Genomic DNA, 64,090 nt, shown 5'->3' with positions numbered 1-64,090 from the left:
CGTCCCTGAGGTCTTTGAACTGCTGCCCTCTTCACTATTGTTGGCAGTCCTTTCCCTCTACTAGTTCCTTGTCCTCTCTTGGCATTCTGCTTCCTTGCGATCTTTTCTTCTGCCTTTAAGGCACTTTGGTATGCTTCCTCTATGGTTTTTGGGGAAAGAACACTTATCTAATCCAATATCTCCAACCTTAGGCCATTCACAAACCTTGTTGTCTTTTATCGGGTGTCTTCAATATAACCAACTCTCAAATTCACCTGATAAAATTCTTCGGTATATTCTTTCACCGTCATTCCTCTCTGCTTCAAATTCTACACCTGCCGATATAGAGCAATCTGGTAATCTTTGGGCAAAAACTTACCCTTCATCTTGGTGACCATTCTGGTCCACTTTTTAATAGGTAACTTATTCAATCCTCTCCTCTTTACTTAGACACTATCCCACCATAAGGCCACATGTACTTTCAACTTAGTGGCAGCGAATTTAACTTTCCCATCTTCACTGATCTCCTCACATTCAAAGTATTTGTCTAACTCACCAATCTAGTCCAACAACACTTCTGTGGAAAAACTACCATCATAGTTTGGAATCTCAAGCTTTGGCTCACTGCTAGCCAACAAAACTGACCTTAACAATTTGATTTCAGGTCCTTCTTCATCTGATCCATCTGTCATAACTACAACTTCTTCATCACTATCCTCCCCTACTTCCGGATTGCTTCTCCTTCCTACTTCTACTATTGCTAAACGGGCTTTCAGGATCCTAATCTCTTCTCTCAACCCTTCATCTACTACTCTTCGAATAGCTCTGCCACAACCTCTTCTTATGGCTTCCATTTTATAAAGAAAAATAATTAACTGTAACCTGCTCTGATACCAAAAATTTGATGGGACTAGCCCTTTACCCTTTCGTATAAATAATTAACTGCTGATTATTTTGTTGTTAACTGCATCGCTGGTTGACTTTATGGCACTGTCCTATGGTGTTAATGATTTGAGGATAGGTGTCTTGGCCTTGGGGCTCATTCCTCCCCACCTCTTACGAAACCCCAGAAACCCTAAGTCGAGTCATTTCGCTGCTGTTTCACTCTATTGCTTGCGAGGTGAGGTCTCTGGTGCATTTTCTCTGCTACTCTGCGAAACAATAGTTCTGTCTTTGGTTGTTTTTACAGGGGTTTTGTCTCACTGCTCCTGGTCATGCATTTCTGTGAGAGTTTCCACTTTCATATGTTGTCAATGTTTCTTGTTTTGTTCTTGTTTTCTCGACTCTGGGTCTAGAACCCTTGGTCTCAGGCTCTGGTTTCTATTTTTCTTAGCTCTGGTTACGTTTTGGGTTGTAAACTTTTGTTATTCGCTATTGGTTACAATGCGCTTGCTCCACTGTTTGATTGTTTGCTTGGTTCTTGCTAAAGGTTGCAGTTGTGGAGTGGCTCAGCTCTTGGCTCTCATTTGGTGGTTATTTAGAGGTAAGTTTGCTCTCCATGCTAGTCTTTTTTTCCTTGTTTTCTTCAGGCGCTGACAGCTCTTGCTCCTTGTGGGCAGTGAGCACTCTGCGGCCATAACCTTTGTCCATGGTTTCTCCTCTTGTTTGCATGGGCTTAGCTCTCTCGGTGAGTTTTCTCAGTGACCCTTCCTCTGTTTTCAACCCTGTATCTTTAGTTTAATTTTACTTGTTCAGATGGCCTGCTTGTTGGCCCTGCAGGTGCACGACTTGGTTCCGTTTGTCGACCTCGCACCCTGACTCCTATGCTCTAACTCAGTAGGGTCACTCCTTGAAAGTTCTTTGTTTGTCTGTTTGAGGGTTTTGTTGTTCGTAGGGTTTATGGGACTGTAGTCGTGGTTTGGCTTCGACTTTGTTGTTTCTTGGCCTCACTGTGCCTGTAGCTTCACTTTATATTTATGGCTCCACTATTAACATGTGTTTGCAATGATACGTTCTTGCCTCGTGGTGGTTTTTGGCACTGTTAACTCTATTTTATTTCTGGTCTCTAAATATTAGACTATGGATGTTCGGCTTTGACATACATATATATATATAGATATATATATATATATATATATATATATATATATATAGATATATATATATATATATATATATATATATATATATATATATATATATATATCTATATATATATATATATATATATATATCTATATATATATATATATATATATATATATATATATACACACACACACACACACAATGATTTCTGTTGATAAAAGTTTGCAAAGGAAATTGTTATGAGTTTGGTTCTGTACCTGTAGCTTTTTTTCTTGGGTATTCCTCTGACAGTGGCTCTCTTGTTTCTTCCGTAAGCTTGCTCTGTTATCTTGCTGACTTGTTTGGATGCTCTCCTTGCTTCTGTACTTACTGTTCACTGTCTGTCATCATTATACTATGGAAAAGAAAATGAATTCAATTGTATCACGTAGAAAAATACTTAAGTTGTAATATATATGGATTCATATGTATTTGTTCTTCAGAATGTTTCTGTGCTTATCTCTATTCAATTCTATGATGGTAAAAAAAGATCACAATAGTTGTTTCCTTTTTTCGTGTTGTAAAGAACACTGGACAGTTATCAAACTGCCAGTAGTTACCTTAGGTTATTTTTGAATAACTGTCATTTCTTGATTTGTAATATAAAAGTAAACTTTTAATAAAACTAAAAATAAAAAGAATGTAAGCAAACACTAATAGTGGGCTGAGACAACCGTTCCTAGAAATTTAAATGAAAATGAAAACTAATAAAAACTCAATCTATTAGAAAAGACAAACTCCCAGCCATGACCTCCGCGAGCTAGATGCTCCTGCATCAATTCTACAATTTTTGTATCAGGATTTTATGTTCTTATGCACTTAGCTTAGAAATAATCTTATCGACCTTGTCCATTTTGTGGATCTGCATGACACACACCAACCAATACATATTAGTTAAACTTACATATAACTCAAACATATTGATTTTGTAAAGAATTTACAAAGAAATTGCCTTATCTATGTTTTTTGATGTGTTATCACTATGTTGATAAGTACTTTTGTTACTTGAGACTTACCTAGACATTTTTTTGTCAATATACAACTTATAGGATTCAATATAGAAGTTATTAAATATATTTTACAAATAAATCAAATAATTTTCAACCAAAAAATCTCTAGTAACTGATGTGTTTAGACCACCAAAGGCATTGGGTGTTTAATTGTTCAAGCACACCATCATGGAAAATTAATTTTCAAAATAAATTTAAATTATTACGGTGCATTTTTTAAGGATAAACACACCAATATGATTTAACGATGCTATTTAAAAGAGGCGCGTTGATGCGTTATATTACACTGGGAGCAAGATAAACACACCAATATGATAAACACACCAATATGATTTAACGATGTTATTTGAAAGAGGCGTGTTGATGTGTTATATTACATCGGGAGGAACTATTAACATACTAGAAAGAATATAGAGCGTTATAATATACTTGTGTGTTGTATTAAACAGGGAGCACCGATGCGTCATATTATAGAGGGTGCACCGCTGAACATATAGCCATTTAAAAAAAAGACATAGATGACCAATAGGGTTTGGATCTAATTCAATAGTTGATTCTCGTACTTTACATGTCGAACACCCTATATATAGTAAGTACACAAACCCATTAAATCTAAAATTCCTAAATTGAAAAACCCTAAATGTGAAGTGGTAGAGGAAGTTAAACCTTAAGGTGGAATTTTGTAGGAAGAAGCAAGGGTTTAAGGTAAATATTGATTTTTTTTGTTTGAATTTTAATTATATTTAAATAGGAAATGAGATAGTAAAAATGTCTAAAAGTAAAATTTTTAGTAAATTTTTTATTATACGGAGTTTTTGTTTTATTTTTTCTAAATTGTGAATAAATCTACCAGAAATTGTAAAATATTTTAACATTAAAATTCAAGATTTTTCTTATCTAGGGTTTTGAGTGAATCACCATACCTTTCAATTTATGATCTTTTGGTGGATTCAAAATATTTTGTAGCTCCACGATGCTCTAAGTATGTCTCTTTTGCAAATGGCATGTCATTTAATTAAACCCTTACAAAAATTATAAAATTTTCTATTAGTAAAATAAACAACAATATGTCTCTCTTGCAAATGATATATCCTTTAATTAAACCTTAACAAAAATTGTTAATTTTTCTATTAGTAAAATAAACAATAATTTTATCTATTTATTATTATGAAGGTTTTGACTAAATCATCATACCTTTCCGTGTCTGATTTTCTGAATAATTTTGTTATTCCAATATATTTTGTTGTTGCACGGTGCTCCTAATATGTCTTTCTAGAAATTTTAAATAAAATAATGAATCATTTTTTACTATTTAAAACCCTTTATGAAATTAAATTTCGACAAACTTATTAAGAATCCAACAACATATTTATAGAACTCTTTTCTTAAGAGAAATGAACTCCATGTTATTTTGATTAATTTGTTGAAAAGTAACTTCTTGATCGAATCACTGGTGATATTGTAACCCAACCAATGATGTTGATGTGAACATATTCAAGAATGAATATGGATAATGATGATGATGATGATGGTTAACGTCCGCTGAGACCAAATAATGGTCTATCGGACCTAAAGAAACAAATTATCTATTTTGATTTAAGATTTTATTCCTATGCTCAAAAAGCTTGGAGAGAAGCCTCCCGAGCTCACTATAATTTTGACATTGTAAAAGGCTAGGAAATTCAATATTGTAACAAAGATTGTGAAACTGAGATCTAATGTGGTTATACGCGGGGCACTCTAAGAGGAAGTGGTTTTCATCCTCGATGTTCCTATTCTTACATATATGGCAGATCCTTTCTGTCCATGGCATTTTAGGAACTGCCCAACGACCTGTTTCACTATGGAGCTCATGAGAATTCGTTCTAATCTTTGCTATATTAATTTTCTTCTTTGAGCTAGTTAAAATAGAGAGATACTTTTGATCTTCTAGGGTGGGGTTGATGACCTTCTTATAATAACTTAATTTACTTTTAGCCGCTAAGTCTTTCTCACACCACATTTTTTCTTTGAACTTAGAAGTAACAATATCTTTAATGTTATTTATGTTTTGCAATGCATCATTTTCGTTGATCTCCCAATAGTTTAACCAGGCCCTTGTGTCTTTATGCCACCCTCGATTGAGCCTTAGGTGGTTTTGGCTAGAATTTAAAGCTAGCTTAGGAAGTCTATGATCGTTTATGTTACTGATTTTGTGCTTGTACAATAGAAACCTAAGCATAGCTAGGCTCTCAATAGGGAAAGACCTGCTTCTATAAGGAGAATAGGATAGGGTGTATTACTTTTAATTTTCAGGTTATAAGTTATAAAACGCTTCTGGATTTGCTCAATCTTTCTCCATGATTCTCTGGAGATGCTGCAACCCCAAACCTCACAGCCATATAAGATAACAGGAGTGACTAAAGTTTCAAAGAGGAACTTCTTTTTATCCCACATTACAAGGTTTGCAATTTTACAATTATTTTCAAGACCATAGTAAGCTTTCCACCCCCCATTAATCCTTTTCTCAATGCTATGGTTCCAGTTGAGCTTGTGATGAATATCAATTCCTAGGTACTTGTAAGAATACACTTCCTCCAAGTTATTATTGTCATACATAAAATTAGCGTAAGTGTCCTTCTTGGATTTGATAATCATAACTTTTGTTTTGTCAGTGTTAACAGTCATACCCATGGTAGAGCAGAAATCCTTAAGAAGCCTGAGTTTCTTATTAAGATCAGATGGGCACCTTGCCAAAAGAACAATATCGTCAGCATAAAGAAGAAGGATGATGACTATCCCAGCTAAGATCGTGCCATCACATCCTGCTTCCGCTAAATAGCCTTCGAGCTTATTGATGTAAATTCCAAATAGGGTAGGGGAGAGGGGGCAACCTTGTTTAACTCTGATGTTACACTTAATATCTCTCGACCACCCTTCATTGCTCTTTAGCTTGGTAATTACATTCTCGTATAACCTTATAGCGGCAGCTCTCAACTCAAGAGGAACCTTTAGCTCTTCTAATCTATTCCAAAGGTTGGATCTAGGAACCATATCGAAAGCCTTTCTAAAGTCCACAAAGCAACAAAATAAATTGGATTTATCATTACGACATTCCTCCGCAATGATCCTAAGCGTAACAAGTTGGTCTGTTGTTGAGTGATGCCTTCTGAAACCTGCTTGGCCTTTAGCCCGCTTACCTTCACTTTCAAGCCATATGCTTAACTTTTTTTCCAAAATACTACCATATAACTTGGCTAAGAGAGGGCTGATCATAATTGTTCGATAATTAGAGGGGTTATTTGTATCCCCACTTTTAAAAATAGGGATAATGAGGCTCTCAGTCCAAGGTTTAGGAAACCCTTGCTTGACTGCTTGATTGAAAAGCTTGTGGATGTGGGGGATGAGGACAGGACCTCCAATTTTTAAGATTTCCGCTTGGTAACCTTCAATGTCCTTAGCTTTCCCATTAGCGAGGCGATTAAACCCAAACTTAATGTCTTATAAAGAGAAAACTTCTTTCGTTGTGAGAAGGGTTTCCAAATTATCCATGACATTTGGAGATTCATAAAGCTTTTTAAGATAGGAATTCCAATCGCAAAGAGCAATTTTATTATTATCCTTAGTCTTCCTAGTTAGAATCTGCCTCCAAAATTTCTTAGGAGCTACCTTAGAGAGGTGTAAGAGATTCTCCTGTCTTTGACGAATGTACTGCCTCTTTTTCCTTTTAGTTAGGGCTTTGTATATTTTTATCTTGTCCATTTTAAGAGATTCATCAACAGCTTCCTTAATTGCTCTCCTTGCACTTTTACAATCTTTGTCATACCATGGATTGGTTTTGCTATTTCTTTTATTATTTGAAACTTCAATTGAGAACTTGTTAATAGAATATGAGAGGGTTGTAGTAAAATTATGATAGAGGTCTTCTATGTTGTCTATGTTAGATAAAGGAATCAATTTAGTTTTTAATTCATTTAGAAAGAGATCATTTTTAATTCTATCAAATATTAAGTTCTTTTGGCTATAAGTATTATTTTCTATGGGAACTCTATGCATGACAAAATTGAGAGTTATAAGTAAAGGCCTATGATCAGAGTCAGGTTCATGGTCGTTTAAGATGTCAAAATTTATTATTTCGTTGTATAATGGGAGATCAGAAATAACATAGTCTACCATGTTGCTACCAAGCCCATGGATGCAGGTCATCTTGCTAGAATTGGGCCACTTCTTTAGACCGTTGCAAATTATGAGATCCTGAGCACTACAGAGCTTGACTAGCTCCGACCCAGACAAATTTTCCCCGAGATCTTCAGAGTTCCTTTTGTACCTGCTAGCCAGAGTAGGGTCTTCATCTAACCAAAGAGGATTAGGGTTGGAATGATTGCTTAGAATAATAGCTTGGTTGTTTGAAGTTCGAGCATTAAAGTTACCTATTAAAAGGATATTACCATCATTCCTTAGGCTAGAAATATCATTCTCTAAACCATTGTAAGGGTTAGTTTTATCTAGTTGCACAACATTGTTAAGCAAATATACATTTCACTGACAATTTATATCCCACATGATGAGATTGATAAGATTGAGTTGGTAAATTTGAAAGAGATATATATATATAGATATATTTCCCAAATAAAAGAATTTTTTTTAACTTTTAAAATTCAAAATGATTTTTAATAGATATAATAAAATATTATGAATTAAAATGAATATTTTAATAAATAATAAGATATTATAAAATTGTTATTATTTTATTAAAGAATATTTATCAATAATGTATTATAATTATTATTAAAATTAAATTGAAAAATTATTAAAATCAATTTAAATTTATCTTAATCTTTTTACAATTTTATTGAAAAGATTAAATCTCTTTTTATTCTAAAAAATGTTTACATATTAGTAGATTTAATTTTTCATAAATTTAATAAATCTAAGTCTATGATCTAAAATTCTAATAATATTTATGAAAAGATACTCTACACATTATTATATAATTTTTTTATTTTTTTCCCTTTCTATTATAAATACTTTAAAATGAGTTAAAAAAAAATCATATAAATAAAAAGTTATTTATAACAATTACTACTCTGCTTAAAGTTTGACACACTTAAAATAATTAAGAAAATATTATTACATCTAATATTTATTAAATTAAGTATATATGTTTTAAATAATTTACAAAATATTATTACAATTAATATTTATTGAATTAATTATAAAAATATTGACGCATGATATCAGTGATATTATATACCATTTTGTATAAATTGTCTATAAAATAATATATATATGATGATGATGATGATTAACGTGGAGAGATCAATATGGTTTATTGGACCTTAAGAAAGAAGCACAAGGAGGTTGGTAATGGGGAAAATGTTATGGAAATAAGAACGAATGTGAGTAAGGGCTGGACAATCCAAGAGAAAGTATTTTCATCTTCGACTTTCTTAATATGCAAAAGAGGCATATTCTTTAGTCCCAAGGAATCTTGGGAATAGTCCAACGTCAAGTTGGACAATCCAAGAGAAAGTATTTTCATCTTCGATTTTCTTAATATGCAAAAGAGGCATATTCTTTAGTCCCAAGGAATCTTGAGAATAGTCCAACGTCAAGTTGCACTACTGAACTGCTAAATTCAGGAGAATTAGGAATTAGTTCTGATCCTTGTAAGATTCGGTAGCTTCTTATAATTAATTAATACAGAAAGATAATTCTGATTAGCAAGAGGGGTTGATTAACTCTGTATAGTACCTTAACTTTCTTTTCTCCTCTAACTCCTTATCACTCTGCAACTTATCTTTGAATTTAAAAATATTGTCTCTATTAATCTTGTTTCCTAAAAATATCTCTATTTAAAATTTTCATCCAAAAGTGAAATTCACCATCTTAATTATTAAATCATGAAGACTAGAAATGTTATATCGTCCATTTTTCCAACTCATCTTTGCCAAAATGTGTTCTCGATGATATCTACGATACCTTCGGAACGATGGACGAGCTCCAAATTTTCACGGTAGCATTTAAGAGATGCTACCAATGGTGAACGAGCTTTACAACGATATTTTCTTGTTTTTGTAATGCCTCTGCATCGAAGAACGGATTTGACCAATATTTGTGGTTATAATTGCATGTTATAAAGCATTACTATTTGCTATAGGAGGAAATGACCCTACTGTGGTTATAATTGCATGTTATAAAGCATTACTATTCGCTATAGGAGGAAATGACCCTACTGATTCAAGTCTGATTACCTTTGACCTATAAAATCACGTTCTACGTCTCCCACATCAACTTGCATTTTTAATCCAAATCATTATAAAATCGAAGACGACTCATTGGACAATGGTTGATGAAGGTGCTTCAACCTACATCATGATTGTCTCATGTTGGAAATTTATTGGCTCTCTACCTCTCAAGTAGTCTCCTAACATCTTAGAAGTCTTTGATGGCAGAGGATTTCGTCCTTATGATATTCTCATGAACTTTCCCATAACATTGGAAGGAAAAATCATTAACTTAGAAGTAGAAGTCGTTGATGTGAATTTGAATTATAACCTTCTACTTCATCGGAGTTGGACTCGTTCTATGTTTTGCGTAGTCTATACTTTGTTCCGTGTGCTCCATTTTCCTCATGAGGGGAAAATAGTCATCGTTCATCAATTAATCTTTTTCTCTTCTAGCTCTTTGAATGGTAATGTGCCATATGCGGGAAATATTGACATCCCTTGTGAGAGTGTTGGGGAGGGTCTTTTTAAAGACTTTTCTCTTATGGGAACTTTTTCCCTCCCACCTCCAAATATCGCTTCTGTCAACATGATCTCCACTTCTCATGATCCTTGGATCGATCAAGCTGATTCTTTTGGCGATGTCATCTCTCTCAACCCAATAGAACAAGCCTATCGAGCTATTATTTTGGCTTTAGCAGTGACTTCTGAAAGTCATGCTACTCTTAGTATGCATTTAGATGCATATTCACAATCCCTTTGGCTTGGTTCTTGGGATTCTATGGATCCCTTGAATGAGACATTTCCCAATGATGAGAGTATCACCGAGGTTATTTCTCTTGAAGAAACTCTCGGGAATGATGTCCATCATCGTTCCTCGTTTCTCCCGAGTCTTGGAGAGATTTCATCGTGTTTGGATACCTTTCTTTACCGTGCACTAACTCACCCACTTCAAACGCCTATTCTAGTAGATGATTTTTTAAGTGCCGGCTACTACAAGATAAATTATTGAACTGCCCTCAACGGGAAAATTTATTAAGTAAAACATGACGATATAACAGATCTAGTCTTCGTGATTTAATAATTAAGATGGTGAATTTCACCTTTGGATGAAAATTTTAAATAGAGACATTTTTAAGAAACCACAATAATATAGACCTTATTTTTAAATTTAAAGATAATTTGTGGAGTGATAAGGAGTTAGAAGGGAAAGGAAAGTTAAGGTATTATAAGAGTCAATTAATTCCAGGCTTGCTAACCAGAATTATCTTTTTGTATTAACTAATTCTAAGAAGCTAATAAATGTTGGAAGGATCAGAATTAACTCTCATGAGTTCAGGAGTGAAACTTGAACGTTGGTCTATTCCCAAGATTCTTTGGGACGAAAGAATATGCCTCTTTTGCATACTAAGAAAGTAGAAGATGAAAACACTTTCTCTTGGATTGTCTGGCCCTTATTCACATTAGTTCTCATTTCCATAACATTTGCCCCATTACCAACTTCAGAGTTACTAAATCTATAGTAACCTGGGAACACTTCTTTCCTTTATTTTTTATCATAGAAATAAGATCTTAAATAATCACAAAACGTCCAATAGACCATATTCGTCTAAGTGGACGTGAATCATTATCATTATCATATATATATATATATATATATATATATATATATAATTTTATGGACAATTTATACAATATGATAAGATTGATATCACGCTTTAATATTTTCATAAGTAATTTAATAAGTATTATCAGTAATAATATTTTCTAAATTATTTAAATATTTTTATAATTAATTTAATAAATACTAATTGTAATAATATTTTCTTAATTATTTTTAAGTGTGTCAAACTTTAGCTAGAGTAGTAATTGTTATAAATAACCTTTTATTTATATGAATCTTTTTAACTTATTTAAAAGAATTTATAAATAATATAAGGAATAAAAAATCAAAATTTATATAATAATGTGAAAAGTATTTTTTTCATCAATATTATTAGAATTTTGGATTAGAGACCAATTTAGATCTGTTTTAATTTAGATTTACTAAATCTTTGAGGGATCAAATCTATTGATATGTAGACAATTTTTTAGAGTGAAAAGAGATTGATCCTTTTCAATAAAGTTATAAAAAAAATAAGATAAATTTAAATTGGTTTGGATAATTTTTCAATTTAACATTAATAATAATTATAAAAATAATAATATAAAATATCATTTGTAAATATACCTCAATAAAATAATAACTATTTTATAATATTAGATATCATTTTGGGATTCAATTGCGTTAAGTAAGTCATTTGTGTATGACCATTTCCATGAGAGGTAGTCGTAACTGACTAATTTCTCATGATATTTGAATAGTTCACTTAGTACTCATTACATCGGGTGATGCTCACAAGGATAAAGAAGTGGGATTGAAACTAGTGAAATGAATCACATAGCGTCAATCATCACTTACAAATGTGGTAACTAGGATATCTGCACTGGATAAACTCTATACTTAAATATTTTATAAGATTTTATTATTTATTAAAATATTCATTTTAATTCATAATATTTTATCATTTCTATTAAAAAATCATTTTAAATTTTAAAAATTAAAAAACATTCTTTTATTTGAGAAATATAATATATATATATATATATATATAATCGCTTTCAAATTGACCAACTCAATCTCAATCTCATCCTATGGAATATAAATTGCCAAGTGCAATGTATATTTGCATAACAGTGATGTGCAACTATTCCCCTTATTCATTCTTGAATATGTCCCACATCAATATCTTTTGTTGGCTTACAATATCATCAGTGATTCGATCAAGAAGTTACTTTTCAACGAATTGATCAAAATAACGTGGAGTTCATTTCTCACAAGAAAAGAGTTCTATAAATATGTTGTTGGATTCTAAATAAACTTTCTGCTCGAATTGAGTGCTTTTATGCATTTCTTTCGTTTTAGGTGATCTGCATTGTATTGACATATTCAAGAACGAATGAGGGGAACCACAGTGATGCAAATACACATTTCACTTGACAATTTATATCCCCTTATGGGATAGGATGACATTGGCTTGGTGAATTTGAAAGAGTATATATATATATATATAAACATTTAAAATGATTTTTTTTATAGATATAATAAAATATTATGAATTAAAATGAATATTTTAATAGATGTAATAAAATAGTTATTATTTTATAAAAGTATTTTGAAGAATTATGTTTTACATTATTATTTTTATAATTATATAAAAGTTAAATTGAAAAATTATTAAAACTAGTCTAGATTCATCTTAACTCTAGATTTATTAAATTTTATTTTTAGATGAACTCTTAGTAAATCCAAAGTTAAAATAAACCTATACTAATTTGATAAAAATAAAATTAATAATAAAAAAAATTAATTAACTAATCACTAAATTACAACACTATTTTATAGAGTTGTTTTAGTTAGATTTTTTGGAAGTTTTTCAAGTGGGTTTTTCCAGTCTAATTTTTCTAAAGTTTCACAGAAATTTATTAAAATCACAAGTTTGATAGGTAACCTGCACGTTAGAAGTGCCCTAGTGTTTTTGAGAGTGCTAAGTTTAAATAACAGAAATCAAGATTTCACTTCAAATTTTTCCATCGAATTTCTACACAATACAACTCCCTATTTTTAAATAAATATTAACCTGCCGTAAAACTCCACCCTCCTCATCATATATTTATTTAAAATTAAAAAATAAAAATATAATCACAATTGTTATGCAATGAAACATTTATCTAATTCCCTAAATTTTGTTGGAAATAATTACTCTGACAACATACCGCCACCACTGCACCGAACACCGCCTCACCGCCATGGCTTGTCTTGCATTGAAGAGGCGCCACTACCATGATCTGTTCAACGTTCCAAGAATCATCACCGCCATAACCCTTTCGAATTGAAGGGGCAATTAACCGACTTAATTTATGTATAAATTCAATTGATCTGTGATAGAAGAGGTATGCAGAGTGTCCGAACTCACAGTCCGAGTTGTAATGCAGAGTTAGGACGCACAGTCCAAATTGTACGCAGCCGTAGCTGCTTCATGTTCTGTTAATTCATGTGTAGTTTTACGATTAGTTACCAGCTGTTGCTGTGTACTGAATTTCTTTCAAATTTATCTAATTGCAATTTTCCAAAATATCTGACCAACAGAAAAGACGTTAAACAATTCCTCTCTACAATACCCCACCAAACGCTGCTCCGGAATCGGGAAAAGTTGTGTTCCATATTTAGCGCACTCAAAGGGTCGTTGTTTTACCGGTTCCAATCTTTATGGCTGGGAAGTATTTCAGACCATGGGAATCCAAAATCCGTGTGTGTTTTTTATTTGTTTTTTTTTTAGTATTTTAATGGAGAGCTTATTTTTCCGACCATGGGAATCCAATATACGTATGTGTCTTTTATATGTTTTTTTTTGTTTTTAAGTATTTTAATGGAGAGCTTTTATTATGGTTAAGAATTTTCTGGATAGTTTAATTGAAGATCGTTTTATTATAAAAATTGATGATAGTCAATCATAGCCAACTATGTTTATTTACGGGTTTATAATATTTATGTTATGGTTTGTATATTTTGGGTTTACAGTGTTGTATTTGGTTTAATGTTGTTCTTTATGGTTTATAATCTGTTTGTTTTTAATATTATTGGAATATGGTTAATTATTCGTTTTCCTTTAAAATATCAATCACGCTCAGTCACGGTCGATCATTGTCAACGAAGGTCAATCTTCATCAGCCAGGCTCAATATTGGTTTACCTTGGTCAACCATGGCTACTCGTGCTATGTAAAATCAGTCATGGTCAACCATGCTCTGATGTCGCATGGTGGCAATGATATCGTAAATCAAGTTTGGTCAACGACGACCCAACATCATATTGTGAAAAAAATTGTGCCGATATAGTAATCAATCATGCTCAAATATCATCAATGATCGTCATACGTCACATTGTCAATGGTTGTCTCAATATGTAAATAAACCATCTGCATGCATGGTCAACCATGTTTATTTTAAGGTTAATAATATTTATCTTTAGGTATTTACAAATTGGGTTTATAATATCCATCCCTTGGGTTTAATATTATTGCCTTGGGTACATTATCCTATTGGCAGAGGAGTTTTGATCCACAATGGTCATCATTCGCCTTTTGAAAGGAAATATTCCTTGGCAATGGTCTTGTAGCCATTCTCTTTGGGTTGTTTGTCAATACTCTTGTTGACACTCTAGGCTTTGGTCTAGTTTCTTTGTTTGATGCCGCAACATGCTTCTTAGCCATAAGGATGGCCATTATCTTCTCCACCTAGACACAAAACTATGGAGATCCTTTAGAGAATAAGGATCTATTTATTCAGTTCAATGGTGTTGCCAAAACTATTGCTTCAGGTAAGTTTTTAAACTCTGTCATGTCCAAATATGTTGCCTTCTTTGAACTATACATCAGATAGACAGATGATGGTAGAGCTTTTCCTTATGTTTAGTCTTGACAACTATGTTGCTCATTTTGACGAGTAGATGAGAAGATTGCATTGCTGGGAGCTATACAGTCCTTATTTGAAGGTTCAATGTACACATTTGTATTTCTTTGGACACCTGCTCTGAGCCCAAATGAACAGGATATTCCTCATGGGTTCATATTTGCAACATTTATGTTGTCTTCAATGCTGGGAAGTTCCCTTGCCTCTAGACTCCTAGCCCGCCAAGCAGTCAAGGCAGAGAGCTACATGCAGATTGTATTCCTTGTTGCTACAGGATCCTTCCTCCTTCCTCTCATAACTACTGTATGTCTTAGCTTTACTATTCCTTTGTGTCTTCTGATAGAATTTATTTATATGAAACATCAGCATATTGTGGATCTGAGGACATTTTGTGTGCTTGCTATGAGCAGTTCCTTTTAGAGCCCAGCACAGAAAAAGGTGGAAGCATTACACCAAGAGGGCATCTCCAACTTCTTGGTTTCTATGTGTTTGAGGCTTGTGTGGGAATTTTCTGGCACTCGATTATGAAAATGTGATCACAATACATTCCTGAGGAGTCTAGGAGCACAATTATGAACTTCTTCCAGATACCTTTGAACATATTTGTCTATGTTGTGCTTTACAATGTAAGGCCACAAGACCTTCTAATCTCATTTTATAATACGGATGTCATGAGCAGGAGCATTGTATTGTATTTAAATGAGGATTAACAAGTCTTATTAACTAAGGAACTTTTTGTTTTGGAATGTTTTATCGAATTTTTTGGAAACCATTTAAAAGTTTTGAAATCACTCAAACTTTTCTTTATTTTCTTCTTTATGAAAGGTCAATGCCTTCCCAATCACATTCATGTTTTTTATGTGTGCCATCTTCCTCTTCATGCCATCAGTTCTCCAAAGGTAGCTCATGGTTGTTACAGAGAGTCACAATACAAGTAAGTATTACAAGCTTCTGTCAAGTAACTGATTTTAAGTTGAGTCACAAGTCAAGTAAGATGCACGCACTTCTTTGTCATGTAACTCATGTTAGGTCTTTGGAAAGTGTTGGCCTTTTATTTTCCTATGATTTTGAGCTTCTTTCTGTTAGATGATCCAAAAATACAATTTTATCATAGGTTATAAAATTAGAATAAAATAATTATTAATTTAAGATATTAAATTAATAATTATTATTCTAGAATGTTTAATTATTTAATGGAGACTTTTAGAAATAGCATATTGTTGTAACTAGATATGACTCTCCAAATGTGTCGTATCTTAGGCTCTATTTCAGGAGATTAGTTAGCTAGTTGGTTTAAATAGCATTTATTGTAAATGGACACTTGTTATTTAATAAGTGATCCATAATTAGAGGTAGTTAAGACATGGAGCTTATAAATAGCTCATTGCAAGAGTGTTTGTGTTGTTCGGGTGTAAACTCTTGCAAAATCAATTATGTAATTGTTTTTTTTCTATTAATAAAATTACGTGTCTGAGGGCACTTCTGCCATTATTGTGGTATCAGAGCTCCAGTAATGCTGCAGTGGATGTGAAGAGGAGATTCCAGCCCTACAAGTTTGTGCAAAACTCCATTGAATTGCTCAGCAAATAATTGGATGGATCGATCGATTGGAAGATCGAGCGCTGCAACGTGAATTAATGCAGAACCAAATCAATTGACCAGCAGACCTTCGTTGATGGGGTGTACATTAAATGGAGAGAGTCTGTTAGACAGCAAAATTGCAGAGAAAGAACGAGTCTGGCAGTCATTGAACGTAAAGCTAGGGCACTGTAAAACCATGAAGGAGCCAACAAAACCGTCGTTCCACTCACAGGTCATCAAATAATTATTTCATATTACTTACTTTTCCCAAATTACTTAAATTAAATCTTCACGTCATTTTTTATAAATCACTTTTGGAAAGTGATTTGAAAGTTTTATCACATTGTTTTGTAAAGGTGTTTATAATGTGATCATAAGGTTAATAAAGGATAGTGTATGTAATATGTATATTTTTGGGAGTGATAAGTGAGTGGGGGTAATAAGTGATTTTTTTTTGGGGAGAAATAAGGTGAGCTTTATAAAAGTATTTTTTTAAAGCTTTGTAATAGAGTGATAAGTGAGCTTTTTAAAAGTATTTTTTAAAGCCTTGTCATGGAGTAATAAGGGTGATGTTTTGAAATTTTTGGAGTAATAAGGAGTTTTATTTGTAATTTGTAAATTGGAGAGATAAGGTGTGTTGGGTAATTTGTTTTCAAGAAGTTATTTTTTAATTGGGATCATCACATTGTAACTCAAAGTAATTTTACTTTGGGGGGGGTAATTTTTTACCAGATTGTGCAAAAGCACCATTGTAAAAATCAAATTTTGAAAGTTTCCTTGTAAAAATTTGAGAAATTGACTAGAGCCAAGTGCAAAGCTCAGTCAATTTTCTCCTGTTTTGACGACTATTCGAGGGTCAAGGCCAAGCCCTGATAGTTCGTTTTTTTGCGTCGTGTGTTGCTATTGTGTTGCGCATCTTGAGTTTTTTGGAGCTTGATTCGTGGTGTGAAGTCTTAACACTACAATGTCTAAGTTGATTAATTTGTTTTCTGATTCCGACAAACTTGAAGGCACCAAATCTTATAAAACATGGCATCGTCTCATCGAAAGCACACTCATTTACAATGAATTATGGCAGGGAATATGTGATGGAGATGTTAAGCCAAATAAACCCACAGATGCAGCTGCACTAGCAAAATGGGAAATCAAGAATGCTAAAACCTTAGCTCTTATTAAATCTTTTGTGAATGATGAAATGTATGTCCATATAGAAAATGCTACAGATGCATGGTCTGCTTTGAAAACTTTTAAAGACCTCTTTGATACTCACCCTGAATCAAAGAAAGTCGATCTATAATTAAAATTGTTGCAACAAAAATTAACTGAAGGCGGTGATGTTCTTGAATATATCTCAAGACTTAAGAATATTAGGCAAGAAATTATTAATGTTGGTTTTCCCGCAATTGATGATAGCTTTATGGTCACAATTGTAATTGCTGGACTTCCTTCTTCCTACATGCATTTTTTGGAGACTCTACAAGTAATTGGGAAATTAGAGAAACTAAAGTTTGATGAACTCTGTGAAATGTTAACTCAACATGATAAAACTTTTGGGAAGAAGAAGAAAGTTGGTGAAGATGCTTTTCTCACAGAGGCTAGCACTAGTAAGTCATCAGCAGAAAGTTCTCGAGGCAGAGGCAGATGGAATCAGAATCAAGAAGCACATAATTGAGGTTGAAGTCAAAGCAGAGGAAACAATTTTAACAGAGGAGGAAGGAATAATTTTCAAGGTAGAGGAAACAACCAAGGAAGAGGCAATTTTCAAGGACAAGGATATAATAATCAAGGTAGAGGACAATCTCAAAATAGAAGCCAAAGCAAAGGCAGAGGACAATCTTCAGGAAGAGGAAGAGACTTAAGTCAAATTGTGTGTTGAAGATGTAACAAAGTTGGCCATTATGCTGAAGATTGTCGAACTTCACTTAATAAAATTCCCAAGTTTCAACAGCATTCAGCGCAATTTGCAAATGATCAAGATGATGATAACTCAGAATATGTTTTTACTTCCTCACCAGCATCACAACTTTCATCCCATCTTAGAAGTGACTAGGAAGATGCCTGGATCTTGGATTCCAGGGCAACTCAGCACATGACTTGTCGACGTGATTTTTTCTGGAATTTTCAAGATTGCCAACTTAATTCCATTTTTCTTGCTGATGATACACAACATACTCCTTATGGAAAAGGAGTAGTAAAAGTTTTTCTCCATGGAATTGGAGAAAAAATGATTTCCAATGTATGGTATGTACCCAGTTTTAAGAAAAATTTGCTCTCTTTAGTCACTATTCGACAAGCAGGACATCAGGTGATTATGGAAGATGGTTTAGTCAAGATTAATTCAGTCAAACAGAACTTGAAAACAGTCATGACAGGTTATGAAGATGGAAAACTGTTACGGATGAAAGGGACAGTTATTCCAAGGCATTTTAATTTTGCAGGGGCAGTGACTACAGGTATTTCACCTATAAGACTATGGCATGTAAGATATGGACATTTGAATTTTGAGAGTCTTTCTCAATTGCAGAAACAAGGAATGGTTAAAGGACTTCCCACATTCAAAAGGGAAAATGCAAAATGTGAAGCTTGCATTTATGGCAAACAAAGTCGAGAAAGTTTTCCAACAAGTTCATGGCGTGCAAACAGGCGGCTACAACTAGTTCACAGTGATGTTTGTGGACCACTACAAACTTCCTTTGGTGGATGAAAATATTTATTACTATTCATTGATGATTTCAGCAGAATGACTTGGGTTTACTTTTTGAAGAACAAGTCAGAAGCATTTGATAAATTTAAAAATTTTCGCCAACATGTTGAAAATGAAGTCAAAGAAAAGATAGGTACTCTTAGGACAGATAATGGGGGAGAATTCACTTCAAATGAATTCAAAACTTATTGCAGTGAAAATGGCATAAGACGACATCTTACTAATGTTTACACTCCACAGCAAAATGGAGTAGTCGAAAGAATGAATCGCACTTTGTTAGGAATGGCGAGATCCATGTTAACTTTCAAGAGGTTAAGTCCAACATATTGGGTGGAAGCAATACATACAGCTGTCTACTTAAGAAACAGATCTCCAACTGCTTCTTTAGACAGAATGACACCTTATGAAGCTTGGTTTGGTTTCAAACCTCGAGTTAAACATCTTAGAGTTTTTGGGTCAGTGTGTTATGCCTTAGTTCCGAAAGAAAAACGAACTAAGCTTGACTCAAGAAGTTTAAAATGCATAATGATTGGCTATTCTGATGAGAAGAAAGGGTATCATCTTTTGACCAATGGGAAATTCATTGTGAGCAGGGATGTCATTTTTGATGAAACTGAGAGTAAGAGTGCTGAAGAAATTGAAAATCTTCTTCACAAGTTAGAAACTAAAGGAAGTAAAATAAATGGAAAAATGCAAAGTCAACCAACTTCACCAAATTGATATGAAATTGATTTTCCTTCCTCTGAAGATGAGTCATCCAGTCCATCTACATCAACAACATCATCTGGGTCTTCTAGCAGTTCATCCGCATCTCCAAGCAGCAGCAGTTCTTCTGACAGTGATTCTCCACATTCTTCACCTGAATGACGAACATCAGTTTATATTAATCCTCTTTACAATGATGGAGACTTTACAGAAGCGCAAACAAGTGAGCACCAACTTCCAAAATGGGCAGTTCAACTTTTGAAAGATGTAAAGCCTGATGAACAGAATAAAACAGGCACCAGAAGGGCACATAGAAGTGAAGGCAATTTTGCCTTGATAGCAAATGATTTTACTGAACCTTCCACATACAAAGAAGCAGTAAAACATAAAGAATGGCAACAGGCTATGGTTGAAGAATATCAAGCAGTAATTGATAACAACACTTGGAAACTTGTTGATTGTCCAGCAAATGTTAAACCCATAGGATGCAAATGGGTTTACAGAATTAAGTATAATCAAAAGGGAGAACTTGAAAAGTATAAAGCACAACTTGTCGCAAAAGGTTTTTCGCAGCAGGAAGGCATTGATTATGAGGAAACTTTTGCTTCTACAGCTAAATGGAACACCATCCGATTAACACTTGCATTGGCCGCTCAGAAAGGATGGAAAGTTCATCAAATGGATGTGAAAAGTTATTTTCTCAATGGAGATTTACAGGAGGAAGTGTATATGACCCAACTGCCAGGTTTTGAAATTGAAGGACAAGAACATAAAGTCTGCAAATTGATTAAGGCTTTATATGGATTAAAACAAGCTCCCTGAGCTTGGTATGCAAAGACAGATGACTACCTTAAGAAAGTTGGTTTTCAACGAAGTGAATCTGATGATACTTTGTATGTGAGACAATAGGGAAAATATCTGGTAATTCTTGTTATGTATGTAGATTATTTGATCATTACTGGCAACCATGATGATCATATTGCACAGGTGAAAAAGGAGTTACAAGCAGGTTTTAAGATGACAGATTTGGGATTACTTCACTACTATCTTGGAGATGAAGTCTTCCAACGTCCACATCATATTTTCATTTCTCAGAGTAAGTATGCAACAGAGGTTCTTCAGCGATTTGGCATGTAGGATTGCAAGCCCGTTCTTACCCCCATGGAGCAAAACTTGAAACTTTCAAAATTTGAAGGGGGGAAAAGGTGGACAGTACAACTTACAGACAGTTGATTGGCAGCTTGATTTATTTGACAAATACTCGTCCTGATTTATCTTATGCAGTTAGTATTCTTTCACGTTTTATGCAAGAACCACGAGACAGCCACTAGAATGCAGCGAAAAGAGTTCTTCGATATATCCAAGGAACAAAAGATTTTGGTCTTCTTTACACAAAGACTAAAATTTTTGTACTTGGTGGATATTCCGATGCCAACTTTGCTGGGAGTATCGATGATTGAGCATCAAGATCAGGTTATTTAATGAACATGGGGTCAGCAGCAGTATCTTGGAGTTGTAAGAAACAAGCTACAGTGGCCACTTCTTCAGCAGAAGCAGAGTACATTTCAGCATGGAAGGCAGCATGTGAAATTGTTTGGTTGCGCCGAATTTTGCAGGACTTGGGCATTTCTCAGGCAGAAGCTACATCGTTATTCATTGACAGCCAGTCGTCCATAAAACTTGCCAAGAACCCAGTTTTTCATTTAAAGACAAAGCATTTGAACACCAAGTATTATCATATCAGGTCTCTCATTGCCAAAGATGTCCTCAAACTAGTTTATTGTCCTTCCGAAGATCATATCTCCGACATTTTCACGAAACCGCTTGGCAGAATAAAATTTACTAAGTTCAGGGATGAACTTGGTATATGTTGTAATGTATCTTTGGATCATAGGGGGGAATGTTAGATGATCCAAAAATACAATTTTATCATAGGTTATAAAATTAGAATAAAATAATTATTAATTTAAGATATTAAATTAATAATTATTATTCTAGAATGTTTAATTATTTAATGGAGACTTTTAGAATTAGTATATTGTTGTAACTAGATATGACTCTCCAAATGTGTCGTATCTTAGGCTCTATTTTAGGAGATTAGTTAGCTAGTTGGTTTGAATAGCATTTATTGTAAATGGACACTTGTTATTTAATAAGTGATCCATAATTAGAGGTAGTTAGGATATGGAGCTTATAAATAGCTCATTGCAAGAGTGTTTGTGTTGTTCGAGTGTAAACTCTTGCAAAATCAATTATGTAATTATTTTTTTCTGATTAATAAAATTACGTGTCTGAGGACACTTCTGCCATTACTTTCTAGGTTTCTTATCAATGTGTTCATACAGTTCCCTTCTTATTTGCAAAATCTCTAGATACTTGGGGTATAACCAAGGAGGGGGATACAAACGCAGAGCCCCTCAATCTCTGAAATGAAGAAGTTTTGGAGAAGGTAACTTGAAATATTTGCATGGGTTGTGAAAAGAGTCATCGACAATTTCCTTGCAAAAATTGTATTCTTGGGCTGGCCCATGAACTGTTTCTGCTAAATCATTTTGTCACATAAAATAATAGGTAGTTTTATTCATCTATTGGAGAAGGTAAAGAACTTATTCATTGTAGAACTTCAGTTGGAGATATTAATGTTTTTTGTCTAACCGACTAAGATCCCTCGGTAGACAATTATTATAAGGTGTAATTTTGTTGTGGAATTTTATTTTTCAACAGTCCTAAACCCTAGTTGGTCAGACGACAAGTGGTATACTAACTAGGCTTTATTTCAACCAATTTTTATCTAGGTAAGGTAAATTATCTGCACGCTCCTTTTTGCTCAGCAGTTTGATGTAGAGCCAAGAGCTCTGTTTGTAACTCCAATGATTTATTAATTAACTCACCACGGTCCACTAGGTGTGTGAAAAGTTTTGTTAGTGTATTGCACATTTGAATTACTTGTTTATTTTTAGTACTTGGCTTTTGTTATTTCTTGCACTTTTAAATATTGGCGACTGATAAATGCTAGCAAGATTAGAATAGCAAATGTTGGCTGGTGTTTTAGGCTTGACTTTCATGCAAATTATCAATATTGTGTGGAGGAATTCCATGTTCCATGCTTAATGACATAAATGAGACACTTTCTTGGAACTTTTGAACTTGGAAGTTTCATCAATCTAGTGGAAAATAGTCAACACCATTGGTTCTCTTACCTATGAATTAGCTAAGTATGTGGCTAAGATTCTGAAACCTCTAGTTGGTAACGCAAACTCTTTTATAAAATGAAAAAGACGTTGATTCCATCATGTGACGTTATACCTCGAATCTATGGATTACCAAAAATCCATAAGGAGGGGGTCCCTCTTAGACCAATAGTCAACACCATTGGTTCTCCTACCTATGAATTAGCTAAGTATGTGGCTAAGATTATGAAACCTCTAGTTGGTAACACAAACTCTTTTATAAAATGAAAAAGAAGCTAATTCCATCCTGTGAGGTTATACCTCGAATCTATGGATTACCAAAAATCCATAAGGAGGGGGTCCCTCTTAGACCAATAGTCAACACCATTGGTTCTCCTACCTACAAATTAGCTAAGTATGTGGCTAAGATTTTGAAACCTCTAGTTGGCAACGCGGACTCATTTATAAAATGAAAAAGAAGTTGATTCTATCCTGTGAGGTTATACCTCGAATCTATGGATTACCAAAAATCCAGAAGGAGGGGGTCCCTCCTAGACCAATAGTCAACACCATTGGTTCTCCCACCTATGAATTAGCTAAGTATGTGGCTAATATTCTGAAACCTCTAGTTGGTAACACAGACCCTTTTATAAAATGAAAAAGAAGTTGATTCCATCCTGTGAGGTTATACCTCGAATCTATGGATTACCAAAAATCCATAAGGAGGGGGTCCCTCTTAGACCAATAGTCAACACCATTGGTTCTCCTACCTATGAATTAGTTAAGTATGTGGCTAAGATTTTGAAACCTCCAATTGGTAATACAGACTCTTTTATAAAATGAAAAAGAAGCTGATTCCATCCTGTGAGGTTATACCTCGAATCTATGGATTACCAAAAATCCATAAGGAGGGGGTCCCTCTTAGACCAATAGTCAATACCATTGGTTCTCCTACCTATGAATTAGTTAAATATGTGGCTAAGATTCTGAAACCTCTAGTTGGCCGCTAAAATAAATGGCCTACTCATTAATATTATACTTATTGTTACTCATTAATATTATACTTATTGTTATTGGCCTGTGGAAAGACGTCAATGTAATTCCTTGCTTCCAATTGTGCGAGATTCGTGTGCCAACCATATTCCATAACGTATTCTATCTGCAACCACAAACAAAATTCAAATCATTATAAAAACCTTCAAGACGCTGATGTAATGACTAGCAGAAACTATTATTTGACTATTTTTGGAAACTCCGTATAAAAAAATTTCAAATTTGGATCAACGAGAAATTTGCTGTGAAATTTTGTTCATCCGTTTTTTAGTGCTCCTTGTCAAACTCCGTGCCTCACCTCTCGTGATGCAGAGTTAGGACGCACAATCTGAATTGTACGCAATAGTAGCTGCTTCATGTTCTGTTAGTTCATGTGTAGTTTTACGATTAGTTACCAGTTGTAGTAGTTTACTGAATTTCTTTCCATTGGTATCAGAGCGCTGCCCGGTGCTCTGTTTCTTTCAAGTGGTATCAGAGCCAGTTAGTAAGCCAAAGAGAACTTATTGGGTGAGACTCCATTGCTATGCGTGAGACTCCATCGCTATGCATGGTCGAATCGAGTTACAGAGCTGCTGGTCGAATAGGTAAGCCAAAGAGAACTTATTGGGTGAGACTCCATCGCTATGCGTGGTCGAATCGAGTTATAGAGATGTTGGTCCAATAGAGCCAGATAATGAACCAGACTAGCAAGATCCAGTTCTGGAATTGAACATGGAGAATCATGAAGGTTGAGTGTGAATCTGTTCAGTCGCTGAGTTCGCTCTTAGTCTATGGTGACGGAAACAACGTTATTGTTTGGAGTCGGTTTGCTATGAGCCACGACCTGAATGGTGTTGCTGGCCAATTGAGAGTGCAAAAGAGTCATGTAATGCCAAGAACCGTCCATAAGCATGTGAAAAACATCTGAGAGTGTGAAGTAGAGTAGACATCGTAGCGTGGCGAGTTGCAGCCTGTTCGTGCAAGAGTGCAGAGAAAGTGTCAAATTTTATGCAGTACCAGTCCCAATCAGCGTGTGAACAACGCTCCACTGGTTTGAGAAGTGGCTCGTTTCGAAGGAGAGTCAAAGCCTCATTTCAAAAAGAGGAAGAGGTTTCTTCATAAAGTTTTTTCGAAGGAGCACCAGAAATCCAAGGTAGCAAATATCAACACAAAGTTAAAAATTGTGTGTAAGTTTATTGGCGGACAAAATTAAAGAGTTCAAAGATTTTAATTGGATGGCAAGTGTTTTTTATTATGCTTTATGTATGGATATGTTAAACCATAAGTCATAAATCGAAAAAGGATTTAAACAGAAATTTTTTATGTGAGGCTAAAGCCCACGGCACAGATATACTTATTGGTAGACATATTTGGTCTTATAAAAGGTTTTCAAAATTGATTCCTTTTAAAAGGAAGGCACTTGTATGAAGTTAAAGCATGGGGGAAAGCTTCAAAAGATTTGAGAAATATTTATTTGAAAGGTTGCTTAGCGGTTAAGTCCATTTGGATTACAAGTTTTGGAAAAAGTAAAGGTTTATTAAATAGTGTATTTGAAGAACATTTTGGGCTTTATAAAAATGTATTAGTTTTCAAAATATTTTGGTGTTTTGTCAAGCTTGAAACTTTTTTTTAAAATTGTGCTTTATGGGGGCGTATATTAAACATCATATTTTTTTCGTGGGAGATATGGAAGATATATTCATGCAATTACAAAAGTAGCTATAAGATTCAAAATATTTTGGTGTTTTGTCAAGCTTGACATTCTTTTTGAAGATTGTGCCTTATGGGGGCGCATATTAAACATTATATTTTTTTCCGGGGAGATATGGAAGATATATTCATGCAATCACGAAAGTAGCTATAAGACAGAGGAAAGGTAACCATCATGGGTCGCAAAGCACGATTGAAGCATATTAAGAAAATGAATCGAAAAGAAAAGGAAAAGATCGTTTTCATGTTTAAAGAAGTTCAGGCTAAAGCCAAGGAACTGAGAAGTCTAGCCAAAGACAAAGAAGAAATCGAAGGTCATTGGTGTAGCTTTGATTTGCTACCACCACCTATGTTTACTGGTAAATATTTTGATTTATGGGTTATTAGAATTCTTACTTTTCTTCGAGCTAAAGACTTAATTGAACGTTGGTCTTATAACCAATATGATGAAGTATGTGATGAGTTAGCATTAATATTTATAAAACAAGGATTGGATGAGAATTATTTTTGCAAGGTAGCACAAGCTACAACTTCCAATGAAGCATGGAAGATCCACTTGTGTCTAAAAATCAAGTGGAAGAAAACCTATTTGTAGAAGCAAAGGTGGAGACTCAAGATTACGAGACATCCACAAAGTTAAAGAAGGAAGAAGAAGAGAAAGCTCTCAGTCGAGACCAAAATGAATTGAACCAATATGGTTCTCAAAATGTTTTTTTCTATAAATTGAAAAATAATTTTGTGTGTGCAGATGCTAGAAGCAACCGAGATGAAGCAACAAAACATGAAGAAGAATTAAAGTTTCTTGAAGCATGGCTTGAAAAACCATGTATTTATGATGCCTGTATAGAAATTGTAGCTATGAATTGAAATTTTCATGTATTGTTGCCTGAAAGAGATTAAATTTTATTATGAACTTATGTTGCAGCAAAATGATAATCAGAAGATTGATGATGAAGAACAAACTATAGAAGATGACATGTGGCAGTGGTCCACATACAAACATATTTTTGAAGAGGTAAAAGACGTCCATGGACACCCTGAAATGATTTTCTATGTTTTGGTAGAGCTGCAACAACAAATGAAGAAATTGAAATTTGGAACCTACGCCAAAAAGACAAAGATGACGCAGTTCAGAGGATATAGAATCTAGAAGAAAAGGAAAATAAAATCTAGCAAAAGTGTCCATGTCAAAGTTTTTGAATCATTGTAAGCCTAGCTGAGACTTAGACCAACAGGCATGTTTAAGTTTTATTAAGTCATGGTTAAGTTGTTAGTCGTAATTAAGGGGGAGTGTTGGAAATAATTACTCCTGACAACACACCGCCACCATTGCATCGGACACTGCCTCACCGCCATGGCTTGTCTTGCATTGAAAAGGTGCCACTACCATGATCTGTTTAACGTTCCAAGAATCATCACCACCATAACCCTTTCAAATTGAAGGGGCAATTAACCGACTTAATTTATGTATAAATTCAATTGATCTGTGATAGAAGAGGTATGCAGAGTGTCCGAACTCACAGTCTGAGTTGTAATGCAGTTGTAGCTGTATTTCTTGTAGCAGTAGTATTTTGTTGTGGTGATGCAAATTTAGGACGCACAGTCCAAATTGTACGCAGCCGTAGCTGCTTCATGTTCTGTTAATTCATGTGTAGTTTTACGATTAGTTACCAACTGTAGCTGTGTACTGAATTTCTTTCAACTTTATCTAATTGCAATTTTCCAAAATATCTGACCAATAGAAAATACGTTAAACAATTACTCTCTACAATACCCCACCAAACGCTGCTCTGGATCAGGAAAAGTTGTGTTCCATATTTAGCGCACTCAAAGGGTCGTTGTTTTACTGGTTCCAATCTTTATCGCTGGGAAGTATTTCCGACCATGGGAATCCAAAATCCATGTGTGTTTTTTATTTGTTTTTTTTGAAGTATTTTAATGGAGAGCTTATTTTTCCGACCATGGGAATCCAATATACGTATGTGTTTTTTATTTGTTTTTTTTTTAAGTATTTTAATGGAAAGATTTTACTATGGTTAAGTATTTTCTGGATAGTCTAATTGAAGATTGTTTTATTATAAAAATTGATGATAGTCAATCATAGCCAACTATGTTTATTTATGGGTTTATAATATTTATGTTATGGTTTGTATACCTTGGGTTTACACTGTTGTATTTGGTTTAATGTTGTTCTTTATGGTTTATAATTTGATTGCTTTTAATATTATTGGAATATGGTTAATTATTTGTTTTCCTTTAAAATATCAATCACGCTCATTCACGGTCGATCATTGTCAATGAAGGTCAATCTTCATCAGTCAGGCTCAATATTGGTTTACCTTGGTCAACCATGGTTACCCGTGCTATGTAAAATCAATCATGGTCAACCATGCTCTGACGTCGCATGGGGGCAATGATATCGTAAATCAAGTTTGGTCAATGACGACCCAACATCATATTGTGAAAAAGATTGTGTCGATATGGTAATCAATCATGCTCAAACATCATCAATGACCGTCATATGTCACATTGTGAATGATTGTCTCAATATGTAAATAAACCATCTGCATGCATGGTCAACCATGTTTATTTTAAGGTTAATAATATTTATCTTTAGGTATTTACAAATTTGGTTTATAATATCCATCCCTTGGGTTTAATATTATTGCCTTGGGTACATTATCCTTTGGGGTTATAGTATTAATCCCTTCAGTTTATTATTTTGTTGCCTTTGTAGTATCAATCCCTTTGGTTTATTAATCAACGGGTTCAACCAAGATTGACAATGGTTGACCATCATTAGTTTCACATAATATGGGTGACCATGGTTGTCAATGGTAGCCCATCTTTGACCATGATTGAGCATGGGCAGCCAATCTTTGACCATGATTGAACATGGTAGCCCATCTTCGACCATGATTGAGCATGGTAGCCCATCCTTGACCATGATTGATAATGGAAGTGAGTTTGTGTCGAATGAATTTAATTTTTTTTTTTGCAAAAGAAGGAATTTAATGGGAATTGATAGCACCTCACAACCAACAACAAAATGGGGTGGCTGAGAGAAAGAGTTGTAGCATTGTGGGAGCAACGAGGGTGATGTTGCATGACCAAGGCCTACCTATGCACTTGTGAGTTGAGGCATGCAACATATCAATATATTTACATAACATGAGTCCTCAGCAGATTTTAGGCATGATTACACCGAAGGAGTCTTTCTCAGGGAGGAAGCTAGATGTGTCGAAATTCAGGATTTTTGGAGCCTCTATTTACTGTCATGTCTCTAAATAATCAAGGAAGAATGTAGAACTAACAATAGAATTGGGGGTATTTTTTTATTACACATAAAATTCCCACACCTACTGTGTGTACTTGTCATCCATCAGAATGACAGTTGTGCGAAGGAATGTAAAATTTGACAAAGATAAAGCCATGTGGTGCTCTCTTGAGAGGGAGTTTCAGATCCCACTAAAAGAGGATATTTTAACTCCAAAGGAGGAACCTAAGGAAGTTGTGAAGCATGAAAAATTCGAGGAGTAGAGAGTGGAGACAACCACTCAATTAGAACCATCCAGAGAAGGAAGAAAAAGGACCACAAAAGCTGAGAGACTTGTGTAGGATGCGAGGGAGAATGTGGGTGCTCCTTCAAATCAGCGCAATCAGAGAAGATCACCATATCGGTACACTAGCTACATGGCTCTAATGACTGAGCTTGTAGAGACTAAGGAATCCTCTTTTGAGGAAGCAATAGAGAAACCTGTGAGGGTTGATGCAATGGTGGAGGAGTATAAATACATTGTAAAGAATAGTGTTTGGGACATGTGTCTCATGCATTACTTCCTCGAATTGGAAGTATGGAAAGAAAATGGGGAATTGTTTGTCTCTCAGGGCAAGTGTGTCAACGAGATACTTCAGAGGTTCCACATGGATAGTTGCAAACCCATGGAGACACCTCTAGTGACAAACTAGAGGAAAGAGGATGACACTTCAAGAAGTGGATGCGACTGTTTACTAAAAGTTGGTGGGTTCACTAATGTATCTTGTGAACACACAACCATATATGTATTATGCAGTCAACCAACTAAGCCAAGCTATGGTTAGGCCAACCAAATTATTTTGGAGGGCAACAAAGCATGTTCTGCAGTACCTTAGAGGCATTACCTATTTTGGAATTTGGTACAGATGGACAGAGGGTGTGAAATTGTGTGACTTCATAGATGCAGAATGGGAGGGGATTCCATCAAAATGAAAGAGTACATCTGGTGGAATTTTTAGTGTTGGGTCCGCAACAGTTTATTGGTATAGTAGGAAGCAAATATCTATGGCATTGAGCTCGGCAGAAGAAAAATACATGGCTGCAAGTCAAGTAGTTTGTGAGGCGATCTTGATGAGAAAGATACGTGGTGGATTGTTTGGTTAGACGATGGATCCAACTGTGATCTACTGTGATAATCATAGTTGCATCAAGCTCTCTGAAAATATTGTTTTTCATGATCAATCCATCCATATAGATATTTGGTATCACCATTTACGGGATTGTGTGCAGAGGCGGATAATGTTGTTGCAGTACATTTTGATAGAGGAACGAGATGCTGACATTTTGACAAAGGTACTGTCAAGAGGGAAGTTCGAGTTCCATAGGTTCAAGATAGGGGTGGCTGATAATCCCTTCCTTATTCAGAGGGAGTGTTAAAAATGCAGCAAGAAAATCTCAGTTTGACCTTGCCTTGGTCAAACTAGAGAAAATTAAAATTTCCATTTCAACAGAAATCTTAGAGGTAGTTAACTAAGGTAACATGACACTTGTCACTCAGTTAACTCAATTAATTCAATTTGGGAAGCTTGAGTTCAATTCAGTATGATTGATTGCTAATTTGTAGCAATCTATTTCAGTTAAATTGAGTTATTATCAATTAAACTAGTTCTAATTATTGGAGGAACTAATGGGAGGTCAAGTTGTGCAATGTGACTTTAGTCACACCCAGTGATCATCCAGTTAACCGATCAATAAACCCATAATAATTGTTGCATGGAGAGAATTCGAGTTATGTTATTGAGATGGAGATTCCAAGGCAGTGTATTTTCGGTTGTAGACTATTGCAATGTGTACAGGTGGTGTATGCAGTCAAAGAATGATCCTAGAGGAATTGCGCAATTTAATTGAGGGAATTTCTTAAATAATAGGGGCTAATTTCCTCAAGGAACACCGAAAGAAAATAGGAGTTTTGAGGACTCAAAAATTGGCTAAGTGTTAACTAGGTAGGAGTTTTGAGGACTCAAAAATTGGCTAAGTGTTAACTAGGTTCAGTTAGAGAGTGAGATAGATTATATAGGATTATACACTTGCAAGTTGTGCCAAACTTATTAAATTATTCCAATTAGAAATTTATGGAGTTGAATATCTAAACTTTGACATAATTTATTATTGTCAAAAATCTATAAATAATTTTGAGTAAAAATCCAATTTAAAAATCTTTTACTTGTCCCTTTATACTTTTTGGAAAAATTACTAAGTTATTTTTTTAAATAAACCAACATATATATATATATAAGAGAGAATTGTACTCATTTCTTTTGACATCATGTGTTCTGAAGAGATTTAAATGTGTGTAACGGTATTTAACACTTTTTCAAACTCTAGGGTCTTTGTCATGCTATTCAAAAAAATTCGATATACTCAAATATAAGCTCTGTATATGAGGAATTTTTTATGGACAGATTGGAGAAACTAAATTTGCGAAGATAAATGTTTCAAAGATACAGCTTATCAACATGTCAACCCAGAAGCAACCTTCAGGTTTGTATCGAGAATAGAGTCGGGCAAGAAACCACGTACGGCCATGAATGTAGATATGAAGTGTGGTTACAAAGGGATGGGCTTGAGCACGGTTATCATGACCAAATTCTTCATTTCATTGGTGGCGATGCTGTACCCATCCCGGTATTTGTAGCCATGAAGGAGAGCTCTGGTGATGTCAAATGCATATTTCTTGGAGGAGATGGGAACATTGCTGTCTGGTTTAAGAAACTCCCAATTTAATTCTTTAATTAAGTCATTGGCCATTGCATTAATATGATTGACAGCATCTTCCTCTGTTAATCCAGGATTCTCTTTCATATAACATGATATACACGAAGCTGCTTCTCCACGGGCTTGTTCTGCCTGCATTCCCCTTGCCAATTTTAGAGTCATGAACTGTAATTTAACCAAAACTAGTAAAAAAATCAATCACAGAATGCAATGCAAAAATTATTTCATTTGCATTGACATCGATATAGGTCGTACCTTGTGACCACGAGTGTCACTTTTCAATCGAAGGATGGCAGATGCCAAGCTACTGAACGTCGATGGAAAGTCAATTTCCTGCAGGTTGTGGTGAGGAGGGGGAATGTCCAATGTGAGAGTGAGTTGCAATTGGATTATAGTATAACCAAAACTAACTTTTCCGTTCTTGCAGTACTCCTCGAACGTTGGCAGATAACCAGTGGAGATCCACTCTGCTTCTTTCATGAACGAATCAATAAAGGCCTCCAACTGCAGATACACAAGCAAATAAAATTAAGTCATCACTAACTAGTCGAGTGAAATCTATGGGCAATGCAATCTTGCCAAAGAAAAATATTTGTTTTCACAAAAATGACTATGAATCCTTATTGTTCATACAGCCTGTCGAGCATAGTTGATTGTGTCTTGGCCTTGGGATTTCTCTCCCTGTTGCACCATTTCAAGTACGGTTTCGTAAAGCACCATGTACACTCCTTTCATATATTGTGGAAGCCACTCTGTAGCGGACGGATCCCATCTGATCACATGCAATTATAACCACAAATTACAGAAACAAGAAAATATTCTTTGATGCAGAGGCATTACAAGAAACAAGAAACTGGTAGCACCTCTTAACTGCCGCTGTGAAAAGTTGGAGTTCGTCCATCGTTCCAAAGGTGTCGTAGATATCGTCGAGAACCGTGACAAGATGACACATTTTGGCAAAGATGAGTCGGTATGCAGAATGTTTAGGATCAATGACAAAGCAAGATGCCAAAGTGTAGAATTCCACGTGACGATGCCGAGCAAAAGTCAACTGAGAGAAACCCGAATTCTCCCACCATCTATCCACAAATTCATAGAATATAGGAAACCATGAGACTCTTCACATCCAAATTTGCGTGAGAAAAAAATATAATCCAATGAGAAAGCTCATCACCTGGAGATATATTTTAACTCCCTCTGTTGTATTAAGTGAAATATATTAAACTCCAATTTTGCAAGTTCTAAAAGTTTCTCGGCGTCCATAAATGCCATCCTGAAAAAATAAAATCTAACTGATGACAACTGAAATACTATCCGGAAACTGAAATATCCAGAACAGATTTGATTGTTTGGAAAATAGAAGGCCAAATAACAATATCCCACTTATCTAACGAAATCACACTATCGAATTGTTCAAAAAATTAATTATATGTATATGAGATAATCAAAATCAGTTACCCGGCTGCAACCAGATAAATTATTGAAGTGCCCTCAACGGGAAAATTTATTAAGTAAAACTTGACAAAGATCAGATATTTTTAGGAAACAAGAATAATAGAGACATTATTTTTAAATTTAAAAATAAGTGGTAGAGTAATAAAGTGGTAGAGTAATAAAGAGTGAGAGAGGAAAAGAAAGTTAAGGTATTATAAAGAGTTAATCAACTTTATGCTTGCTAACCAGAATTACTTTTCTGTATTAACTAGTTCCAAGAAGCTAATGAATATTGCAAGGATCATAACTAATTCTCATGAGTTCAGGAGTGAAACTTTGGTCTATTTCCAAGATTCCTTGGGACTAAAGAATCTTTTGCATACTAAGAAAGTCGAAGATGAAAACGCTCTCTTGGATTGTTGCCCTTACTCACATTTGTTCTCATTTCCATAACATTTACCCCATTACCAATTTCAGAGTCACTAACCTTAAAATACTTCTTTCCTTTTTTTATCACAGAAATAAAATCTTAAATAATCACAATGAACTACTTTTTTCTTAATAATATAATATCATTAATAAAATAATAACAATTTTATAATGTTTTATTATTTATTAAAATATACATTTTAATTCATAATATTTTATTATATTTATTAAAAAATTATTTTGATTTTAAAAATTAAAAAACATTCTTTTACTTACATAATAATATATATATATATAATCTCTTTCAGATGGACCAAGTCAATCTCATCCTATGGGATATAAATTGTCATGTGAAATGTATATTGCTGTGCAACTATTCCCCTTATTCATTCTTGAATATGTCCCACATCAATATCGTTTGTTGGCTTACAATATCATCAGTGATTCGTTCAAGAAGTTCATTTCAAAAAAAAAATCTATAAATATATTGTTGGGTTCTAAATAAACTTTCTGCTCGAATGGAGTGCTTTTGTGCATTCTCTTGTTTTATTTATCCTCCGTGATTAACGCATCCCATTCCATTAGGTGATTTGCATTGTATTAACATTCAAGAATGAACAAGGGGAATAGTTGCACATGACTGTTATGCAAATACACATTTCATTTGACAATTTATACCCCCTTATGTCAATTATATATGTCTTTAAATTTTAATATGAAAAATTATGTTTTACATTATTATTTTTACAATTATAAGATTAAATTGAAAAATTATCAAAACCAGTTTAGATTTATTAACTTTTGTGATTAGATGAATTTTTTTACTATAAAAAATATTGCATATCAACAAATTTTATCTCTCTGGACTCTTAGTAAATCCAAAGTTAAAATAAACCTATGCTAATTTGATCAAAAATAAAATTAATAATAAAAAAAATTAATTAACTAATCACTAAATTACAACCTTATTTTATAGAGTTGTTTTAGTTAGACTTTTAGAAACTTTTTTGAGTGGGTTTTTCTGGTCTAATTTCTCTAAAGTCTAGCAGAAATTTATTGAAATCAAAAACTTGATGAGTCACCCAATCAAAGTGCCCTATAGTTTTTGAGAGTGATAAATCCATATATACAATAAAAATCCAATTTAAATAACCCAAATCAAAATTCATCTCCCTATTTTATTAGATAAATATTAACAAAACTATATATATTATTTAACATTAGCCATTTGTGATTATAATATATTTTTAATATCTATGATAACTCTTCATACCATATTTATAAAATAATAAATTTTCTTCGTAGAATTTAAGATAGGGAAATAAATGGTCGCTAAAATAAATGGCCTACTCATTATACTTATGATTGGCCTGTGAAAAGACGTCGATGTAATTCCGTGCTTCCAATCGTGGGAGATTTGTGTGCCAACCATATTCCATAACGTATTCTATCTGCAGCCACAGACAAAATTCAAATAACGACTAGCAGAAACTATCATTTCACTATTTTTGGAAACTCCTTATAAAAAAATTTCAAATTTGGATCAACCAGAAATTTGCTGTGAAATTTTGTTGATCTGTTTTGAAGGGCTCCTTGTCAAACTCCGTGCCTCACCTCTCGTGAAAGACTTGATATCGGAATCTTTTGCAGAGATTCTTTCAAATATGTTCTACAGAAGGCTTCGGTGTCTTCCATAACTTTCTCATTGGGAAAGGCGACGAGCGAGGCCCGAAATAAATTGAGAATACTTCTCATCTCACCGTCTGTTTGCATGGAAGAATTGGCAAACTGCCCCTTCTCGTCTTTAAATTGTTCCAATACACCTGATATTAATGCATAATGTATTATCAAATCTGCTGCAATCATAAAATAAATTAAACGAGTGATTTCTTAATAAAATGTGGATCTTCCTACTTGAAGACACGGGGTACCCATGTAGTCGAAGAGTTCGAAGGCCCAGTGCAGTTGAGTTGAGATCAGTAACACCACTTTCTCTGCCACATCCTATGCCTCTCTCGCTCCAGTAACTGTACGTCAAATTAATTTAATAATTTCTCCTATTAATAATCCCATGTGTATGCCATTATATATAAAGCAGAAATATATAATGATGATAAGGCTGCGATAACTGACCTGTGAACATAATCCAGCGCTGATTTTATCTCCATTTTGAAATGCCTGTCGATTCCCAAACGTTCGATGCTGTCAACCATGGAAAGGCGTGAAAGCAGATCATTGAGGGGAGTGATTGATACCCGATCTTCAATTTCAGTAAACATCTCTTTCACTTCCTTAATAAGTCTCTCTGCACGTTCACGGTATGAAGGCGCCTGGCCCATATACATTCAACACAGTAAGTATATAAGGTAAAAAGTATCAAGCAATTAATCAAAATGTTTGAGATATTTTCAAAATCTGTAATTCTGATAAAGATATTTTTATCATTATTTTTCTATTCAAACATTTTCAAAATTAAAAAATTGTGTTCAGAGTAAATTTTTATATTAAACTATAAAATCTATTTCGATCCAATTTCCTCATCTAACCATTAAACCACATCCTTAAAACTCTATCATTCAAATAAAAATACCCTATCATTCGCCTGCGATTCTTATTTCCGACCCTATAGTAATATTAATGCTATCACCGGCTATTCTTATTTCCGACCCTATAGTAATATTAATGCTATCGGACATGCGAGGAGAATAGCCATGGAGTGCCCTTTCCACGCTCGCCCTCTTTCTCCACGTGCTGTCGCTCAGAGGGCTATGGCTATTCCGCTAACATGCCAGATCGCTAACATGTCAGATAGCATTAATATTGCTATAGGATCAGAAATAAGAATCGCCATCATTCGCCTATCATTTAATTAGCCCATCATTATCCCCTCTCATTTATACACCTTTAAGTAAAAAATAAGTTGAAAGATGAAAATAACCTCATAAGCCGTCGACAGAGACTGTATGAACTCATCGTCCCAGAGGTTGGAATGATGATTCGCTATGCGTCTCTTTACACCATCATCCGATACAGGGGCTGTCGAACACATGGTAATGGAGGGTGTCACAGGTTTCCGTCGCGTGCGTACACCAAGAGTTGGGATTGTTGTAGGGGGAGAGTTAAGGTGATGAGTAAAACTGATCAACGATTTGTGAAGGCGCGATTTGGAAGCCAAGGGCGCGACAGAAAGTAGAGCCATTGCAATGAAGTACGAACTGAAAGTTCAAATGATAGGTTAAGTTTGGTATATGGAGCAATTCGAATGAACAAACTAAAATTTATAGGGTACAACTGCACCTTACTAATCATGTATTTATGTAATTCCCTAAATTTATTTAATTGCAGTTTTCCAAAATATCTAAAATTCTGACCAAAAGAAAAGACGTTAGACAATTACTCTCTACAATACCCCACCAAATGCTGCTCTGGATCAGGAAAAGTTCTGTTCCATCTCTAGCGCACTCAAAGGGTCGCTGTATCACCTGTTTACATCCTTTGTGGTGGGGAAGTATTTCCGACCATGCGAATCCAATGTACGTCTGTGTTTTTTATTTGTTTTTTTTGAAGTATTCTAATGGAGAGCTTATTTTTCCGACCATGGGAATATGTGATTTTTTATTTTTATTTTTTTAAGTATTTTAATGGAGAGCTTTTTTTTTTATCGTTAAGTATTTTCTGGATAGCTTAATTGAAGATTGTCTTGCTATAAAAATCGCTGATGGTCAATTATAGCCAATTATGTTTGTATATTTTGGGTTTATAATGTTGCATTTGGTTTAATGTTGTTCCCTATGGTTTATAATCCGTTGGTTTTTAATATTATTGGAACATGGTTAATTATTCGTTTTCTTTTAAAATATCAATCACGCTTAGTTGCTGTCGATCATTGTCAATGAAGGTCAACCATGGCCACCCTTGCTGTGTGAAATCAATCATGGTCATTCATGCTCTAACATCGCATGGTGGCAAAGATATCGTAAATCAACTTTGCTCAACGATGGCCCAACGTCATCTTGTGAAAAAAATGTGTCGATATGCTAATCAATAATGCTCAAACAAACATTATCAACAATCGATGTATGTTGCATTGACAACAATTATCTCAATATGTAAATCAACCATCTGCATGCATGGTCAACCATGTTTATTTTAAGGTTAATAATATTTATCTTTGGGTATTTACAAATTGGGTTTATAATGTTCATCCCTTGGGTTTAATATTATTGCCTTGGGTACATAATGCCTTGGGGTTATAGTATTAATCCCTCTGGTTTATTATTTTGTTGCCTTTGTAGTATCAATCCCTTGGGTTTATTATTCAAAGGGTTAACCAAGATTGACCATGGTTGACCATCCTTGGTTTCACATAATATGAGTGACCATGGTTGTCAATGGTAGCCCATCTTTGACCATGATTGAGCATGGGCAGCAAATATGCATTGTAGGGTATTTAAACCCAAAGAAAAATATTATAAACTATTCACTACACATGCTTGACCATGCATCATGATGGTTCACTTTCATATTGAGACAATATTTGTTACAATGTGACATTCAACCATGCCCGACTATGGTTGAGTTTCGCATTGCGACAAAGATTTCTTCAATATCAAAGTCAACCATACTTAACCCTCGTTCAATGTTGCATTATGACAAATATGGTCAAGCAGAGGCAACGATTATCCAATGTCGCATTCTGACAATGATTGTCTCTTTACAGAAGTCAACCATGGTCAAGGGTTGTCAACAATGTTTATTTTAGGGTTAGAAATATTTTTCTTTGGGTGTATATACATTGGGTTTATAATATTTATCCATTGGGTGAAATATTGTTCCTTTCGGTTCATGATCTCTTCAGGTTTTAGTATTGATCCCTCGGGTTTATTATTCCCTTAGGTTTATAATATCAATTTGTTGTTTTTCCCTTGGGTTTATAATATCAACTCCTTCAGTTTATTAATGTAGGGATCCATATTCCTAGGGTTTGAAATTAGTTCATTGGGTTTATAATATCAATTCCAGGGTTTAATAGTGTCAGGGTTCATCTTCCTAGGGTTTAATATTATTCCATTGGGTAAATAATCCCTTCCTTTTATAGTATAAATCCCATGGGTTTATTATTCCCTTGAGCTTATAATATTAAACATGTTTTTTTACGGTTTATAATATCTATCTTGGGGTTTATATACCTTTCGTTTATAATGTTGATCCCTTGCGTTTAATATTGTTCCTTCAATTCATAGTCCCTCGAGATTATAGTATTTTTGCCTTGGGTTTATAATATCTATCCCTTGAGTTTACTAATCTAAGAGTTCATATTCGAGGGATTTGATATTATTCCCTTGCACTAATTATCTCATTGGATTTATAATATTCGTGCGTTAGATTTATTAATTAGAAAGTTCATATTCATAAAGTTATTAGTGCGTTAGATTTATTAATTGGAAGGTTCATTTTCATAGGGTGTGATATTATTCCTTTAAGTTTATTCTTATTCTCTTGGCATTATAATTCCTTAAGTTTTTAGTATTAATGTCTTGGATTTGTTATTCCCTTGAGTTACAATGATAATATTATTTTAAATATAATAATAATTATTATATTATTTATATATTTTTATATTGATATTAATATTAAATTTATATCCAATGACGATAATCAACCTATGTTAACTACATTTTAAACTGTGATTGTGAATGTGATTTACATAAACCTATCTACATTTATCAAATACATTTATTAATATAATTATGCTAATTGAAAATCCTACTAACAAAACATACTTAGTAGAGAATTAGTCTCTACGATACCACCTAATCCTCTAAATCTGGAAAAGTTGTGTTCCATATTTAGCGCACTCAAAGGGTCGCTGTATCGCCGATTTACATCCTTTCGGATCTGAAAGAACTGTTTTCATTTCAATCATCTGTGGTTTGGAAGTATTCCCGAGAATGGGAATCCAATATACACGTGTTTTTTATTACAGTGTTTTTTATTTTATTTTTGGAAGTAATCTAATGGACAGCTTCTTCTCTCATGTTGACTTTGAGGGAATGCTAATTTTTCGGATGACTAGATTAAGGAGACGTTAAGGGATTTTATTTTTTCGGATGATGACATTAACACTTTTTTAATCCATACATATTATAATATCATATATGATGCAAGGGGATTCTAAAGTTTGTTGCAATGAGATTTTAATACATATGTTTTATTTTATTTTTAATTATATAAAAAAATATGTAAGTTTAAATAAAGATTTATAATTTTATTTATTTTAATAAAATTTTGTTTTAAAAAAATTATTTTATATATTAATATGGGTATTTATTTTGAAATAAGATTTTTATAATTTTAATTTAATTATTAATAATTATTAGGTGGATGATAAAGATTTAATTTCCATTAAATATTCTAGAATATTTATAGTAGTATACACAAATCAAAGGTTGAGATTTATCTTCAAAGTAGTTATGCTTTTTTTATGAAAAAAATATCATATGAATAAGTGTCATATGAAGTGAGTTATGGTTTTTTGGGCATATGATATTGATAAGCCATGATAATGACCCATGGTATTGTGTCAAACCTATTTACGTAGATCCACCCTAACCCCTGATCTATCAAGCATCGAGAGGGATAAAATTTCTTGAGATACAAACATTTTTAAAGTGAAAATAAATTTGATCTCTCTCCGTGTTCGATAGATCCGGGGTTAAGATGGATCTAGGTTTGTTTTTATATACACACATGCCATATCTAGGTTGGATCCATCTCTCTCTCTCTCTCTCTCTCTCCCTCTCGCTCCACCTTTCTCTCTTTATGTATTTCTTCTTCCCTCCATCTCTCCTCCTCCAATGTCATTTCTCTCTCCCTCCATCTCTCCTTCTTCCTCTCAATTCCTCTCTCTCCCTTTCTCTCCCACCTCCCTCTCTCTCTCCTCCCCATCACTCTCTCTCTATCTCTGCCCTCTAGCTCTATCACTATCTACCTCCCTATCTCCTTCTCTCTCTCCCATTCTCTCACCCCTCCACCTTTGTGTCTCCCTCTCTCTCTCTTTCCTTCTCTCCCTCTCCCTCTCCTCTCCCTCTCTCTCTCTCTTCCCTCCTTTCCTCTCTCACTCACTCTCTATCCATCTCTCCCTTGTTACTCCCTCTCTCTCTCCACCTCTATATCTCTATATCTTTGTTCTTTCCTCTCTCCCCCCCCCCTCCAACTCCATCTCTCTCCCTCCCTCTCTTCTCTCTCTCAAGTCCTCTCTCTCTTCCTTCCTCTCTCCCACCTCCCTTTGTCTCTCCCCCCATCTCTCTCTCCCTCTACCCTCCAACTCTATCATTATCTCCCTCCCTCTCTATTTATCTCTCTCCCCCTCTCTTTCGTCCCTTTCTCTCCTTCTCTTTATCTCTACATCTCTCCTTATTTCTCTCAATTCCTCTCTCTTTTCCTTCCTCTCTCTCTCCATTTCTCTCCCACCTACCTCTCTCTCTTTGCCCTCCAACTTTGTCATTATGTACCTCCCTAACTCCTTATCTCTCCCCTTCTCTCCCCTCTCCCTCTCTCTCTTTCTCCTCTCTCTCTCTTCCCTCCTATTCTCTCTCACTTACTCTTTCTACATCTCTCCCTTGTCACTCCCTCGCTATCTTCCCCCTCCAACTTCCTCCCTCTCTCCCTCCCTCTCCCTCTCCTTCTCTCTCTTAAGTCCTCTCTCTCTTCCTTCCTCTCTCCCCATTTATCTCCCACCTCCCTCAGTCTATCCCCACATCTCTCTCTATACCTTCCAACTCTATCATTGTCTCCCTCCCTCTATCCTTCTCTCTCCCCCTCTCTCCCCCGTCCATATCGATGTCTTCCTCTCTCTCTGATGAGCATCATCATTAGGTAACTATATGGACCTTAATACACCTCCAAGCTTATTAAAATCAAATATTCTCATAATTCCTTACATATTTTGATTATATTTTGCTTAATGAGATGAGTAAAAGTGAGATGTTGTTTCTAATGGGCTAATGTCCATTGATTGCAGGTTTTTGAGAGCAAATCATGGCAATTTTGGCTAATTAAGGGCAGAAAATCGAATGAGACAAGGAGGAGAGATTGTAGGAGATAGATCCTCCTCATTTAATCCTCACTCATTCAAATATTCCTCCATCAAATCACACTAGCTCAGAGTTGCAAGCATCCGAGTCATGAAGATCAAAACACAGTTGAGCCAGTGATAGTTAAAGAGCTAGTTCATCTTGAGTTTGGGAGCCGAGCCTCCCTAGATTTAAGGAAGTCGTTGGAGACTTTAGTTGTATAAATAAGGAGGCCTAGAGCCTCATTAGGATTCAGATTTTTTATTTAAGAGCACTAAGCATTTTCGAGTTCAAAACTTGTGGAAGACATTATTATGTAATTTTCTGATATGATAATGAGAATGAGCATTTCCTTGATCCAACATTGATTTGACCCACAGGGCTGAAGCTCTTGGGTTAGGGCCCAACCCTATCAACAAAGGCTCCCCTTCTTGTACTTATATGTTTAGTTGATTTCATAGATTAATGGTTGAAATGGTTTTAGCACTATTTTATTGCAAGTAGTTGTGAATTTGATTAGTTTGCTTCCATTTTTGCATTGCTTTAACAGTAGCTTAGAAAGATAAAGGAATACCAAAATTCTGATAGTAAGAAGGTTTGGCCTCACTCATACCTTCAGGGACCATGTTTTGAGGAAAGAACTCCTATGCAGCCCCAAAAAGACAGAATTATGATTTCTTATGGAATTTAGGGTTTTCTGCTACTTAGGCCAGCATCTTTTCAATTTTCAAGAATAGGATTTAATTGTCATTTCTGATATCTTCAGCCTTGCATTAGATATCATAAGGTTTTTACATTATTCAACAAGTTTTTCCATGCATGAAATAGGCAGCTAGATAATGAAATTTTGCTTTCTTAGTTGATTGAAAATCTTTCTCATTTGACATGATTCATGGATAAATTCCAGTGATTAAGGCAGTGCAGGAGTTTAAATAGTGAAGGGATATCTCATGACCAACAACCCCAACCTAACTTCATCCATCCATGATCATCAAAAGCCACTAAGTCCCTCACCCAATTCATCATTCCATAAGAACAACTTTCCAAGGTTTTTGAGCAAATCCAACCATCTTACAAACTTTGTTTTGAGCTCTGAAGAAGTCCTCGTCACTCTTTTGCCTTATTTATCCCACCATTAACCTTCCCTAATCCCTACACCACCTTTCAAATCATTCCTATTTCTCTCGGCCAGATCTTGTAGGAATACAGGGGATTTTGTAGGAGCATTAGGACATCCTATAGGATGACCTGTAGTGGCCTATTTTGAGGTCGAATTGTGGTAAAAGCATCTAGGAAGATAGGAGAAGACCCCTACTTGCCTCTTAAGCCTTCTGACCTTCAACCACCATGTCTAACCCACCTGCCACATCACCAAGAGAATTTAGCATTCACATTTTCACAAAAAATAAGACAAAAAGGAAAAAGAGTTATTGTGTTCATTTACATGCACAGCGGTAGAATGTTTGTGTATTTCAAATTGCATGCCGAGTACAGTAGGATTACACACATGATAGCTTACCATTCTTTTGAAGCAAAGCCTCTTAGTAGTTAGTTAGATGAATGGTATGTTTGAGCATTTGATTTCAGTCTTTCCTTACTACAGTAGACAAGATATCAATTAGTGCAAATTTCCCCTTTCCTCATTGGTAATCAAGCTTCTTCTGAATCAATAGAAGGCTGGTTTGAGAAACCATAGTGGTTTATCGCTAGCTTAGTAGTGACAAAGAGTGGACCCATCGCATCTGCTTGTGTATACAACACTGTCACCTCCAAGTTTGTATGAACCCCAGGTTGATGAAGTAAATTTGGTAGCCCCAAGATTTGCAGCATTCTTGCTGCAATACTTGTGCTCATCACTTTTTGGTGCTGTTGTCGGGGAGGTGTTTGAGTAAGATTTGATTTCTGATTTCTTTCTTCTATTTCTTATCTCTGACATTCTGCTATTAGCTTCATTTCTGCAAAGTAATTGTAAGTTGGTTTTCTTTCTTTTCCATTCTACAAGTAATATTTCATTCAACAGTTAGTTTCCATTCAGTTTGTTATTTCAATTATGCAATTAGTCTCAAAGCTTGAAAAAAAACCACAAAACAAAACAAAAACAATTCTTTCATGCCTCGTAGGAGTAGGGATAACTTATGAAAATTTCTACCAAATACCCCCACCACTTCAAACTGCCAACCTTCCCTCTTCTTCAGTGGCTATGAATTGGAGGACCCCTTAGGTGAAAAACCATATATTTTTGAAGAGCCTACAGGGGGAGAAAGAAGGAGAACCCATTCCAATTGACCTAATGGCTGAAAATAGAAATGACAGAGGAGATAGAGAAAGAATTAAGGGTGCTTTTCCCATTGAGAGAAACTAATGGGGATACCAAGATGAAAAACATAAGCCCCTTTGCTCTCCCTCATTTCCATGGCCCGACCTCAGAAGATTTAGATACTTTCTTGTTTGATTTTGTTGTCATATGCAGAACTTACGATTACACCACTGATGAGCCGAAGTTGAAGTTATTCCCATCTACAATCAAAGATGAAGCTATGCGCTACTTCATGGGTTTACCTGGGGGAGCATCACAACTTGGGCTTAGATGCAAAAAGCCTTCAACAACAAGTATCGATACTACTACAGGTCTAAAGACACTAAAGAGGAAATTTTTAGGATGAACTTGGGGCATGATGAATCCTTAGAGGATCATGAAGAAAGATTCCAGCTTAGCTACAAAAGGGCCAGGTGCACACTTGATCGTGAGTCACTGAAGCTAGTCCTATTCCTAGGGATAGGGAAGATCTTCTGGATACCCTAAAACTCCTAGTAGGAGGGGATATATACCAGCTACCCCATGAATATATCAAGATTGTACTTAGGAATCATTCTAGGGAAGCTAGGAAAAATGGTAGGGGTAGTCAACCAATGGCTAGCTCATCCTCTTCCAACACATCCATAAAAGGTGGAATTGGAAATATGTTAGAATATTGCAAGAGTGAAATGATGCAAACCCTTTCCCTACAGATGGACACTATGCACATCAAGAGGAAGCAAGAGGAAGCAGAAAGAGAATTAGCCATCTTCTGCCCTAGATGCACAAGGAGGCACCCTAGGAATGAATGTCCATTAAACCCGATTGAAATCTGCTCGGTCTATGAAGAAGACCACTCCACAGACAAGTTCCCTTCTCTACCTGGACTAAAAGATGTGTATCAGGGAACTGAAGGGGTGACTAAACAACTCTACTACATAAATCAAAGGAGATCTCATGGGCCTCATCCATACCAACAAGGCATGCAAGGGTCATCCCATGCATATTAAAACCCTAACTAGAACACATCCATTCCCTCTTGGGCCCCCCTGCTCATCCCTCCTGGTGTACACCTCCTCCTTGGTCTTTTCACCTTAGTACCATTCCCAGCAGACCAGCCAGTCATTTCAGCCATATACTCTGCCACAGCCTTAGTGGAATGCACCACCCCACGGGTGGAGACCCCCATACAACAATTCTCCAGCTTTATTGCCTTCACCTCCTACTCAACCACAACTTTTACACCATGCTCCACCTAGACAACCTCAGATTCCTACCCAACCAAATCCGAACCTGAACAATAGATAGGCACAACAAGTGTATAATGGAGAGACATCCTATCCTGCTTATGTTGTGGAGATTCATGAAATCAACCTAAGATCTGGGAGAGTACTTCTAGACAACCAACGTCCACCTCCACCTAGGGAGATCGAGGAGGAAAGAGAGGAAAGCATGCCTAGAGTTAATCCACTACCCTTTCCTGAAAGATTAACTCATCCAGTCTAGCCTACTCCAGAAGAGAATGAACTTCTAGGTGAATTGAAAAATCTGTGTCAAAATTCCACTTCTCCAAGCCATCAAGGATGTACCTATTTACAACAACTTGATTAAATATAAGTGTTTCAAACATCTATGGAGAAGAAAAAGAGACACCCCTACCATTAATGTCATTGGACAGTTGTTCGACTTAATGTTGGGGTAGGTAATTTTTCCAAAGTATTTGGACCCTGGAAGCCCTGTAGTAGATGTGCACATCAATGGCACCATTGTCCCACACACTTTGATTGATCTTGGGGCTGACATTAATGTAATGACTAAGGAAACCATGCTCAAACTCAATCTCCAGGGCTCATTAAGAAAGACCACAACAGTCTTGCAACTTGCAGACCATTCCACAGTAACCCCTAAGGGGATTTTTGAGGATGTGATGGTATCCATTGACTCCTGGGAGTACCCTGTAGACTTCCTAGTTCTCCAGCCTAAGGCCAAGCTTACTGGTTATCCTCTCATACTTGGGAGGCCTTGGTTATCCATTGTTGATGCCTACATCAGCTGCAGGGCTGGAAATATGACTATAAAAAATGGGTATCTGTCCAAGCAGTTGGTCTTGTACCCTCTTGCTCAACCATCTCTAGAACATGACTTACCTTTATGGCTAGAACAGGAGGAAGAAGATGAAATCTACTCAACCCAACTCTATACCTTATAAATTTCCATGGGAGGAGGATAGTCGAATGAAGATGATTTGATTCAACACATACTCCAAATTCCAACTCCTAGCACCTTGTCCTCAGAGGAAGTAGTAAAGGAAAGCTAGAACAACCATCAGATTAATCTATGCTTAGCAGATTCAAACCCTACAGGTGCCAAAACAATAGAATTCGGCCCTGAAAGAAATTTGAAAATTCAACCCCTCTCTTGTTGTACACCAAGAAGAAAAGTTGTCCAACATGCTAAGGGAACATCTGGATGCCTTTGCTTGGAGTTACAAGGAAATGAAGGGAGTGCAACCCTTGATGTGTACTCACCACATTCATATCAAAGAAGGTTGCAAACCAGTTTGACAACCCCAAAGGAGAATGAATCCAGCTCTCAAGGATATAATCAAAGAAGAATTACAAAAGTTGTTGGATGCATGATTCATTTACCCTATCTTGAACAGTGAGTGGGTTTCTCCTTTGGGTGTTGGTTCCAAAGAAAAATGTGAAGTGGAGGATTTATGTCAATTACTGAGAGTTAAACAAAGCAACAGAGAAGGACCATTTCCCTCTACCTTTCATTGTCCAAGTGCTAGATGGCCTGGCAGGAAAAACATTTTTCTCTTTCCTAGATGGGTTCAACGAGTACAATCTAATCCAGATTAGCCCAGAAGACAAGGATAAAACCATCTTCACTTGTCCTTGGGGTGCTTTCGCTTATAGGGTCCTTCCTTTTGGCCTATGCAATGCCCCTGCCACTTTCCAAAGGGCAATCCTGAGTATCTTTTCCGAGCTAGTCCATGATGCAGTAGAAATTTATATGGATGATTTTACACCCTATGGGTGTGATTTCCAGGAGACTCTGACCAACTTGGGTAAGGTCTTGAAAAAATGCATTGAAATGAACTTGTACCTTGGTCCCGAAAATTGTGAGTTCTTGATGACTGCAAGGACTATTCTAGGTCATTCAATATCCCAGAAAGGACTGCAGGTGGACCCAAATAAGATAGCCATGATCCAAAGGGTCCCACCTCCACAAAAGCAGAGGGATGTCAGAAATTTATTAGGTTTAGCTAGATACTATAGTAGATTTATAAAAGACTTTAGCAAGTTAGCTTCTCCTTTATTTGGGTTATCGGCCAAAGACTTTGAACTTGTATGGTGAGAAAGTCGTTAAGAAGCCTTGGATGCCCTAAAGGACAAGTTGATCACTGCACCTATTCTCCGAGGACCAAATTGGGCCCTTCCTTTACATATACATTTTGATGCCTCTCACAAATCCATAGGAGCATCTCTAGGCCAGATAGATGACAAGTTACCTTATGTCATTTACTTCATCAGTAAGAATTTGTCAAAAGTCGAACTGAACTACACAGTGACTGAAAAGGAGCTCTTAGCTATTGTGCATTCATTGAACAAATTTAGGCATTACAGTGTAGGTTACCAAACATTTGTACATACTGACCAAGCTGCAATTAAATACTTTATGAATAAACTTGATGTAAATGCCCAAATTATTAGATGGTTACTTTTATTATAACAGTTTGATTTAACCATTATTGATAAGCCTAGCAAGGAGAATGTTGTTGCAGATTTTTTATCTACATTAACTTTGACTGTATGGGAGGAAGGAATGGTTGATGATCAGTTATCAGATGAACACTTATTCCCCATTTCAATTCTCTCTCCATAGTTTGCTGACATAGCATATTACTTGGTGTCTTCATAGTTTCCACCGAACTTGTCCTCCAAGGAAAAAAGCAAGATTGTGAGGAAGAGCGTCCCATTCACTTGGATTGGGGGCAACCTCTTCAAACTAGGCCCGGATCAAATTCTGAGAAGATGTTTCAGGGAGGAGGAAGTCTTTGACATCCTTCTAACCTGTCATGATGGGCCTTGTGGGGGTCACTTTCTAGCCAAGAGGACAACATTCAAGGTGTTACAAGCTAGTTATTACTCACCCACTCTTCACCAGGATGTGAGGAGGTATACTAGTCAGTGTGATCGGTGCCAAAGGATGGGGAAACCTACCCCAAGGGATGAAATGCCTCTGCAACCTCAAGTGACTTTCAAGCCATTTGACAAGTGTGACATGGATTTCATTGGACCCATTGACCCTCCATCCCTGCAAAAGCAGTACATCATTGTGTGCACTGAATATTCAACCAACTGGGCTGAAGGCAGGGACATCAAAGTAGCAACAGAGGAGAAAGTGGTTGAGTTCTTGAGGGAAAATGTATTTTATAAATTTGGGCACCCTAGAGAACTGGTCACTGACCAAGGCATCCAGATTACATCTCACATGATTGAAAATTTGTTAGTCTGGCACAAGATCAAGCATAGAACATCCACTCCTTACCACCCACAAGCTAATGGGTAAGTGGAGGTAACCAACACAATGCTAGAGGGAATTCTGACCAAAGTGATTATCAGCAGTAGAAAGGATGGGCAGATAGATTAGTTGAGGCCACTTGGGCCTACAATACTTCCTAGAAGACCACCACTAGATTCACTCCTTATGAGTTGCTCTATGGGAAGAAGGCCCTACTATCCATTGAATTTGAATACAACACCTTAAGAATGGCAACACAGCTAGATATAGATCTCACCAGGATGCAACAAGAGAGATTTCTCCTGCTGAATGGGTTAGATGAGTTTAGAATGCAGGCCCTCCTACACACAGAGGTGACTCAAGTTCAAAGGAAGATCTGGCATGACAAGAACATAAGGGAAAAATAGTTCTAAGAAGGTGATTGGGCTTTGTTGTATGATTCCAGATACAAGGATTTTAAAGGCTAGTTAAGGACTAGATGGTTAGGGCCTTATGTCATAGAAAAATGTCATTATAATGGTTTAGTGTAGGTAAGAACCATTGATGCATAGGTTATTCCTTTAGTTGTCAATGGGCATAGATTGAAGGTCTATAAGAAGACCTTGTCAAAGAAATAAGTCATCAATGGCATCAGCAAGATAGTGATGGTGGTGGAGAAAGTCTCAGCTTCTACCCCATCAAGTCCCTGAAAAGAAAAAGAAAAAAAAAAGAAAAAAAGAGAAAAAATAAAGAGACTCAGGTGAAAACCTCCATGATGCACCTGAGTCCCACTGTTGGGTTGAAAACCTCTTGAGGCGGCCTAATGGTGTCAAAAAAAAAAAACGTCACTGGGTGAAAACCTCTTTTGAGTAACCAAGAGCAAGCATCTAGAATGAAATCCTCTTGGAGGCGGACTAGTTATTTAAAAAAAAAAACAAAAAACAAAAATATATATAAAAAAAGAGAGAAATAAAAACTTTGAAAATGTTGTTTGCAGGTCAGCAGGAGGACGATCAGAGCAATAAGAGAGGAGTAGAAGGACCTATACAATTCATATTTTCATTCCTCCATCCCATATTCTTCATCATCCCATCATTCCCTCCATTTATGAACTCCTCCGGCTCAGTTTACACAGGCTCTGTGTTTTCTACAGGATTCCTTGTAAACCTATAGGATTCCCTGAAAACCTACAGGAGGATCCTATAGGAATTACAGTGGCTTGGGAATCCTAAGAAAAGTGACCCTAGAGCAAGGGGATGACCAGCCTGTGTCAAAAATAAAATGTTTACTTCACCACCTCATCACCATGCCTCTCACCACTATGATTACCCCTGCATTCATCCAATAAGTCAGTTCCAAAAAGATTACAACTTTAAAAAAAAAAAACAAATAGAAGAAGGTGAGAATAGAGGACAAGGGGACAATACCTGAAGGTTATACCTCTCACCTACCAATCACTAGACCCCTTCTCTACCCATGACAACAATCCTCATGCTCCAAAAGTGAAGAAAAAGAATAAAAGTTTAGGGAGGGGCAGCTATAGGACATCCTGTAGGTTTCCTATAGGAAATCCTATAGCAGCCTATCCCACAAAACGAAATTTCATAGGTTGCAGTCATCTTCAGCATAGATATCCCAATGTTAAGGAAGCTTCTCCATAGCTTAGCAGTAGCAGCAGGATCATCAGCATCACCCTCTAGTACCTACACATCAAAGGAAACAAGCATCAAAGGAGGCCAATAAAAAAAAAGTATGCAATAAATCCACAACACATGGACATCATTGTCCACAAGCAACATCATCAAGTGATCTGAAATTGATCTAAGACAAACAATTAAAGTATTACAGACTCATGTGCATGGATGAGCCTACGTTATTTTATGCAACGGATCGATAAGATTGTGAAATACACAGGCACTGAAAGCAGTTAGAGAAAACATAATAGGCAAACATGTAAACACAACAAGTTTAATAAGGAGTTCACCCAAAACTCCTGGGCTACGTCTCTCGGTCCAGCCTTCAGTGGTGGCCTCTCTATTATGTTTTCAAAAGCAGAGTTTTTACTATAGTGAGCTCAATTTGAGCCTCACTCAACAGATAGATATAAGCAAGACTGTACTTGGATTCCCCAAGTCTCTGGAGTACACAGACTCTCTTTACTGATTCTTGACCTCCTATGGGTCACGATGGTATGAGTCCAATATGAGACTCAATACATGATAGGTATTTACAGAGGAGTTCGCTTGAACCTCTCAAGCCTTCTTTGGAGTACACAGACTCTCTGCTCTCTCTGTCTCTGTCTTGATACTGCCTTTTGCCTCTGCAGGTCAGCTCGATTTCTTCTTTCTGTTCTCTACTCTCAGCTTTCTGCTTCTAGCTTACTTGCTAACTGCCCTCCTTCTTTCTTTGTCAGCTCGTGGCTTTAAAGCCAATCTGCTTTCTGACTATTCGTTTCTTCTTCCTGGCTTTCCAGTTCCCCTGCCTTTGTCCGTTTGAATTCCTCTATTTTGCATCATCATCACTGTATAACGCCTCACAGGGAGGTGGCCACCTATTCCGTAACAGATGAGGGTGTCAGCTCTCTCGGACATGTTTGAACGGTTGTTATTTTCATTTGCTCCAAGAGTGCCCATGAAACCGAATATTTTTCCAACGCATCGTACACATCAGACTTCAAATCTTATACAACTCTGCCTATTTACCACATTGAATCTGGTCATCCATCAGATAGCGTCTCTGCCATCGATCTGGAGCCTCTTGATCCTACGGTCATCATTCATATTGAGTGGGTAAGTAACACGACGTTTACCCGTCCAATGTGAGCGGTTTTCTCTCTCTTCCACCAGATGTGTTTCACTCGATGTGTGGCATTGGGCGGGACTTGGTTGAAACCACTTACTGCCTTGAAGCCCTTCAATATCTTGTTAGTTTTGTGGGACCCTGCCTCTAATGGAATCAGTGCGATATTCGTTATGTTTTATAACTTTTTGGGTCCGGGTCGCTTGGGGATTTTCCTTCTCTGAGGGGTTTGCCCGGCGATATGCGATTAGCGACTTGTCGCTAATCGCATATCAGAAACCACCCCCGTTTCTCAAAAAGACCTCCAGTTTTGCCAATTGATGATAGCGCGTGTTACCATGGGCCAACGGTCTGTGCACTTCACCGAGGGTCCTCGCTGCTCCACTCTGTTCACAAATTACAACTATTTCAAAGATATTTCCAATAAGCTCGTTCTTTGTAAGACTTTGAAACTTTGGCATGAATTTTACAGAGTTCATGAAAACTTAGAGAGTGTTTTAGGATCCAATTCGGATCACGACCTTCCCACTAAAAAAGCTTTTGAACCACCAAAAGTTGGTTTTTAAGCATCAATTAAGTGAGGGTATAGATTCCTCACTTGTCCAATTTCTATCCATCTTGCACTACTTGGTTTTGAACCTTTGAGCCCAATCCTAAGGTACTCAACATCCCCTCTACAAGTATTTCTCACCTTCCTGGCCAGAACTGTATCTTCCTGCAACTCATTGAGATATTCAGGCAACAGATCTTCAATAGAAGGCAATTGAATCTTCCCTTCGGGATCTTCAATCAATGAAGGTTTAAATAGTCTCAAGTTGTCTGCATTAACAACTTAGTAGATGTGCATGTAAGCTGGTAAATTAAGCTGAAAAGCATTCTCACCAATTTTCTCAAGTATCTTGAAAGGTCCATACCTTATTGGCTTTAGCTTCTTACCTTCACCTTGCATTCTTTCCTTGCTGATATACAGCCAGACTTGATCACCAACTTGGAAGCTATGCTTAGTTCGATGCTTATCATGCCTTGCCTTGTACTTGGCTTGTCTCTTTTCCAGCTATTCCTGTACTGCTTGGTGAATCTCTTGGATTTGTTCAATGAACTTGGTTTCCTTGTCCACATCACTATGTCCATCAATCGCTATGTCTTTCCCAAAGACAAAATCCATGGGAGACCTTGGTATGAAACCAAAACAGGTCTCAAAAGGAGATCTCTACGTAGAAGAATGTTTAGCACGGTTGTAAGCATGTTGCACATAACACAGATGTTCATCCCAAAGCTTGGGATGCTTGCTGCAATAGCCTCTGAGAAACTGGATCACTATCCTATTGACCACCTCTATTTGGCTGTCTATTTGCAGATGAAAAGCTGTGCTTTTTTTCAGTCTGGTGTCCATCAATTCCCACAGACTCGACCAAAATTTCCCAACAAATTGGATATCTTGATCAGATACAATGGAAGTGGGTAATCCAAAATGAACCCATACATGCTAAAAGCAGAACTTTGATGTTTTTCAGCTATAATCTGTTTGTTACAAGGTATTAAAATACGCATTTTGCTGAACCTATCCACAATAACATATAAATAGTCATGACCTTTTCTAGATTTAGGTAGTCCCCCAACAAAGTCCATGGAAATACTTTCCCAAGGATTAGAATGAACTGGTAATGGAGTGTACAAGCCTAGTTTTCTATTGCTGGGCTTGATTTTAGCACACATAGTACACCCTCTTACATATCTAGAAACTGTCTCATTCATTTTTGGCCAATAACAAAATATTTGCAACTGTGCAACTGTTTTACTTACACCAAAGTGACCTGATATTAGAGAAGTGTGTGCTTGAATTATCTTTACTCTTTCGGTTTATGGAATGCATAACTTTCCAAAATGATACAAGAGTTGGTCCTTAACATGATAATTCAATTCTTCTACTTGTTTGCCATGACTTAAAGTTGCATATACATCTTTAAAATCTATATCTTGAGCATATTGTTCAATGTATCTTTCATGCAATACTGAATTATGCTTAAGTATAGTAGATGCATTTATGATTGTTCTGGACAACATATCTGAAAATTTATTGTGTATGCCCTTTTTATATCTGATGACAAGATGAAACTGTTGTAGGAAACCCATCCACCTATAGTGTCTTGATTGCTGCAACTTAGTTTGTGAGTGCAAATATTGAAGTGGTTGATGATCAATATGTATAAATGTCTCTTTCCCATTAGATAACGTTTCCACTTTTTCACACTCTGTACTAATGCATACAATTATTTATCATATGTGGGATAATTAAATACTGCAGAATTAAATGTCTCAGAATGATAACATATGGGTTTACCGTGCTGCATCAACACTGCTCCCATGGCATAGTCACTGGCATCTGTTTCAATCTCAAATGGTCTTTGAAGATCGGGTAGTGCTAGTATTGGTGCTGTACTAATCTTTTCTTTTAAGGTGTCGAAGGCTTTCTGTTGTTTGCCTCCCCACTGAAACACCTTGTTCAATCCTGTTAAAGCATGTAAGGGAGCTGCAATCAAGGAAAAGTTAGAAATAAACTTTCTCCAATACTGTGCTGCTCCTAGGAAGCTTCTAACTTCTGTAGCAGATTTGGGTTTAGGCCAGTTTACAATGACTGCAACCTTAGAGGTATCTATATTAAATTCACCACCCCCTACAATATGACCCAAATAATTCAAAGATGTTTTGCCAAATTCACATTTTGAGAGCTTAACATAAATATTTTCTCTTTTCAAAACATCTAGAGTCTGCTTTACATGCTTCAAATGTTCTTCCCATGTTTTACTAAATATAAGAATGTCATCTAAATATACAATGAAAAATTCAACAATAAAAGGTCTGAGTACATCATTCATTACTCTCATGAAAGTAGAAGGAGCATTAGTTAAGCCAAAAGGCATAACCAACCACTCATACAATCCTTGCTTCATTTTGAAAGTAGTCTTCCATGCATCTTTCTCTGCAACTTTGACCTGATGGTAGCCACTATGCAAGTCCAACTTGGAAAAGTAAACAACTTCTTTCAACTGATCTAATAGACCATCTATGCGAGGAAGGGGATACCGATTTTTTATCATTATCTTATTCAGTGCTCGGTAATCAATGCACATTCTCCATGAGCCATCTTTCTTTCTCACCAGGACAATTGGAGACCCACAAGGTGATTTGCTAGGTCTTATGAACCCTTTCTTGAGCAGCTCCTGTACCTGCTTCTTGATTTCGACATTCTTTAAAGCGGACAACCTGTACATTCTGATGTTAGGCAATGGAGCATCTTGCTGCAAATTAATATCATGTAATATTTCCTTTTGGGGTGGCAGACTTTTAGGTTCTTGAAATAGTATATCATATTCTGAAACAACTTTTTCTAAATCAGCTTGCTGTTTAGCATTACAACCCTCAAATATACTAGTTTTATCAGGTTTCTTTTCCTTTACAACCATCAATAAAAATTGTTTGCATGAATTTACAATTCTTTTCATCTGCCTTGAGTTTATCAGAGTATAATTATTCGACTTTATGAGCTCTTACAATATATTCGATTCCATCTTTAACGAGTTGATACTTGTTTTCAGCTATATAGAAAATAGCTTTCCTATCATACAAGTAAGGACTTCCTCAAACAATTCCACATATATCCAAAGGAACTATATCTAACTCAACCTCATCTACAAATGTTGACCCAAAAGAAAACTTAAGTTTACATTGTCTAGTCACTTGTAGCTTTGCTTTATCACATAACCAACCTAATGGATATGGCTTCTTGTGAGGTGTGGTTAGTAATCCAAGTTTCTTTACAATTGCTTAAGAAATTAAGTTTACTTGTGAGCCACCATCAAAGAAAGTATCAATCTTTTGATGCTTGGAAGTAACTCTAATATGAAAAAGCTCATGTCTTTTCCTCTCATTTTCTTCGTTATCAGTAGATTGTGCAGAATTACTAGTAGATGCTTAAGAATTTTTACCTTTTATACAATGGGATGTGATTGTTGTTTCATCCCCTGAGTCTGACCCCAAATCCTTTTGAATATCTGCATCAGTCTTCTTCTTTTTGCCATCGTACTTCTTGGCTCTCAGCTCTAGATGCAGAATCCAGCAGTGTTCGTCGTCATGCCCATCCTTCTCGCAAGGAGTGCATGAAGGTTTGGTCTTTTGTACAGCTTTTTCCTTCCTCTCTTTCCATTTCTGTTTTATCTTTTCCTTGTTCTTGTTTGCAGTGGGTTTTGATGATCCCCCAAATTTTGGGTTCACATTCTTGCCTCTAGCCTCTAGATGTGTAGCCTGAACAGATACTCATCTATGCTAGTGGGATAAAACATGAGAATGGTATGTCTTAAATAACTATGTAGACCACCTATATACTTCAACAAAGTTTCAGGTGAGTCTAAAGAAATGTCTAGAATCAAAGCTCTTTTCCTAAATTCTTGGGTGTAACTTTGTACACTTTCCCCTTTCAATTGGCAAAGAGTTTGCCAACTCATCATAGCTTGCTGCATATAAGCTAATGGATAGAATTGTTTTTTAATTGCAGAAACAAATTCATTCCAGGTATAAAGAATTTTACCATGTTTCTTCAAATTAGCTTGTGTCCTGCCTTCCCACCATACCAGGGTGGTGCCTCAAAGGCATAGGCTAGCCAGCTGAATCTTTCTCCTTTCTGAATCGATGTTCTGCAATCTGCAATATACATCAATTTGTCTAATTCAGTTATCTAGCTTTTCTGCATTCAATTCTCCGTCATAAACTGGCAAATCAAACTTCACATCTAATTTAATCAACAAAGATTTCTTCTTTTTATTTTCAGGGGTTTCTTTGTGTGAAGAAGATGATGATGAAGGTGATGATGGGGGAGATGGTGGAGAGGGCTTCTCTTCTTTTCCTTTGCCTTCTGGGTGGGCAACTAGAGAGGTTATTCTACTCCTTTATCTTGTTTGGAGGTTGATGACTCTTGACCTCTACCTTTCTTAAATTCTCTATACATTTCTTCTACCATGGCTCTCATGGTCATGAAATTGTCCATGAACTGGGAGTCTGATTCCAAGGGACTTTCTTCTGACATTTTCCTCTTAGGATAGACTCTTCTGATTTCTGGGTTAACTTCGACCAACTCTCCTTCTCTTAATTTAAGCTTTGATCTAGTTATCATTCAATAAAAGAATCCAACACAAGCTTGTCTAACCTTAGTAACCTAGAGCTTTGATACCACTTGATCTGAAATTGATCTAAGACAAACAATTAAGGTATTACAAACTCATGTGCATGGATGAGACTATGTTATTTTATGCAACGAATCAATAACATTGCGAAATACACAGGCACTGAAGCAGTTAGAGAAAACATAACATGCAAACATGTAAAAACAACAAGTTTAATAAGGAGTTCACCCAACACTCCTAGGCTACATCTCTCGGTCCAGCCTTCAATGGTGGCCTCTCTATTATGTTTTCAAAAGCAAAGTTTTTACAACAGTGAGCTCAATTTGAGCCTCACTCAACAGATATATATCAGCAAGACTGTACTTGGATTCCCCAAGTCTCTGGAGTACATAGACTCTCTTTACTGATTCTCGACCTCCTATGGGTCACGATAGTATGAGTCCAATATGAGACTCAATACATGACATGTATTTACAGAGGAGTTCACTTGAACCTCTCAAGCCTTCTCTAGAGTACACATACTCTCTGCTCTCTCTGTCTCTGTCTCGATACTGCCTTTTGCCTCTGTAGGTTAGCTGGATTTATTCTTTCTATTCTCTGCTCTTAGCTTTCCACTTCTAGCTTACTTTCTAACTGCCCTCCTTCTTTCTTTGCCAGTTTGTGGCTTTAAAGCCAATCTGCTTTCTGACTGTTCATTTTCGCTTCTCGGCTTTCTGGTTCCCCTGCCTTTGTCCATTTGAATTCCTCTGTTCTGCGTCATCATCACTGTATAACGCCTCACAGGGAGGTGGCCACCTATTCCATAATGTATGAGGGTGTTAGCTCTCTCAGACATGTTTGAACGGTCATTATTTTTGTTTGCTCCAGGAGTGCCCGCGAAACCGAATCTTATACCAACGCATTGTCCACGTCGGACTTCAAATCTTATACAACTCTGTCTGTTTACCCCGTCGAATCCGATCATCCATCGGATTGTGTCTCCGCCATCGATCTGGAGCCTCCAGATCCTACGGTCATCGTTCTTATTGGGTGGGTAAGTAACACGATGTTTACCCATCCGATGTGAGTGGTTCTCTCTCTCTTCCGTCGGATGCATGTCACTCACTGTGTGGCATTGGGCAGGACTTGGTTGAAACCACTTACCACCTCAAAGCCCTTCCGATATCCTGCCGATTTTGTGGGACCCCGCCTCTGATGGAATCGACACGATATTTGTTATGTTTTATAACTATTTGGGTCTGGGTCGCTCGAGGCTTTTCCTTCTCTAAGGGGTTTGCCCAGTGATATGTGATTAGTGACTTGTCGCTAATCGCATATCAGAAACCACCCTCGTTTCTCAAAAATACCTCCAGTTTTTCCAATTCGTGATAGCGTGCATTACCATGGGCCAATGGTCTACGTGCTTGACCGAGGGTCCTCGTTGCTCCACTCTATTCACAAATTACAATTGTTTTGAGGATATTTCTAATAAGCTCGTTCTTTGTAAGACTTCGAAACTTTGGCATGAATTTTACAAAGTTCATGAAAACTTAGAGAGTGTTTTAGTATCCAATTCGGATCATCAAGGCATCTTACCCACAGGTATTTCATATTTCTTAAAGATCTCTCATTAGCATAATATGGTAAAAAATGTAGGATTGTGTAAGAGTTGGTTTTATAAGCAAAGTTGGCTAGTTAACTTGGCCACATTAAGCCAGTTGGTGAGGAGAAATTAGTTAGACCACTCCACACGTGGCAGTAGTCAAATCAGAGGAAAAAAGGAGATAAGGCAAAAAATGGTTAAGATATGGATGATCAAAGTGGGAGATGATTACGAGGTAAGGAGGAATGATGGAGTGGTAGTGGGACCAACAGTCCAAAAGTGGGTGCTCGTATTTAGGTAGCCAACACACCATCCCACAACATCACCCATATGAGGAAATAAAACACTGATTTCCATGTAAAGGAAGCATTTTCAATCTCGAGGATTCATCGAAGCAAGGTTTCTCTCAGCTCTTGAAGCAGTGTCTACACGAAAGACAGTGAGCATTTTTAGTGCAGGAGCACCTACAAGATCCTACAGGAAAACCTACAGGATCCTATAGGAGGACCTACAGGATACAGAGCAATCATCTATAGGATTGTCAGTGGGAATTTAGAGAGGAAATATCAAAGGTTGGCTTCATCAGATAGTAACTAGCAGGTAGGAACTACACCTTCCCACATTTTCCAATTAAAAATATATAGAAAATCCCTCCATTTGGTTAAGGAAATTGCAGTCTAGGGGAATTATATTACAGAGTTGTCATTTAAAATCTCTCACCCACTAGAATTTGGAATTATACCCATACAAGCCTCCAAAATTACCAGAGGAAAAATGACAGGGGGATTTAACAAGAGGAAACCCACAAACACAGTAAGAATTCATCATCACCCTCCTGTAGTAGAAATTTTCCCAAGGCACAATTGGATGGGTTTCTTTGAAAAAATGATGGGATAAGATGATGAGGTGGCTAGATACTTTTCTCTCTCACTCATACCACTAACTGGGACCCATGCCACTACTATGGTGAAATGCCTCGTAGTAGAATTCACCCTTTAAGTCACAAGAAGAATCACCACACTTCCGTTAGGATTTCCTTGGAGAAAGGAAGATAAGGGAAACAACACCCTTGCAAAGAAGAAATTATTTTTGGAAGGGGAGGAGGCAATGGAGGACAAAAATGGGGTCATAATAGAAAGCCTTCCATACCCTTGAAATGAAATTAGCTACCACCTCATTAAATATATATCATGTGAAGGGAGATACTTTGTGGTGTATGGATACCATTTCAGGCTTCTCCAAGAGCTGATATTTGGAGCAGGCACACCTCCTCAAAACAGACTAAGCATACCCCACTTTATTCTTCAATCAGTGATAGGTATGAGCATCAAAGTGCAAGAAGGAAAACATCAACAACTAGCCCATCATGGGTTAATCAAACTTATCCTAGAAGATGCCCTCCAAAACCTAAGACTCCCTATTACATGGACAACTTTCAGAGACATACAGGCAGGGAGAGAAATAAAAGCTCTTGAATATGACAAAAGCCCCACTGCTAGTGAGAGGGAGGAAGAAGAAACAGAGGAGGAAAAAGAGGAATAAAAGGAGAAGGAAAATGAAGAAGAGATAGAAGAAGAAACAAAAGAAAAAACAGATGAACAGAGTGAGGAACTGGAGGAAGAAGAGGAAGAGAAAGATGTTGGTGTCGAGGTATGAACAATTTTTCACCCCTTTTCCTACATTAATGTATCAATCCAGGTGCGTATTCTTTTCAAGGCAAAACAAGGTATATGCAGGGGCAAGGTTACAATCGTCATCGACCAAGGGTTTGTGATTACCAAATCAAGCATTGCTGAAATAGAAATAGAAACTCAACTGCAGAACTTAAAAAGGTATTCATAGTTATCTAAAAAATCTGCAACAACAATCAAGAAATAAACACAACAATGAACAATACACACATAACAAGGAAACACGAAGCACTTGATCAGGGCTTCGTTACTCACAACGAAAGATATATAAAAAAAAAGGGTTGTATTTTATTAATCTATACAATGCTGTTACAATACAATGCAGGGTCTGGTTAACCCCTTGTACAGGAATGACTCGTATTTTATACAGTACAAACGGGAGTAACATCTCTCCCCAAAACCTAGCAACTATATGCCCAAAGATATACATCAGTTCAACACAGCACTAGCGCCAAGAGAGCAAGAACAGGAATGATCCAAAATGGGTTGAGAACAATTGCAAATCAGTTATGTTTCTTCATCGTGGTTGATCAGTTGCTGTGAATCACGGAACTGCTGTGATATGCTGTGAGGTCAACACCTGCACTCCATAATCTGTAGTCATAACATGTTTTAGTGGTTCACATAGGTAAAACTCTCATGACTCTACTTCATTAATTAAATATCCCAAGAGACGATAAAATGGGAATTACCTCATAGTTTTACATAGTAGATATATGAGAATGAATACAAAAAGGTATGAAAAGAGGAGTGGAAATGCAGGAAAAAGATAGGCCGATTTGGTGCCCAACATCTCCCCCCAAATAGCCTTTTGCACGCCCTCGTGCAGATCGTCGTTTCTGCAGGTCTGGGTTGGATAGGCCGTGTGCTTCATGAAGCCTGGCGAGATCGTATTCCTCAACCATTTCTGTTCCTAGAACCGTAAACCCCTCTGAGAGAAGAAATTCCTTCCACCAATCATTTGGTACATTATATGCCTGGGTGTAGTGCTCTACTGGAAACCAAAGGACAGGGTACTAAAATCGAATTCCCATCCACTGGATCCCACATGTTTGGATGCATGCCATGTAATGCCCCACTTAAATCTTATCCTACAAATTGTGTTAATATTTACATTATCTGAAAATATTGAGAAATATTGGTCTAAAATAAATTTATGATTTCCATTATTCAAATTCCCCACTTACCTTCTCAATTTGAATATTGTGTAGGATATGGTCTCCTTCCATTAATTCAAAATATATTTATTCATTCACATTCCCCAATGTACCCTCACATTTAATAAGGAGAAGACAAAGTCCTCTCCATCTTATCATCAATATATATTTATTCATTTCACATTCCCCAATGTACCCTCACATTTACTAAGGAGGAGACATGGTCCTCCCCATGTAATTACACTTCACATTCCCAAATGTACTTCCCCATTAAATTCTCAATTTTAAATTCATATCACAATTCCAAATGTACTCTAGCTTGGAAGAGAAGTCAACCAAGGATGGGTGAGAGTTAATGACATTAATGAGAGGTGGTTGAGGAAAGAGGGTATAAAAGGGAAGGGGGAAGGAAGAAGAGGGGGGTTGGAGTTTTGCTTAGGATTGTGGGGGTTGGTTGTGATTGTTTGGCCTTGTTATGATTTTTGGGAGACCTTGGAAACCTGTGGAGGTTTCTTGGGTTTGAGAGGAGGAAAGTATCATTACCTAGTTTTGCACATTCTTTTGAGGACACACTATATCTGGTTGGACTTGGGCACGGAGGGCTAGGGAACCTGTGGAGGTTTCCTGGGCTAGGAATTTATTTCCTAGTTGGTTGGGAGGTAAATCCAGTTGGGTCGGCTAGAAGGAGTGTTCAGCTGGAGCTATCAGACAAGGGTATCGTCATCAACCGCCGGAACAGGTATTTTTCCATGGACTACTCTTGTTAAGTTGATATCAATAGAATGCTCACCTTAATTTATGTTGCTTATGATAAAATGATTAAATGTTAAATGTTTAAAGCTATGTGAAAAGGTCACCAAGCTCCTTTTGTTATTTATAAATTAACAGGAAAATAGATATGTTAGTGTATAACGAAATAAAAGCTCTAATAATAGGATTCGGGTTCTTACACATGGTATCAGAGCTTTGGTTCAAAATCTGGACCCAAAGTCCACTAAACCCCAAATTCCGCTATAAAAAGCTTGTAACCTTCATAAGGACGTGCAATCCTAAAACATATTCATATAACAAATTGTTTTTAAAATTAAAAAAAAAAGGGATACCCTCTTTATCGCCATAAAAAGCAATACTCACAACGCTGACACAATGTGCACCACGCCATCGGTACAATGATGGCGAGGCCGAATAGCAGCGTGCAGAGAAAAAAAAAAACCAATGCAAAATAAAGCTTCATCCCCATCACTAATATTTCTCACTACTATCCACTTTAGTCTACACAATCTGAATGGTCCGTTGTAAGACTTTGGTGGAGGGTGGAGCTTATTTGAATAAGATCGAGTAGAGTGAGCGATGCATGTAGTTGATCTTTCAGCTTGCTCGTCTTGTCTTTTCTGTAATTTTGTCTCATTTTCTTTTTTCGCTTTAGGTCGTGAACATTTCAATATAGTCAAAGCTCTAGGCCGCCTCTATTATTTATGCCGAGTGTTTTCACTCTGACTTTTCATTTTTAGAAGTAGTCCTGGTCGCAATCTTGGGCATGTTCTAAGCAACCCTTTCTTTTCAGTCGTGGGAAAGCTGCCTTCTAAATTTCCTTGTTTTTCTAGATTCTTTGAGTCCCTTGGACTGTAAAATGTATATTCTGGATGTTTTTCTGGTCATTTTCTTTTAATCAAATCTTTTAACTGTACGAGGACTTTTGCTTCTAGATGACGAGGGTTTCGGAAATGGCTAAAGTTTTCTTTGTAAGCAAGTTTTGAGGTCATTTCCTTTAAACTTGTACCTTTGTAGTTGTATTTTAAATCTAAAAGACGATTACTGCTTATCGTGATTGTTGAAAACCCATACAATGGAATTTTTTCCTTTTTTGGCTTATGCACAGGGTAACTACAACAGTTTTCTCATCTTCATCGAGTTAGAGGTTTTGTTGAACTTAACGTTACTTATGTGAAAGTTCTGCAATTCATACATGTCAGTAGCACCATGTCCATCCATGCGAAGGCCAATTCATAGGCTCTGTAATTTACTGCACACAATATTGCAGGGATACAGACTTTAAAAGCCACATAGCAAGCAGAGAATGCCAATTTCTCAGCCTTATAAAACAAGAAGGCTTCATTCCCAATACCTGGCGAGGTCCCAAAACCTTTCCAGCCCTTGGGGGTACTTGTGATTTACGAGTTGCTTTGAGACTACTTGCTCTCTCCATTGCCAATGCAAACATCCAGGATCCTTTAATTACACAGCACACCCTATTCATGTTAATCGTGACATCGGTAATTTAATGACCAATCATCAACTACTTCTCCACAGCAATGCAGTCAGTAATATCTATGGCCATGAAGATTGTGAAACAGATAAAGATACAGATACAGCGGAAATGGCACATCAAATCCGTGAAGGTGCGAGGCTCATGGCTTTAGCAAGACAACATGCTAGAGTTTACAATGGAGATACAAAATATAATGTGAGTCAAAATTTTGGGAAAAGGCTGGAAGAGGAGGTCTAATAATTACGAATGGGATTTAAGTGCAAGTGGATGAAGAAATGCCCACACAGAAATGAAGTTTTCATCTATTATGGAAAAGACTAGACACATTATGCTGGGTGCCGCTATTTACTGTTATTTTATCCTCCAGTCCCTTTTGTGGATATAGTTAATATCAATGTAATGTTGATGATTGGATCTGTAGCTATAACAATTTTGACAAGCTGGTCGATCACATCTTCTATTGGAATACAAAATTTATAAACATGTCTCTTCAGATTCAACAACATTGACAATTCATATACGAGCCAATCAACTCCTAGAGTTTTTTTTTTATTTGTTTGTTTAGAAATGCACGCATTTTATGTTCAAAATAGAGAACGCTATGATTATTGATATTATATATTATCATTGATGTCCATGGTGGCTTGCCGGGTTGGTGAAAGCATGGCACTACTACCCCCCCACTAGGTTTCAAGTCTGTCCAATGACACATTCATTCTTCTGCTCTTGGTTTTTTCTACGCGAGTGCTTGTGAAATGTGGATGGGGTCATGTGCAAGCCCTAAGCATATTTCTTAGTCACTTTCTTCGACCTCGTAGGAGAAGGGATGCTTGAAGTGGATGAGATGCTTCTACTTCAATACACATATCACATTGAATAGTTGCTTCTTACCTACGAAGGGATGCTTTGCAGTGGGTGAGATGCTTCTACTTCATGATACATATCACATCGAACAGTTGCTTCTTGC

At 36.2% G+C, this 64,090-nt stretch overlaps 1 protein-coding gene and 1 pseudogene across 1 annotated transcript; one reads left to right on the top strand and one right to left on the bottom strand.

Annotated features, from left to right (window-relative positions):
* Positions 1 to 14,562: 14,562 nt before the first annotated feature.
* On the top strand, positions 14,563 to 22,389 carry LOC149171490 (uncharacterized; annotated as a pseudogene).
* A 9,004-nt stretch (positions 22,390 to 31,393) lies between these two features.
* On the bottom strand, positions 31,394 to 36,788 carry LOC149171489 (alpha terpineol synthase, chloroplastic-like). The gene is made up of 10 exons (XM_089427474.1): positions 36,507 to 36,788; positions 35,702 to 35,898; positions 35,483 to 35,595; positions 35,183 to 35,391; positions 34,928 to 35,019; positions 32,880 to 32,978; positions 32,569 to 32,784; positions 32,339 to 32,477; positions 31,961 to 32,209; positions 31,394 to 31,837 (listed from the first exon to the last, which is right to left on the bottom strand). The coding sequence occupies exons 1-10, from the start codon at positions 36,765 to 36,767 to the stop codon at positions 31,538 to 31,540; spliced, it is 1,875 nt and encodes a 624-aa protein (XP_089283600.1). The 5' UTR covers positions 36,768 to 36,788; the 3' UTR covers positions 31,394 to 31,537.
* Positions 36,789 to 64,090: the final 27,302 nt, after the last annotated feature.

Source organism: Pinus tabuliformis, chromosome 4_2 (genome assembly GCF_031772625.1).
Source record: "Pinus tabuliformis cultivar Carrire ecotype Pingquan chromosome 4_2, CPIR1, whole genome shotgun sequence".
Classification (NCBI taxonomy): domain Eukaryota; kingdom Viridiplantae; phylum Streptophyta; class Pinopsida; order Pinales; family Pinaceae; genus Pinus; species Pinus tabuliformis.
The sequence above is the reverse complement of the archived record's forward strand: the minus strand, read 5'-3'. Positions and strand labels throughout refer to the sequence as shown.

Excerpts from the sequence above, each read along its gene's own strand:
- LOC149171489 (XM_089427474.1), bottom strand. The coding sequence starts at position 36,767 with ATGGCTCTACTTTCTGTCGCGCCCTTGGCTTCCAAATCGCGCCTTCAC. Across the intron at positions 35,899-36,506 it reads CTCTGTCGACGGCTTATGAG|GCGCCTTCATACCGTGAACG; the intron begins GTTATTTTCATC and ends TATATGGGCCAG. Across the intron at positions 32,478-32,568 it reads TTCACAGCGGCAGTTAAGAG|ATGGGATCCGTCCGCTACAG; the intron begins GTGCTACCAGTT and ends GCATGTGATCAG.